We start from the raw sequence: 71,096 nt of genomic DNA, 5'->3' as shown, positions 1-71,096 counted from the left end.
ATCCTTTTTTTCTATCAGCAGTCCTTCCGATTTCACTTTGAGTGGAAAACGTCAACAGGTCAAAGTGACAAGTTTGCTATTCAATGTAAACAATGCACACGTTACGTTGAATACCGATCAACCGGATATTCTACTATATACAGTTCAGTTTATTTTTGGGTACGAGTGCGATAAATAGGCTATGAGGGCGCCCTTTCTTCCTCGTTGATGTGATAAATACAGCCTCTCTTCACTCAGGACATTTCAGACGACACTGCGACTGCATCTTGGCACGACGACAACCCTCTCTGGTCGAGTATCAAAATACTGCGCCTCCTGCTTCAGCCAAGCATTTCCTCATTGCTACTCGCCGTTCACCATCTCTGAAAACAGGAAACATATAAACCTAGAACGAAGATCGTATACAATGAAACGAAGTGCGGCGTTCATCTTACTCAGCACGTTCTTGGTGGTGATGTTGACGTCTTGCAAGGCCGAAGAGAAAAAACTCAAGGCGGCGCGTAAGTCCCTTTTTTGGTATTTCCTTTCGTCCTGTGTTCATGTGAATCACAAACAAGTAGGGGCATAGTCCATCTGAAATGTGTAAAGTGAAATAACCGTCCGTTTTTATCGGAAAATCTATGAAATCTTGAACGTAAAATTTTCGAATATTGTGACTTTCTTCTCCAGCACATCCCTGTGTAGAGTGCAGTGACCATGGACGGCTGAAGGACGATTTAGATAGTTTGTTGAAATCAGCAGAACAACTCAACGAAAGGGTAAGCTGAAGCAGTGAACACTTAAATATTCTTCATTTGATATAATATTATACATTAATATTAGCTATATCATACAACACTCATTGACCCCAAGGCTGCCGAAAATCCCAACATGACATCGACAGCGTCACAAAAATATAGGCTATACTGTTTACTAAAGTGATATTACCATCTTTCATTATGTTGGAATAGTTTTCAATTGCATATAGAGTAACATTTCTGTTACTTATATTCTCAGATCAGTTGGTATATCTGTATGTATAAATGCATTCATTTTCACATGGTAACATTTTTGTAAACTGCCAACTTCAGTTTTCTTTGAAAGGATGACATAAGTACTATGGCATCCAGTGTCAATGTCAAAATATCCTACCTTTAGTGGGGTAGCCTTAGAGCGGTACTATGGCTATAATAAGATATCAGTGACAAGTACAGGATGTGTCGCACTACACATGTTTGAAATATAATCGCTTCATGTGTCTTGTATCTCACACACCCACATTGTAAGCATTTCCAAGGAATGTCAAACACTTCCGACAGTGCTGAATTGATCTGACATATTTCTGTGAGCAAGGAGTGCACTTTTAATAGCCAGAAATAAAGACTAACCCTTCTAATTGTCTTTCCCTTTCAGACCAAAAACCTCAATGGCCCCCTTAGCCAGCTCGAAGAGTGTGACTGCGTGAAACCCTAGGAGAGCGAGCGTGAAACCCTAGGAGAACCCACATCCGATCATGCTTGTTCTGTAAAGTTATACGTCATCACTCCCTGTGACTCATCACACATCATAGTATCAGGTTTGCTGGACATCCATTGAAGAATTAACTTGGTTCTCTCTTGGTGCAAATTAGATAATGAGAGATTTAATTATCTGATAATTACCCAGTAACATTTTTCTGTACAAATTTCTGTTCTATTGATGTCCAAAATCTCTTGTTTATCATATACTGTACAGAGCAGTCTAATAGTAGAGATATGTCACATGACGCCCTTGCTTCAAAAGCTGTATTGAAATCCCTCTCACCAACATTTCACTAAATGGTGTTGTTCAGAGTACCAGTACAATAAGCTGTAACTTTTAGTAATATTTTCCTGTACATAATGTCAAATCATGTTTCCTGTACTCCTTGATGCTTGTTTATATGACTAATGTATAAGCTGTCAACACACTCTGTATATTTGTAATGTCAAATGATTATTGTTTTCAAGTGAATTTTAGTCTATACTGGAATCCATTTTTCAACAATAACATTGTCTATTTTACATGGTGCGTAGGCAAATACTCTGTGTTGCAATTTACTCCAGGCACTGAGGAGAAAAACGTTGTTTTGTAGAGCAAAAACAATGTAAATTATAATCAAAAGTTACAGATATTGATCTTTTAGCAGAGATTTTCAAATATATGCAGAAATTATTCAAATTGCAAAGGAAAAGTAAACTTCCCAAAATTAATTACAGTACTTGGCCTTTGGTGATGAAATTTACCGCTAAATAATTTATTGTGTGAACAATTCACAGTTTCCAATTTGTGTAAAGCATTTTATACTTCTGAAATGTTTTTGTAACTTAAAATGCTGGTACCACATTTAATTATAACTACAGTCAGTTTGTTGAATGTACCTATCTTGTCTATTGTAAACAAAAGAATCGTGGCAAGGCTACAGGGTAGTGGCCGGTAGATGTGGGCACAGCAAATTGCCTCAATGCCCACTGAGTATAGAGTTTTGTTTTGTAAAAAGACTCTCTGATTTGTAACTTTATACCCAGTTCAGCAACAGTCAAGATTAGTTTTCATTAACGTTGAATCTAGCTGGTCACGTGGTGGATTTTCATTGGATTTCCATCATAAAATAATCCCCCCCCCCCCCCCCCCCCCCCCCGGCCAGCTTGACTGTAAGTCTTCACACTGCCCTATGTCACCATATCCATAGCAGAACAGTGGACCCCATCCCCTTCATGTAAACAAGCAGGGTTTTCTTAGGAGGGCCCTCCCGCAGGTTTGTGAAGCAATGTATCCCCTAGGATATGTTGATTTATAAAATTGTTATCTCGTGGCCCACTGCCCTACAGTCTTGCCCCATGCCTGTGTGGCATCCATATTACAGAATTTCAACTCATGATGTACAGTATGCTTGTGTTAAAATGGTACAGCTCCAAATGTCATTAGTTAACCCTTAGAGCAAAATTTTACAGCCATTGTTAAGTTAAACGTTTACAGTGAAATAAATAATGGAATTAATTTTCTATGCAAATGCTGTAATTTTTTAAAGCATATTATATTGACAAGAAAGAAACGTTATACATGTATCATGTAAGTTATGAATTTCCTGACCAAAAAGAATATTACTTGTGATGAAAAATGGAATTGGTAAATGTATTTTGTGAGTCACACTCTGAAATTGATAAGATTGATCTGACAAGAAAATGCAAAGGTGTGATTCAGTATTGTTGCAAAATCAGTAGTTGTCAATTTGATTGATTCTAAAGTTGAATTTTGTATTAAAATAGGTTGCTAGGATATACAAACACCTGTGTTTGAATGGTATATGTACGTGTTTAATCACAAATATTTACCAAATACTGCTGTTGTGTAAGTAGTTCCTTTTTTCCGTGATTATAAAATTAATGTTGGTTCATAAGTACTCTCGTGTTAGGATCTATGAATGGTTGATTTCGTCAACGAATAATTATAAGTAAAACCAGAATTAGATGCCGCGGATAGAGGTGTGAGGTCAATGTTCAGAGTACATGTCAAATTATTTGAGAATTCAAAAAAGATTATATTTATCAGGTTTGGTTTTTTAGTCCCCACGGACACCGTCCGGGGGGACTTATAGGTTTGGTCATGTCCGTGCGTGCGTGCGTGCGTGCGTGCGTGCGTGTGTGCGTCCGTCCGTCCGTTCACACAGATATCTCAGAGATGCAAGAAGCGATTTCATTCAAACTTGGTACAAGGATTACTTCATATGTCATACAGATGCACGTCGATTTGTTTTGGGATACGATCCAATATGGCCGCCAGGTGGCCATTTTATCACGATTTTTTCATGTACAGAGCCATAACTCAGACATGTTTCAACCAATTTTATTCAAAGTTGGTACAAGGACATTGACCAATGTCATAGATATGCACGTCAATTTTCTTTGTGATACGATCCAATATGGCCGCCAGGCGGCCATTTTATTACGATTTTTTCATGTACAGAGCCATAACTCAGACATGTTTCAAGTGATTTTATTCAAAGTTGGTACAAAGACATTGACCAATGTCATAGATATGCACATCAATTTTTTTTGTGATACGATCCAATATGGCCGCCAGGCGGCCATTTTATTATGATTTTTTCATGTACAGAGCCACAACTCAGACATGTTTCAACCGATTTTATTCAACATTGCTACAAGGTCATCGACCAATTTCATAGATATGCACGTCGATTTGTTTTGTGATACAATCCAATATGGCCGCTAGGCGGCCATTTTATTACAATTTTTTCATATACAGAGGCATAACTCAGGCATATCTCAACCGATTTTATTCAAAGTTGGTACAAGGACATTGACCAATGTCATAGATATGTACATCGATTTTTTATGTGATACAATCCAATATGGTTGCTAGGCAGCCATTTTATTATGATGTTTTCATGTACAGAGCCATAACTCAGACATATTTCCACCAGTATCATTCAAAGTTGACATTGACCTATTTCATACATATGCTAACATATCAACATGTCAATTATTGAAGTTTCGTAAGTAGGCTGATATGTCAAGAAATATGTACTGCATCAAATTCATGAAACTTTATACAGATGTTAACCGATGTTAAGCTCACATTGCTTTAACATTGAAAAAGACATTTATCAGTGTCATTTTAATTAATTTGTAATTGCATAAGTAATGAACTTTCCTAATTAGGGTGATATAGCCACAAATTAATACAACGTCAAATGTGATGAAACTTGATACAGATGTTGATCTCATAGTGTTGTAAATACTGCATCAAACTTTATGAAATATGGTACCAGTGATAATCTGTTAAGTGTTAGAATTGTATGCAAAAATGTTTTGCAACATCCTGTTGATTAATTCCTAGTTGACTCATTTTATGAACTTTAGGATGGTGGCCTACATTGGTTTTATGTTTTCATCACCATGGAACTGATTCTTGGCCATTGAGCGCCATCTGTATCAAAGTATTTTTATCACAGACCTAATTAATGAAGAGGACTCTATCCTCTCTGAGGACATGTAATCAAAGTACCCATTATTAACAAGTGGGGACTGTGTCATCAACGATGACTTGTTTTGTATAGACCAGGTGAAGATGACAGTTCTGTAGAGGTTCTTGTATTGTACATCGGTAAGACAAATCACAGTCCCTCCACCGTTGATGAATGTACAGAAAAAATGCAGTTTCTTTTCTCGTTGCATGGTTTAATTGTTGAGTAGTACCATCCGTTTCCTGACTGTCTACATATTTTCTGTGAAGGATAACATTCAAATATTTACAGACACCTTTTATTTGGAGAAACTGTTCAGGAAATTTTTAATGGAACCACACGGCTATTTGATGGCCGGTAGTCAGTAGACCAGATCGTTGAAAGGAAGGAAATGGGGAAATTCCACAGTTATCATGTTGTAAAACTAACTTGACCAAAACCTTTCAAACTGCATACCTAGTTTATTTTAAGGTTGACTGCAAATATCTGCTTTCTACTGACAAGTCTTAAGTATTTTCAAATTTTTATGGTCCCTGCTTTGTATTTCTTCAGTTCGTAACCCTTACAGGTCAAATTAGGTTGTGCAGACTCAAGTGAGATTAAACTTGAGCTGCTTGAGCTGCAGATTTACATAATGTGTGAAAGGTTTTATTCTGACAGTTTATTGGCTCTTCCACAAAACGCAGGTGACTTTGCCCTTGAAATTCCTGTAATTTGGAAATCATTCTATAATCACAGATTTTAAGGTGCAAGGTGATATTTTGATGCCAGAATCAAAACTTCCATCGCGAGATCATAGGTTTTGCTCATATCTTATTAACCTGGTCAGAACTACAAAATTTCTAGATAGAATTTTTCATTTCAAACAAGGTGAAATTTTGCCTCAAAATCACCATGTTCAGCATAAACTGTTTGACTCATTATTATGATCAGTTGTAAGAATCTGAATTTTGGTAGATGGAGTTTAAATATCAAAGACGTGTTTATGTGTCAACTTCCAGGGAGGTGTTACAATACAAAGAACATGATTTATTGCCTAGAATGTCAGCTATTGCATTCAACCAACCTGACAGTTGTGGTATGACAATAGTCTAGGCAGCAATTTTCCGAGAGGTAATTGTTCTCACACGTGTTACTGATTGAAACTTTGGTCATAATTACACTGCGTGATTGTTTCCCTGTTTCATGTTAGCTGAAAATTCAGATGTGCTGTGAAAATATATAATATCAGGAAATGTTACTCCGATAATACTGAAAGCATATTGTGACACCTGTAGAAAACTTGAACACCTGTGGACAGGCAAATGTTTTTATGGTCATGAAATTATACATGTGAATTTTTCACCCGTTGTTTGTCTGTCAATTGGAACACGCCCTCTGGAGTTCAAAGAAATGACTGGTTTTCCTTCTTTGAATTTGTGAAATTCATAATTATTGATTATGATATAATGATGCTGAACTCATAAAAAAGCAGTACTTGCAAACCTACCACTTAACTGCACATCCATTTATTTGTGTTATTTATACAGGCATATGTGTCAAATATCATGCATTTTTTTAATAATTCAGAAATATTGAGCCAGGTTTTTTGTCCAGGTTACCAACATATGTCACTGTGATAATCCATTTTAGGTACCTCGATATTGGATTAGCTGGTAGTTTGATCTTTCAGTTATTCTCTGTATTGCTGGTATATCACTTCAATTCAGTTGTTTTTATGAATGTTAATTTAATTTGTACTGTGATGAATAAACGTTGTGTATGTTGATGTTTTTGCTATGTCTGGTATAATGTCATATTGTTATATTTAACTATTATGTGATATATATGTGTGTGTGTGTGTGTATATATAGATATATGTGTGTGTGTGTGTGTGTGTGTGTGTGTGCACAGGGTCCGGCGAGCAATATTCGTCTAGAAATTATGAATATGATCAATAAATGTCTTGTATTAAACTTTTTTTTTCATTATACAAGCCTTACCTGTGTCTAGTGTGTGCCTATTACTTTACCCTAGCTATCTGTGTATAGTATTTCAAAGAAAACAGTCTATATCTGTTAATTGCCTTCCCTAATTCCCTTCATTAATTTGTTCTGCCGATCGCGTTGCCGTCGCCAACGGGGGCTTATCGCCCTGACCAAATACCTCGTTAGCAGCTCATAAGCTACCTTATGAGCTGCTAACGAGGTATTTGGTCAGGGCGATAAGCCCCCGCGTTGGCGATCGGCAGAACAAATTAATGAAGGGGATTAGGGAGGGCAATTAACAGATATAGACTGTTTTCTTTGAAATACTATACACAGATAGCTAGGGTGAAGTAATAGGCACACACTAGACACAGGTAAGGCTTGTATAATGAAAAAAAAGTTTAATACAAGACATTTATTGATCATATTCATAATTTCTAGACGAATATTGCTCGCCGGACCCTGTGGTGTGTGTTTGTTACATTCATACGTGTGCACTAGTACTGTGTTGCCTTACGATCTTATATATATATATATATATATATATATATATATATATATATATATATATATATATATATTATATTGTATACATTTTGTGTATATATATATATATATATATATATATATATATATATATATATATATATATATATATTTATGATCACAAGGCAACACATAGCACACATATGTATTATTCACACATGTATAATACACACACAAGCAACAACTAATATAAATAAAATATTTATTATAAAATAATTCATTTGATATGAAAGTTTGTACATGCCATTGTAAATAAAAATAAAAACCTAAACACATTACAAAATGATCAAAAATGGGGTTTCATATGCTATAAAAGCATTTTGGCTCCTGAGAATAAAACGTGTATGTGTAGCAATAGGATAGGACACCTGTTTTCCATGAACTCTATGATGTTTGTAACAGTACAGGGTATCAAAGTGTATTGGTGGACGGAATGCAATCATGACTCTGATAACACATCAGACTTGACTGACACAAAAGCTGTAATTTCATGATACTTTTGTTATTTTTGTTGAGGTAAAGATGTGTGATTTCATATCTTTTCGTCAACAATTAGTTGAAAGACACAATATCAGCCTTGCAAACACAAAGCAGTATGTACAATGTGCTGTGTTACTGTTTAAAAACAAATTCTCTTGTCGACTGAAATTTGGGTTGTTGACAGTAACAACACATATAGGCTCAGTAACAAGTACAGGCTCAGCGTGCTAAGAAGACACACTCATTTAGCGTTCTTACATGGTCTTAGGAGAAGAACAAGAAACTGTTTCACAAACTGAACAAAAATGACAAAAAATATTTGAAAAGTTACAGCTATTGGAACTAATTACAGATAATTGGAACTAATCTGAATATTTCCCCACTAAGTATGTAATTTACATCTCAGTATGTGTAGCTATAATTTGTTATCCTTCCTCTGGCCAGCTTTGTCTCCATGTTCCAAAAATCTGCAAACTTAAGGTAAACCAGTTTTTTCCCTCACAGATGACCCTGTTTATTTTGTAAATGGAATACTGAATTAAAAAAACTGAATTAATCATATGGGCAGGTGTACATGATAAAAATAGATGCACTCTGTACAGGTGTTTAGAAATTGACATTGGCTTGACATACACATTTATATGTGGTTCTAACATTGTGTACAGTGATATTATTTTTAGATTTTCAAGCAGTTACATCACTGCTTGGCCATTGGAGCCAAGACCCATTTCTACTGACAAATGACTGTACTCTGTATCCACCAGAATGTTGTTCGTAAAATATGAAGTGATCATAAACAAAACGTTGGATACGGCAATGAAAAGTAGGATAATTATAAACAATGAGTATGATAAATCTTACTGCGCAAACTTCGTACCTATAGATGGAAAAAGTCAGGCCAGCCAATGCATCCTGAAAATAAGTTCAAAAAGCAAATCCAAACTTCATTGGAGCAGTACAGGTATCAGGAAGTACTTTGTTAAACTTGTTGATTGTCAACCGCTTTGGCATTTCATATCTTTTTGCAAAATTTTTATGTTTTTCAAAATTTCATCTCTTTTTTTCCATTTCTACTACCACAAAATATTCTTTGCTCTGACAGAATGTTAACGATATGGACTCAAACTTTGTAAGACTCATTCAAATTCAATGTTAGAATCAAAATGCAGCTTGATTATTCATTATACCATCACGTTGATGGCGCGAGTGCAGTTATATCTTCTTTGATTAAAATCACCGGTGTTAAAAGTCTGTCCCTATTTCCTCATTCAAATGTTTTGTAAAAAAAAGACAATTACTGATAAAAAAGCAGAAGTAATTACGCAGCATCTCTGCGACCACCTGCTTGGTTGAAAGTACAAATGACATTCTGTAAAGAATCACAATGCACTTACAAAATTTCAAGAAAATTCCCCCCGTGTTAATTTTAGGAAAATCACAAATGAAAATATATTTACCTTGGTGACTCTCGGGGTAGAGTAACTGTGTTATTTACAAATTATAAAATATGATTATCACACCAAAGAGATTATTTGTCATGGAAACACATATTGAAAATTATTGGTTTAAATTAACTTGATAAAAATATACACGTGTAAATTTACATCCAAGAAATATACAGCATTATCACGGCAAAACATTCAAGTAACAATTCATTTTCCAAAAAAGACAGGATTTACAAAATAATTTTGTGACTTAAAAATAAATGTTAAAACAAAATGGACATTTTTACAGTCTTGCAAGTGGCATTTCATAGCATAATCCACAAACCTTACTTGAATATGAAATAAACGTTTTTCTTTGATACAATATCATGAAATATACATCATCTGGCTGATCTCAAGTCAAAATGCACATGCTAGTAGTGTAAGCCTGCTGAAGTGGCAAGCGGCAATCCATGGAATATTCTCTGTTTTTTCACTTGAACATGAAATAAACACTTTTCTTTTGGCACTGCCATGAAATGTACAGCACTGACCTATCAAGTGAAAATTTGCATGCAATTAATTATATTCCCACAGGTGCTAGAAACTACCGACACCATTGAAATATCTTGGAAGCAGTACGGTTCTACACCTATCTTCATAATCTGGCACTAGCTATTGATCTCTTGAATATTCAAATGACTAACTTTCACTGACATGTAGAGATTGTCATAACTGCCTACAGTGTCTACACCGTAGTTGTTCAGTACTACTTATATTCTTTACAAATGCTTGATCATAATTTACATATTACAAGGTGGACGCTATCTAAGGTACGGAATTTCAACATATATCTCAAACATTGCATATTCCTTGTTCGATCCTAAAAAGTTAACATCATGGCTTTTAATACTGATCAGTCTTTGCTCTAAAACAGCAATGGATAAATGAATGCCTCTGGTTTCAACTTTAAAGCTAGAATTTTTCTTAAAGTTTCTCAGGATTTCTTGGACTCAAAATCACTCTTCAATTGTACATAATATATGGTTGACGACATTGTTTCTGACTATTTTCATGTATCTGTTATGGTGTGCATAGATGCATGTGCATTGCTCGACAAACTGACTACAGATGTCAAAGACAACTGGCATTTCTCGGCCTGCTTTACTTGCATTATGATTAAGATTTGATTTAATCTGTCTCATCGGATGCATGATACAAATCATACTCCCCCCTAAATCGAGATTTGGTCTTTTCAAATCCACTCGTGTCATCGTCGTCATCATCATCATTATCGATCGGAACGGCAATCTGTTCTTTCTGCTTCCAACCTCGGACATTCTCCAGCATGAAAGACTCCTTGTGTCTCTCATCTTTCTTTTTCTTTTTCTTCTTCTTTTTCTTTGCCTGTTCTCCGTTATCTTCACTGTTATCATCATCTTGAGGCAGTAGTCTCATCTCATCGTACTCGTCAAAACGAACTTTCCTCGTGTCCCTGATGCCATTAGACTCCCTATCATCACCGTTTGATTTTAACACACTTTTTGGACTGGGTGCTCGAAATTCTTCCCAGAGGGGAACCAAAGATCTGGTTTCAAGAAGAGGCAACTCTTGATCTTTACTGGGTTTGGATTTTGGCTTCTTTTTCTTTTTTCCTCGTTTCTTCCGAGGGGAATTGGCGCCATCATCTGTGTACTCCTCGGCTGTAATCTTGGTTGCCTCCTCGACGCTCTCAATAGCTCTGTCATCGCCGTCCACTTCATCAAAACTATTCCCCTCATCCTGTCTCGCATCTCTCTGACTTCTCACCGGTGGTAGATAATCATCGCGCCTCTGAAACAGTTTACTCCTTGTTCCTCTTTCTTCGTCCTTTCCACTTTCAGCTCCTCCTATACCTCCGTCTCCATGGTTACTAGGACCTGGGCGTTCGGCACTGCCCTGGGAACTGGGTCCTGGTTGGGCAGGATTGCCCTGGTCGGGATCATTCTCACTGTCTTTTCTCTTGTTGTCGTCTTTTTGTTTGTCTTTCTTGGCTTTGGCTTTCCCTTCCTGTCTCGCCTCCTCCTTCTGAAGAAGTGTTTCAGCACACTTGGCGATCACATCTAGTCTGTATTTAGAATTAAAAACAATGACACGTATTTAATCATAATGATGGATGTCGTATCTGCAAACCCACTTCCCTGTAAACAGGTCAACTCTCATCATTGATAACAATCAGTTAGACCATGGTGGTGAAAGGATCTGTCCTAAAACTTTGCTATAAGTCTATAAAAATCTCACAATTTTAAATGAGAACTTAAAAATGTGACAGAATGAGTTGAATTTTGAAACTGCACATTATTTAAAAGTTGGAAAAACAAAGAGACACAACTTATATATGTGGACTAGTACTTGCAATTGTGTATTATTGTGACCTGCAACTCCTTGAGTCGCCCAACTTGATGGGCTTATAAGTCATAGGTTTATGTTTTATATTTTCTGGTCACTCTGCCTGCTTCTCTCTCTAAATAATTCCAAGTTTAATCTTTGACAAATACAAACCTGCTTTCTATCTTGCTCAATCTTTCTTCCACACTGGCCTCTTCTTCTTGCAGTTTCTTTTTCCGATAACTTGCAGCGCAGTCCTTTTCCAGCAGCCACAGAATTTCCAGATGTTTTGCAGAGTATGAAGTGGCTGTATCTGTAAGAATATCAGAACAGAAAAGTTTACTTTGTACAGAGTACATGTATGAAGTGGCCATGTCGTTAAGAAATACTCAGTCTAGCATTTATCAGATGCTCTGCACTTGATAATCTTTACCTGTAATCCTGGTAATGCTTTGAAGTGTCCTTGTGTATTTTTGGGCACACCACAACTACATACCCTTTAAGCGCTGTAATTTTCTCCCGCCAAAATTTTAGTGCAAAAGTTTACCAATTTTTATGAATTTTTCTGAAATTTTTTGATAATTTTGGACCACTGGACATCATATTTTATTGGCTACAGTTTTTTATCAAAATTTTGGCAGAAATCTGAGAAATATTGACAAGAGCATATTTTATAAAGGCAACAAAAATTGACGTTGGCGCTCAAAGGGTCAAGGTCAGCATACAAGAAAAAGGTAACCAAACAACTTTGCCCTAGCTGTGCTTGGAGACATGCACCTGCATGTATAATTAATATTGTAGAATGTTCTAAATTTTTTTTTCAGTACCTTCCTGGTGCTGCTAGTATGGAGTCTTGCTTTTGTGCAATTTGAAACTGTACTCTCCCCTCTCCCAACCCATATAGTTCACAAGGGGTATCGTGGTGTTTTGACTTTCAACTGTCACTAAATTTTTGGTACATGTAGTTTATTTCTCTAATCTGAAACTTTGCATGGTGTCCCCTGATTTTTGTTCTTAACTATTAAAGAAAGACAATGGTTTAGATTTTCTTGAGGAAAGTTTAAGATGAAGTATATAATTTGCATTTTTTGAGGCACATTTTACCTTAAAAATACATTTGAATGACATTAATTCATGGACAAATCAGTATGACATGTCAAGTTTGTTGTCGATGCATGAAGTTAAACTGTGTTGATTCAATTAGACTTTTGAATCAAACAATAATGAAATTAAACCAAATTTTCTCCAGTAAAATACAACTGGTGGAAATTTGCATATTTGTATGTGTATGCTGATGTCAGTGGGTAAATGGAAAGTGGAAATCAATATGCTGAAGGGAGTCCATTCTTTGGTACACTGAGCATGCATTCTCTAACTTGAGGAATGTTTAACACTTCCTGTGAAGTTTCCTGTCTGGGACATATGTGTATTGCTGTACTACAGCAAATTCATTGCATGCATGTTACCACAGGTAAATATTCAGACTTCACAAAATGGAACTTATACCGTCAGGGAATGCTAACTTATACCAGCTCACCTTCAACAACAGACTTATTTTTCACTTTGTGATAAACCCATCTCAGAATAAGGAATATATGGCTGAGAATAATGAGAGGTGGCGCCAAGGGCGGCCTGTCTTCAAACTCCATTACCAAGTCATACACCTCATACTTCCACACTTGTAAAGAATTGGTCTGCACTTCTTCAAATACATAACTGTCAAATAAAAAAATTAAGATGGATTAAAATCAGCAGGTCTTCTCACACTGAAGATTTTCAAACTGTTTGTGTCGAAGTGATTTCTCATCGAAAAAGTGATTTCTTGAAATTTCCTTTTTGCATTAATATGTGAGTTTTCTGTGAGAACACTTGTGAATCAGTGATGTCAGTGTTCTCCACAGCTTGGAAAAACAAAGGGGTGACCTATTTACATAACAATGTATCATTTGCATATTCATTTGTTGTGAAAATTATGCATTCTGTTGTATTGTTATTAACATGTGAATAGCATGCTCAAAAAAACCCCAGAGGGGTGGCCCACTCTTCAAATCCCCTTGTGGAGTTCCAACCCTGGAGGTGCAACAGTTGTTTAAAGGGCACATAGATTGAAAGTGATGGTGATGAAGATATTGAACTCAGCAAAATTTTATGGTAGGCAGTGTATATCCAACATTGCAAGGTAGGCATTGCCATTGGGAAAACAGAAAAACATTACCTGAAGATGGCAATGAGCAAGTTTAGGAGCAAGACATTTCCCACGATGAGATATATGGCAAGCAGGAAAGGAACGACCGGATGGCCTCCGGAACAAGACTGGGTGGGATCAATGTTACTGGCATCGCATATCGGATCATCACCAGAACCTGTAATGAAGAAATTCACACCATTGTTATTTGCTTTCACCTTAATGGATGAGCTATACTGTACACGCATGTGCAGGCATTTCACAACATCAGAGCTGGCTCTCAAATTATTACTGTCTGAAATTTAGCTAAAATTAACAAGTCATCGTTGATGACACAGTCCCCACTTGTTAATGGGTACTTTGATTACATGTCCTCAGAGAGGATAGAGTCCTCTTCTTTAGGTCTGTGATAAAAATACTTTTGAATAAATTCGCTTGATACATGTCTGAGTTGTAGTTCACGACATGAAAAAATCGTAATAAAATGGCCACATGTCGGCCATATTGGATCGTATCACAAAACAAATCGATGTGCATATGTATGACATAGGTCAATGTCCTTGTACAAAGTTTGAATAAAATCGGTTGAGATATGCCTGAATTATGGCTCTGTACATGAAAAAATTGTAAAAAAATGGCCGCACGGCAGCCATATTGGATCGTATCACATGAAAAATTGACGTGCATATCTATGACATTGGTCAATGTCCTTGTACCAGCTTTGAATAAAATCAGTTGAAACATGTCTGAGTTATGGCTCTGTACATGAAAAAATCATAATAAAATAGCCGCCTGGCAGCCATATTGGATCGTATCAAAAAACAAATTGACGTGCATCTGTATGACATATGAAGTAATCCTTGTACCAAGTTTGAATGAAATCGCTCCAGGCATCTCTGAGATATCTGCGTGAACGGACGGACGGACGCACGCACGCACGCACGCACGCACGCACACACGCACGGACATGACCAAACCTATAAGTCCCCCCGGACAGTGTCCGTGGGGACTAACAAGGATATTAGCAACGCGAAATTAACAAGGACTAGTGTTTACATATTTGGTCATGCCTGAGAACCGATGAAGACCCATTTTGAGGCAATTTAGTCTGTAATCCCAAAAAAGACTGTCTTGCTGAGCTGGGAAAAAAGTCAGGATTCTGCATGGACATTTATTCTCACTTTCATGGTAAGCTGAATGAAAGTAATCATTAATATATAGCAATACAACATTCCAAGAAGTTTACTTCATGCAGACCAAATCTTACAAATGTGGTGTATTTATACAAAGTAACCAATTCATGCGGACCAAATCAACAAATGTGGCGTATTTAAAAACAGTAATCCATTCATACCATATATTGGATCAAGCTCCTCCAGGAAAAGTTCACCATAAATCTGGAAGTACGGCATGTAGACGATATCCCGGATTATTCCCCAGTACAGCCGTCTCCTTCCCGGATAAAGCAGTGCCTGGGCGGACACACCATAGGCTATCATGAACACCAGTAGAAGTACCAGGAATAGAGCCATCTCCTTCAACTGAAGCAAAATGGAGAGATTGTAATGATGATGTAGCGGTGTGAAAAAATGGAGACAATTTTTGTAATGCTAATACAGACTTTGAAAGAGCTTGCTCATTTTTCATGCGACAGAGAAAAGTCCAATACAAGGATCAACCCCCATACCTGCATATATATTAATCTGGTTGGCATTTAAAGAGGCACTCCCACTTTGTAACATTTTTAAAACACATTTTTTAATGCCAACGGTCAATATTTGACTTGGCGACTGCGCGCGGATCACGAGATATCGATAAAAACATGTCATTTCCCGAGCCTATTTTTCACATCCCGAAGTTTTACGATCATTCTAATTTTGACTCGAAATCCCCCGAAGGTTTGTTGTTGTGCTGATTGACGATATTCTAGGGAGTCTACAATAAGTTTGAACGACGCAATTAATTTACTTCCCACTGCAAAGACTTTATATACAGCATTATGCCTTTACCTCAGGTAAGTTTTTAAAAATTTCTCCTTAGTTTATGTCATTTTCATTATTCTAAATCGGTTGTATTATATTTTTAACAAATACCACATAAACATCAGTTTTTACATGTCAAATATTAGCCACCTCTGATGACTACATTTTGTCATCTGCCACACAGTACGCCGCGCGTGTGGTATGCGTGCGTGGCATGCGTCTATGCATATTACGCGGCAGCCGCTATGTATCAACCGCACGTAACTGTGCTAGTCACCTTTGCCAATTCTGGTGGAATCAAACTTTGTTTTCCGTTTTTTCTCAGAGTCAGTAAGACTCAGCTTTCTCCCACAGGCCATGACTGATCACCGACGCCAGTGGTACTGTGGCGTACAGCAGCGTCAGCGTAGACTCGTACTCCATAGCTTAGTTGACAATGGCCCCAGTGCCGAACGTTCGATATTCGGAAGCTGAATTTAGGTGGGCCACCGGAATTCAAACTTTTACTTTCTTGAAGACATGTTTTTATCGATATCTCACGATCCGCGCGCAGTCACCTCGTCAAATATCGACCGTTGGCATTAAAAAAATATGCTTTAAAAATGTTACCAAGTGTGAGTGCCACTTTAAGGTTCTATCCACCTGAAAGGCTTTAAGTTTTGCTCAAATTTTTCTCAAGTAATCTTTAGCCATACTTTTTCAAAATCAAGAATAAAAGCCGGGGTCACCATGCAAATTTTCATGCTAGAGAAACAAATTACCCAAGATTTTAATACCGATATTTGAAATTCAAATTGGCTGTCATTTCTGTGTTGACTCTATGGAGAAAAATAAATTTTTGATTTTCAAAAAACTAAGATGGTGAAAATGTCTCTTACAGCTTCTATTAAGGATGATGAATTCAATTACTAAGTTTTTCTTGAGATTAATAAAACTGACCTACCATTTTGCCAATCATGATAAGTTTTGGTCCCAGAGTACTGTTGAGAGAAAACATTCTCAGGATCCTAAGGATGAAGATGGCACAGTTGATGGCATAGAGGGATCTTGCCACTTCCAGCGTTGGTTCAAACCATCGCAGAATGAATCCTATGATGGCAATTAAGATACTGACAAGGTCCATGATATTCCACCAACTCTTGGCCCACTTCCAGATCTTCTGCAAAACTGTTTCATTTTCTTCCGGTATGATTGACTGTGAAACAAAGGAGGATATTTTGTAAGGGGTAGAGTAAATGAGCTCTGACTGGCTGGCTCTGTTGCATTCAAGGTTACCGGTACTGCAAATCCATCATATATTGCAATCACATCCTTTTCTCCAGTTCATAAGCATAAGGTAAGAATTTCAATTTATATCCATAATTTTTTGACATTAGTTTTCTTTGATGCTTCACATGCTTTCTTGTATATGAGCACAACTATCCCATTGAAATCAAAGGGGATGTACCAACATCTGCTGGTAAAAGGGTTGACCAGTTTGCCCCATTTCCACATGTATTGGTCCACATTCATCGTTGATAAATAATGGGATTGGACTAAACCATGGAGGTTGAAGGGTTAACAGCCCCTCTAGTATTAGCACAGGCAAACTCTTCAACAGAGAATAAACAATAAAATAGAGAATTTGACAACATTTACGTGTGCAGATATCAATATCCCAATTTTACCACATGCATATAGTACCACATCATAATACATGGTCATCTTCAACAAAAAACATATATTCAATGGCAATTAACTGCCAAAATTTCAGCATTTTGTCAAAAACTTACCTGTCTAAATTCTTCTACAATAAGTGTACATATCCAACCAAATAGAAGACAGTCTCCAAGGTTAGGCGTAGCATTGAAATTGAACAGAATGGCGTAGCTGTACCACAGAAGAAATATGATGTACAGAAACTGAAATACAAAGATTAACAATATAAGCAACGATAAAAATATGTTTACTGAAACTTCCTATCTTTATGTCTTGAAGAACTATTCAGGGTAAAAATGGACCTACAGAAGCAAATATGAACATTAAAATTGCTTCAGACTGATTTTCTAACATATGACAGAATGGTAAATATATATATAGGGACATGGGTTGGGTCAAAGTTCAAACACAAGTCACTTTTCTTTCCGTAGAAGTAATAAATATAACATACTTACTTTCATGCCTTTTAGAATTGTTATAAAATTCAATCAATACGTGTAAAAATTCAATTATTTTTGTTTCTTATTGACCACATCTTAAAAATCAAATCTTAAAAGTAAAGCAGAATTATATCTATCTTTATTTCTTCCAAACAGAATCTGTAGACAAATGATTACTAAATGATCACTTACCGATCCTCCCCAGAACTTGGACACCGGTGCGTTGATGTAGACTGAGATTTTCTCACACGGTGTCAATTCTTCATCCTTGTTCTTTTCTTTGTATTTTAATTTTAACATCAGACATGGAATCAACCCAGCAAGTACAACCTAAATGTAGAGTTGAGAAACATCCAATGTGAAATCAGTGTGGCTTTCTACATACTCAAGGAAAATGGCGAGCATCTTTATTACTTTTTATCAATTTCTTACAGTTTTTTTTATTTCAATACACCTCGAAGAAATCTTCTAACTGAACAATGCACAAAGATCAACTTTGTTATAGGTGTATATGCACTGAGTCTGACTGTAAAATTGTCTCCTCAAAAACATTACATCGGTAATTACCACTGGAGTAAGTAAGTAAGCTTTTTACTGCAGGAACAAAGTCTTTGTTTTGTATCATTCTCAAACATTCCAATGTTATGAAAAATTTCTGCTTGTCATCATCTGAACATTGTTGAAAAACTCATGATGTGCCATTTTCTTCCTTGGTACAAAAACAGTTTAACCCTTTCACAACAATGCTTTGGCCTGAACCCATTATTTACACTGGTGAGAGTGGAACTCTTCACAGGTAATAGGGGTGAACAGGTTAAAGGTATACAGTCACCTGTAATCTAAATATATATATATATATATATATATATATATATATATATATATATATATATATATATATATATATATATATATATATATATATATATATATATATATATATATATATATATATATATATATATATACGGTCAAAGGGACGTTACTTGGTATTCAAAATGCCCATGTGAGGGCGCTGTTTTTAAAAAGCGGTCACCCGCTTAAAATCTATGATTGGTTAGATTTTCTCTTTCCATGGTAACTGTGGCAAAATCGGAACAGGTGACAGTATACCTTTAACAGCTTTGTGTACCAGCAAATGTCAGGTAAGGTAGACAGCAGATGGAGGATGACATTCGAAACATCTATCCTTTTCACAATTTTTTTCTGAAGTGTACTTTTTAGAAAATCAGTCTTAAAATTCAGAATATTTTTATTTCTTTTCAACGACGGACCCTTGCTTTCACCCCTGACTAGAGTAAAACATTTTTATTTCTTTGAAACCTGCCAGTACTTGGCAGTTATGTTATAATATAGCACATAGGCATAAAGAGGAAAATTGGCTTTTAGCAGTGAAATCATAAAAGAGAGAGAAAAGACTGACAAGAGAATATTAGTACCTCAAAATGTAGAGTTCGAGAGAAGATCCTATACACTGGAGGAAGAAGAGAGATTAATGGCAGATGTGTGGTAGATTACAAATGTTTGACAGATGCAAAATATTGCCTTGTTTATCCAGATAATTGAAATATTACTGGAAAGAAGATAAAAATATTACAGTCACATTTGTAATGAAGTGCAAGTATTTGGCTCGCTAAAAGATAGCTAGCAATGACAGTGCCATGTAAAAACCTACATACTGGATGAACTCTGCGCAAGCCCCCCCCCCATGGTTGGGACTATGTAATTTTCTGAATACAAATTAGGGATGGCAGCTTACCCAGACCCACCAACCCCACCACAACATGTTCAAAAATGATTGATTTTATGTCAGCAAAACATACGTGGAAAAGGTGCGGCATATGCTATGATGTTCAAAATTATATTGTCAATTTTGTTTGATCCAAAGACATAACAAACAGCCTTTTTGAAGGGCCAGCAAATATGCAGGGGGAACTACCAACGCAACCAGTAAATGCAGAATGAATAAGATGCACACAAAATAATTTCATATTTTGTCTTTCCTCTTCAAAAAAAAAATCAGGATTGGCTTTTGTCGAAACGTAATCTCGATAAAATCTAGTGTTGGAGTGGTTTGCCTGAGGATGGGTGCTTACACAGATAGATATAGTAGCATCATTATTACAAAAGTTATACAACTTACTGTACATGTAGCCAATAAATTGGCAAAAACTTATAAAACTTATCAATTAAAGCTTACATGTATAACTACAAGCAGCCTGCAAAGACCAATAGTGCACCTCTGCTATGTTAACATCATACAGTAAACACAGCAATATGATAACTATCAGTAAAGTCTTAGTCCTCTAGTAAACGTGTCTTTCTGAAAACTTTGCGTCAATATTAGGAACTGTGGAAAATTCTTTGCATCAGCCCTACTGGTATATCTTTACATGTAAACCAAAAAAGGGCTTGCGTCAAAGGCAATCTGTTTGTGTTGTGGCGCGTCATTCTGGCATAGAGGGCGCACTGCTTGGCTTGTTTCTTTCAACAGACACATTCAGGTGATTACAAGATGCACTGCAATTTCAAAAGGAAATAGCTAAATGGAATTTGAAAAACTGACCTGAAGTGGCGATGATTTGATTCCTCCTTTCCAGATTTTATTCAGAAGACTTTGACAACATGCATGTGATATGAACTCCTGGAAATCAGATCATGAAATATGAATCAAGATCGTGAAAGATGAAATATAAATCCATACAAGAAAAACAAATCTGGAATAATGACAAATACATTAACCATCAAAACTTCTGTATGTCATTTCTCTTGTTTATGTGAATACACATTTTAATGGTTTCTTTCATGTCACAAAACAAACAGTACAAGGTCATTGCTACAAATGATAAACTTGTCTGACATACTATGTTTTGTCTTCTTAGAACATTAGCTTTTCACGTGTGAATGCATTCAACATGCAAAGTTGTCTATATTTCAAATATTTTTCCTCAGTGTTATTTTTTTAGTTTCATATGCAAAAGGTTTTCATTCTAAGAATTTCATAATCATTTCACAGTCACAGAGTAACCGGTAAACAGCATATCCATGTAGAATCTGCCTCACCTTGCAATTAGCTTCAGCCGCCACGTTGAGTATGTTTCTTCCTCCCCAGGTAGAGTGCCGCCTCTCAATCAGCATCTCGGCTAGAACCTCATCGGTGTCGTAACACTCCTCCAACACACTGACTGCCAAGTGCTCAAATTTCCTACGGCAGTAATCACAAACATAATGTGAGTAAAAACAAGCTGAAACCACATCATACTGTACTCTCCCACTCCATTTCTCTACAAAACAGCTGATGAATTCAACTTCACTATACACTGTCATTTTTTAAAGTTTCCTTGATTTTTAGCAAAGTTGAGTAAAAGGCTGACAATTAAAACTTCTATACATTGACACATGCAAAGATGAGAAAAAAAACATTATGTAAATGACACAGCAGAATTTAGGCAGAAGCTGACAGATGAAGGATTAAGATACCGATAGAAGTGGATATATATATTTGTAGATGACCCCGGCAACAGCATTTTTACCTAAACTGTTGTTCGTGTTCTACAAAAACCACTGCAAATATGAATCTAAGCAACACAGGGGTCAAAGGTCGACATACAATTTGTTTTATTACCTTGCATTTTCATCGTAAGTTTTCTTGTCTTCTTGATCGCTGATAGATTCTGACATTGATTTGAATATCTTGACGGCAACTACCGCTGAAGAGATTGCTTCGTCGCTTAGTTCCCACAGAAACTCGGCCATCTCAAGTCTGTTGGAATGTAACGAGATATCTAAAAATGTGTGGTAAATCTGAAAATGATGTGGTGATACTCCTAAAATCCTAAAGAGCATGAAAATAATTTTTTATGAGGTGTATAAATATTTCTATGTGCCCTAGGGAGACCTATGTGGATATCTGGATTAAAGGTATACAGTCACCTGTAATCTAAATATGCCCATATATGGTCAGAGGGGTGTTCCTTGGTATTCAAAGTGCCCATGTGGGGGCACTGTTTTTAAAAAGTAGCCACCCGCTTAAAATCTGTGATTGGTTAGATTTTCTCTTTCCATGGTAACTGTGGCAAAATTTGACCACGTGACAGTATCCCTTTAACACTCAACATGTTTTGGTAGGAAGAACACCGAACGTAATTTTTCAAATTGCAAAATGTAACCAAAACAGTGACAAGAGATTGAGCCATTGTTTCTGACAAAGCAAAGAGTTCCCAAGCCTTGACCAAGTACTTGGATTACACCATGGCAGTAAGTACTGAAGTGAAGATACTAGATAAAGGAGGCTGTTTGCAATCATCAGTAACCTAGGGAGTCTTAAGGGTCTGCCTGTTTGCAATCATCAGTAACCTTGGGAGTCTTAAGGGTCTATGTGCTACAGATAGAGTACACAATCTTGTGAGCAAGGGCTTTATTTGGGCTCCAAAACACTATGCAAATCTTGTGGTAATGTCTTCAGTTGTGCAAGTGGCCTGTGGTTAACGACTATGAGAGTACAGAGGCGCGCACAAAACTCTTATGGATTGTGTCATTGGTGAATGGTTCATGTCCACAAATCTTCTGACTCACACTCACTGAGGATTGAAATAACTGATACAATGCACTAACCTTCCCATGAGTATTGCCCAGAGGAAGAGTTCTCTGAATGGCTTGCTGAAATTCATGGCAGGGTTGGTGAGTTCAAAAGAACCCATGGGTTCTTCCACATCTTCATCATCCTTTCCCTCAGAATCCTGCGAAGCATCTTGGTAATTTTTCTGGTATTCCTGATACGCCATGTGAACAGCACTCATACCTGTCAGAGATAAGAAGTTTATGCTTGTGTGTAAACTTTGGTAGCTAAGCTTTTGCCGTAATCAGCAATGTTAAAAGCTTAATTTGTTTATAGATGCAGACAGGATAGATCTTTCCTGGTTGTCTAGATCTGAGAATTTTGAAGCAACTTTGGATTGTTATAATTATATTGTAACTTGTGTCTGATCATGAGCCTGTGAACTTGACTTTGATCTTGTCATGCTGCTTCCCATGGATACAGATGTCCGCCATATTTTGAAGTGTGCAGAGCAATAACTAATCGTGTAATAAAATTGTTTGTTGTCTAAATTTGTTGGGATATATTTCACAAACAAAAATGTTCTTTATTATTTTATTTGAAATTTGCTTCTAACAAAATTGGCTCTTTTTAAACTTCGTCATTGTTTTACCATTTCAAAATAAACCATGCAAGTTTTCCTCTGCCAACAAAGACACAAATGTGTTGGTTTGTAATCTCAGTACAGATTTACCTGTAAGGTTCATGGACAGTGCAGCAAGAGCTCTCAGGTCCCGAGCAGTGCCTTTGAACTTTTTATCTCTGAGATAGAGAGGTTCGTAGTGCCCTCCCATCATCTTGCCGATGAGACGACCAATGTCACGGAGAGAAAACGGGCCCTCTTGCTGTGAAAGAATGTAATGTACAAGAATAACATGTAATAAGATAAAAGTACTTGTATTTGTGAAGGCACAGATTTGCACTCAATTTTAAAGATGGCAATTGATTTATCAGTGTAGGAACAGATACACAAATAAAATTTGTGTATTTATTTGGACCTAGAGGTGATGCAGACAATACAGTGTTCATGGGGTTACTGCTCTGAACATACTAGCAGATAGACTTCTCTTTTACAGTGAACAGCCTGTTGGTCTTCATTAAAAGCTCTACTTAATACTGGCAAAATGAAAGATTTTGGCTAGAGGAAAGGGTTGTACATGGGGAATTGGCCATCTAGCAAATCCATTCATATGCTAATAACTATACAAAAATACACACTTTCACAACTGTAACAAATGAATATGAAAATCAAAGATTGGTAAGTAACTCGGTTGCCTTTTCTTTTTTTCAACCTTGACAACTCACCTTACAAGCAGGTAACATGCCCATCAAGGTTCGAAAGTTACTGTCTGGCGGGGCCTGCAAAGTACAAATACATCATGCGATAAGCATAATCACCTGTTTCCAAGCACAGACATCTTTAATCCTTCAAGTGCTGTAATTTTTTCCCACCAAATTTTTGTGCAACATTTGACCAATCCTAATAAATTTTTCTGTAATTTTTTTCAAAATATTGGACGAAATGGACATCACATTCCATTGGATACAGCTTTTTATTTGGCAAAAATATGAAAAAAATATGAAGGCGACAAAAATTGACTTTGGCACTCAGAGGGTTCAATAGATAGATACATTTTAGACTTTGGAATTCAGTTACTCGTAACTGAAAATGTACTTCAATTAGTTCTGTTCTGTTTGTAACATAAATTGTAAGTTCTACCCTGAAATCACTTTGAAATGTATTGTGTTCTGCTTGCCGATATGGCCTTCGTAGGTGTAACATCCGTTTTAATTGTTGACAACCGCATTTCTGCTCCAGACTAGAATTAACACAACCGTACAGACTACACACAATGTAGTAAGTTAATAAAACTGATACGTGCATTTCAGCATGCTTCGGGGTAAGGAAAAATCGTATTTTGTTTTCTAGAACAAGAATAATTACTGTAAAAGTTATACCTACTGTCCCTTCAAACATGTCAAATGCAACGATGCATAACATTTTTTCAGAGAGCATTTTTATTCTCCTCATCACCCAAAGCATCACTGAGCATTGTTTAACTCTGGATATTAGGTACAATACAAATTGATAGATAGGATAGATACAGATATGTGACTCACTGAATTGTAGAGTTTTCTGAGTCTAGCCACTGTCAGATATTCCTGCATGATGACGCGGTTTTCTAAAAACAATTTGACAAACTCTACTTTGTTGTCTATCAAAGCCACCGTCATGAAGTCATGGAGTTCTTCACCCTGAAAAATCAAAATATGTGAGATTGTGAGATTGTGAGATCGTGAGCGTTTTCTGTTTTACTTGCTTTTTACTTTGTTTCATGCAAATAATTACCACAGGAAATTTGTATGTTATGTCTCAGGAAAAAAATTATCCTTAAGTTTGAGCTAAAAGTATCTTACATATAGTTCTGAGGGTCACAGTGATGAAACAACAAAACTTATCTTGAATGGCACCACCTTATTATTTCGTCAATTCTAAAACATCCATACAACATTTGTGACAACTCTTGCTTTTAATGCTCCCCTTATACAGTGACTACAACTACTTTTAATTTGTACAACAAATCCATGGCCAACACACTTATTCAAGCTCATAACACCTTATAGATATTCATAATTATGAGTGAGTTACTGCCAAGAATCCACCGTGATTTTAAAGTTCAAGGATTAGCTTACCTTCCATGTGATATCTTCAGTGAATATCCGTTCCCTAGCAACACCTATACAGTTCCATGACAATGCAAGCTCAATCTGATGTTTCCAGTTGACACCAGAACCTGCATACATCGATGAGTTTGAAACAGTAATGAGGACCGTGACTTAAGTTCATGGAATGGTCGTAAAAAAGGTGAATCACTTTCAATAGCTTCTAAACATAAAAAACGAATGCCACTACAGGCCAAATCACACTACTTACACCTTAGTTAGGATGTTAAATGTACAAATAATTCAAGTTAATACAATCAAGATGAACCAGCTTTCTTAACACTGAATTTATAATCCTTTGTCTCCATGAAATATATGTCATGTGAGAGATAGTTTTGTGATCAAGGATTTTGTAATCCCCTTAAAATCCATCAAGTGGTATCATTAAAAATGTAACAACATTGGATGGTGATGAATGGACTTAAAAATTGCACCAGTGACAGCGGTTTGAAATGTGAATGATAAGACCTCAACTTTGGCCGATGAACAAAACAAAAAATCTGGGAAACTCAACACTGGTGGCGCTCAACATCACCTCTCCATATCGTCACAGTCCCCCTATCACTGTGGTACAGTGAAGATTTTGGCATAGGTTTGTGAAGTAGAAAAAAGCTCTGGCTTGAGAGAATATATTTGCAGAACAAATGAAAAATGTACGGTTCATGAATTGAGTCCTGTGATTAGAATCACTGACTCACCTTTGAGAAGGGCAGTGAGAATGGCCAAGTCCATCTCAGCTTTGTCTCCTTTGTCCATATCAAACACTGTTAGCTGAAGGACAAAAAATACAGCAATTCAGCTGAACAGTTTCCTTCAACTAAATTGTTGATTTCTATGTCATATACCCACTGTACTTGGGGAAAAAAAATTTAAGTACTGCAATTTAACTTTGAATTTTAAATTTCATTTGTTAATTCTAACTACTTACAGTATTTAAAACAATTCACATGAATGTAAGAATTCATTTCTGGGCAAGCAGCTGTGAAAATTTGCCCATACAGCATTCAGCCATTTTAACCTTCCTTACAAATCACTACCATACTACAGAAGTCAAAACCAATAGCTGGCAGGCTTCTCCTGTGAAAAATAGAAGACCAATAGAGTGACAAAAATTGCATGCTTTACCAAATTTGTGTACCCAACAATCTCTTGGATGTCCTTGCATACGGCGTTCAGTTTTTCATGGCTCTGTTCATTGCCGTAGGCAAGAAGCAATTTCTCTTTCAAAATTTTCATCTTATCCCTCTTCAGATGAACACCATTGCTGCACAGTAAAAGATGTAAAGAAGTCAGTAAGATACAGTAAGTACACAGAGCATAAAATAATTCATCAAATCACTGGTTTCATAAATAATTGTGAAGGAAAACAATGTCATATTTTACACATCAAATTTGGCCTTCAATACACTGAAAAGTAACTACATAAAAAGTGAAACTAAGAACCTATTCCATTTATTGAAAAATTTTTAAGTTTTTTTTTTCAAAGTTTGCACAAAGGTTTTAGGACAGATGCACAGAAGAATATTGAACCAAAGTTTCTCAATCTCCTTCAATTTCAATGAATTTTGATTAATTTATTCAAACTTTTGAAATTGAGGAGGTCGATTTTATTCTGCATCATCAAATATACTTTTTTTAATTTACATGAACTTGTGCTCTTAAAAGAAGCAAATTATTTGAAAACTTTGATAGGTCCATCAAAAGCAACATATATTAATAATTTGAGAGATAAACCACAGCAATATAATTTTTCACCAACTTTGACTTACTCCTTTTTGACAGCATTGTTGTAAGCAAATGCCAGTATATCTGCAGCCCTGCCAGTGCCTTCACAGATCACGGCTGGTATCCCACGTGACACCGCTCCTTTCACCGTATTGATGGAATCAACACCGCCCTCTATCAGCAACATGGCCACAGGTACACCGAGGCCATCGTCTGCAATCGACAGAATTGAATTAAAATTCAGTGAAGCAAATGGACTAGTCTCCAAAGGCAGATATATTTTGAAGATATGCATACAGGAGGAGTCACATGACATATCCAAGGACATTTATCATTTTCATGAGACGGTTTCGTGGAATTTGACGTTCGTAAGGGACTACATACTGTACAGTAGGTGTGCAGTTCAAAACAGTTTTTAAAAACTGTAATGTTGATGATGATTAATTTGATAGTTGCAGAAATGTACATGAAATGAAATCCCTTTTTTTATCAGTGAACAGTGGTTAAATAGTGTATTATTCATTGTGTACTATTTATCATGTTTGATATCGTAGCCCTGCTGTAGAAGTATCAGCACTAACAGTGTAGCTATGTACCTTCCTCCAAAATCTCAGACAGAACAATTCTTGATTATTTTTGGCCACCATTTTGATTATGATAATCGTGATTTTGTTTTGACCAGATCTTTGCAACAATTCTTAACTTTGAAGATCAGCTGATACATGTACCTTAAACCTGAAATATGTTCATTACCAAATTCACAGTCATGAAGGGAGATAAACATGACTTTGACAGACTTACTTTCAGGATCTTCTGGGTCGATGGGAGCAGCAATTTTTTTCTCCAGCTCTGACCTGAGCTTCAACTCTACGCCGAACTTGAGGTCAGTGCCATTGTCAACCAATATGAAGTGAGTGTGTTCTGGATTGAGTGATACCGGATGACCCCTTTTGATGACTGGGTTCACTTTGTAAGTTGCTGGGTACAAACCCTGATGTATATATGGAAATACAGAAAATATCATGCTGGTCAAAATCTCATGGTATACCGTCACTAGGTGTGCTTTATTGCTTAAATCTTTCAGCGCCAACGTCTATTTTTGTCCCCTTTATAAAATAAAACTAAGTCAATTTTTCCTCTGAGTTTTGCCAAAATTTTAAGAAAAAACTGTAGCCAATGAAATGTGATGTCCATTTGGTCCAAAATTATCAAAACGTTACAGAAAAATTCATGAAAATTGGTAAAGTTTTGCACTAAAATTTTGACGGGCGAAAATTGCAGCGCTCAAAGGGTTAAATATGAGCTTCATAGCATTCAGATATACACGGTATCATGCCAGGTTCAGTAAAAAAATCACAGATAACATCAGGAAAATTTTCCTCACCATTCCGTCCTCACTGACTAGGGAATCATGGTCCTCTATGTATCCCCACGGAGCAATGCCAATACACCGCACCGTTCGCTTGGCGCGACCTCCGACCCACTGCATGCGTTGGCCCTCATGCACGGCATCACCAACAGCTTTCACAATACCAGTATTGGTACCACCTGTTATCAGCCAGGTAGGCGTTGTCTGTGCTGCCTGTGTGCATCCAGAATTCAAAAAATAAACAGCGATCTGGTCACACTAGGCTTTCTATTGGGGAGTGTGGCACACTGAAGCAAAATGCAATCCATGTTTTCTCTTGACAAATAATACTTGCAGTCAAAATCATGCATTTTATTTATTTTCTCCGGTACTTCAAAGACATCTTTCATGGATATTATACTACAGTTGGAATGTGAATCAAATTACAGTGCAGAGAAATTCTATGGGGAAGTGCCACTACATGATAGGCTGGCTTAAAAGTATGTGAACTAAATCAACTCATATTGAGGACAACTGTTAAGAGCTGTGGTTCCACTCTGATTCATACTTGAAAATGATGGTGTATTGAGAGACAGAAGGAATTGAAATATTGTAAAAACATGTATACAGTGATGTAATATTGCTCATAATTTACATGCATTCTCTGAAAATTAAAACTCAAATGGGATTTCAACATCTCCTTCATTATTAAAATGCATTACAAATTTTAAGTCTGTGACTTCTGCAAGATGTATTATAGAACTAAATGAAGCAAACACTTTTCCTTCTTTAACATGGCACACATGCAAACATAAAATGTAAATGTTGGGCTTTCTAGTTGAAAAAAGAAAACTCACCAGCTGCTCAGAGGAATATTAAATGATCAAAGAGAAACCAAAGTCGATACTTACATTGACCAACCCTCTACTAAAGACCTCAGCATGTTGTTCACCAAGTTTGTAATTTTTGGCTCCACCAGTGATTGAAATGACAAGATTGGGTCTTGGCAGTTTCCACAGATGAAACAATTCCAAAATGTCATTGAGAGGGGTATCGTCTGAGATTCTAACATACTGAAGTAGAAATAACAAATAAACAAACAACATGTTTAATCCAATCAGATGTCTCCATGTGAGTCATATATAGTCTGCCGGGAGTATATTTGCAGAACAATAAGCTGAAAATGATAGCTGTATCCTTGAAAGATAAGCCTTGATCAGCCAGCTTCCTCTCCTGCTGATAACGTGTAGACTATTATCCAACTGCTTTGATTTCTGGGAGATTGTACAAAAGAGGCATTTTACCAGCACAATGATGCATGGCATGGGCAGACAGTTGAAAACAATTACAATTTCATCACCAGGTTTTTGTAAGGTACAACACAAGAAAGTCCTGAGTACTCTGCCAAATAAATCCAATATGCTTAAAAGTGTAGAACAAAGTTATGCTATCAACGTTTGCAGTAGTTGTGTGACGTATAACAATGTTTATGTGCTGCAGAATAATGGGATCTTCTTAAGGCAGAATGTGCCTTGGGGCAGATATTTGGACTCTAAAATTTTTACAATGCGTTTCTGGCCTACCACTTGTGGGGCTCATTTTGAAGCTCGTGGAGAAGATAAAGTTTTCAATGGCTTATTTTTGTAAAAAATTGTAAACACCAAAAATTTTTTAATTTTTCCCCATTAAGTTAACATTTTGAATTTTAAATATTGGGTAATTTCTTACTCTATTACCAAATTTTTGCACAGTGACCCCTGATTTTTAGTTTTGATTTCCATTTTCCATTTTCACAAACATAAGTTGAAGAAAACTTTAATGAGGTTCAAAATGAACCCCCACATGTGGTAGACCAAAAAAGTATATATAATTGTAAAAGTTTCAGAGTCCAGATGGGCCGAGGCACATTCTAACTTTATGTGTGTCTGAATATATTTTTTTTCATTTCAGTGTTACTCCATGGACTATATCCTGAACACTAGCTGATAAAGACTTTTAGAAATATCTGTGTTACCTTCGCTGGCTTTTTTGTTCCCTCAGCTTCACTGACAAAAGTGATTTTGCCAAATGCGTCAGTGGGGTACTTTCTCACATCACTGGTATTCTTTGGGTTCCAAGGTCTGTCTGGCTGCTGCGTGGCTTCGTAAGGCGGTGGTGCCCCGTTGTCTTCATCATACAGTTGTATATGATTCTCTGCTAAACGCCCACAACAACAACTGTAAGAAAATAAGTGACAGACAATCATGTAAAGGAACTTCAGGGATATTAAAATAGGTCTTCATCATAAAACAAAATTACTTGTAATGCCATTTCGTTTTTTGTGATACTATTTTAAGCCAGTCCTCCCCTGATTGGTTGAAGAGTTGTGCTCAGTAATTAAATGTTAGCCCAGAAAGAAAAAATAAATTGTTCATCGGAATCGCCGCTTCTACTTTGCCTAATTTGGAATTTTTTATTTCACCAAATTCATACTTCTGCATTGCAAATACTTTAGTACCGCTGCTGGCAGGTCCCTACACTTCATCGGGTTTTCGCCGACATGTGTGATTCTGAATGAGACTTCCGACGTGTCTGCACTGAGCTCTGTCAACACGTTGTTGCATTGTCTGAATTTTGCAAATCACCACACATACTGGGTCAATTTTTGGCTGAAATTTCTCCAAAAAAATGTCCAAGAGACCACGGTTACCTTTCGCCTAATAAAAAACTAATAAAATTTTCGCTCATCACTAATAAACCTTGGTCCAAAAAGTTGATGAACAAGATTTTTTTTTCTCTGGCCTTATTGAAATTTTCACAAGAATAAACTTGTAGACGTGGTAAAACATGCAGTGGTAAAATATTTTTGATATGGTTTTACTCACAAGTTTCCAGGTTTTGATGGCTTTGGTGGAGCCGGAACAAAACGTATGCACTCTTTCTTCTTGAAAGTTTTGGCAATCCATACTGCTTTGGCGGTTTCCTGTATTTAGGAATGAAATGGTACAAGACATAGAATTTGTATACTAACAAACCAAATAACTGTTTAATCACCATGTTTATTTTCAGGACAAACATAATTTCTTCATTTTTAATTATTCATGGTTCAACACTGGATTTTATGCTACGTACCAGTTACAACTAACACTACTGTAATCAGTTTGACTATCTCAAAAGTTAATAAGTTTATTTATCAACCAAACTGCATCAATTTGTGTGCAAACAACAAGTATCACAGGTAGGAAGGCAAGCGTCAGACAGTGTCTGTTCTTGGATATTTATACTGTGTACTTGTTGGTTAATATATCTGAGATACCAACCATTGGCAGTTGGCAGATGAAACTACAGGTAATGCAATCCAACACAGATTTAGCTTTCAGAAATTTAAACTGTACTTCATGTGTTTCATAGAAAAATCAAATATGAAGATATAAAATGCAATTCAACCATCCCGTAAGAGGGGTGAGCAAATACAGGGTGCAGGACCACTGTGCTATATATTCTCCTGAGAACCAGCACATTATGCTACCTAGCTGTAGATCCACTTGGTATTACACTGAACTTGACCTATTGTCAAATCAGGAAGGAACCATGGACCTTCAGAATACCTATAGGTACAGCATCGCTGGATCTACCTGGATCATGATGCTTTTCCCAGGACTTTCCCTCAAATGCCAAATGGATCAACTCAATGTGGGACAAACAACATCTCAATTAATTTATCACCATGCACTCTGAAATGTTGACATTTTAAAACTTGGTAGAACAATAATGCTTTTCCTTTTGATATTAAATCCATGCAGGCATACAAAGTAAAAGAATTATTTTGGCACAGCACACGCCAAAATTACAAGGTGAAATAAGAGTGATGTGAGGAAGGAAATCCTTGCTCACTCTTACTTTGGCTGTAAAATGTATAGTGATAATACAAATTGATATTGAGAAAAGGTAAAACTCACATTTGATATAGTAGCTTCTCCATTCCTGGACAAATTGGTTTCTCTTCTTGGTAGATATCTGACAGTAGATATACGGCCACTTCTTTCTTGAATGCTCTCATTCTCTTGGAGAGTGCTGCTGTGGGTCAGCAGTCTGCTGGTGTTGCCCTGACCTTCTGGGCTCTTCCTCTTGAACTCTGACCTCGGGGTCGAGACTAGCTCTGGATAAACTTGTTTGGAGTATCTGTAGCACAGTGCAGGAATTTCATATAATTTCTAGACAATAAAGATCTCTGTAATATGTATGTTGATCACAACATATACTTTGTAGCAAATTGTCTTTGTTTACCAAAGTGACCCTAAAGATGATTGGTTGAATTGCAACACAGTCACTACATGCTGTTGAATATTCATAAATGCATGATCTCAGTGATAGGAACGTCCATCATGAATATTATCACTAATATTTTCATATTAAATGAATACTCGTTAAAACTTTGCATTATTTCATGTAAGATATCAAACTCATAAAGCAATGTAAGATACTGTGTCATTAGGACTCAGTGACTGTTGCAAAAATTATGCAACCAGATGACCTTTGACCCGTTCCTCCCTTCTGGCATGATTGCAATTGTACTGGGCTCAATTGAAAACAATGTTATTATGCCACAAATCAGGATAATGCCATATTGCTGTAGTGTCACTTGAAGTTTACTGATTAACACAAATATTTTTGAACTTTGTTAATCCAAACTTCCCCCCCACTTAACTTCATTTTTAATGATCTTGAGCTTTATTTACCAAATCTTATCTTTCCAAGTCCATTAATTTAATTATCAATTTTAAATTAAATTTATTTTTTTTTAATTGCTAGTGATTTTAAATTTAAATTTAATTAAATTTTCCGTTTAATTTAATTAGTCAAATTTTACAACAAGTTGAACAGTACAACATAGGTTTAAACAAATTATTCTTTGACCTTTTCACGGCAAAGTGTCACCCACACATGAAAACCGACCAAATAGCTGTAACCAGGGAACCGTAGTACAATTCTGAGTATCCTTGCACTGGCAGACTGCCTCACAATGGTACTTTCTGGGTCAATGCATCAAGTATTCTATTATTCATTGTACTCACTTTTTATTGAGAGACCTCTGCATGTCTTCTCCACTCCGCTAGACTTTTACCTGGGGTGAAATAGACTACACAACATGTAATAGAATTCAATTGTTTAATAAACTAGAAGGGCTAGCAATTTTAAATTGCTTTACCGAGCCTTTAAAAGTTATGATTTAAAATCAGGGATATGAGTACACTAACTTTCTCAGAAGCGTTCAGAGTTTTTTTAAATTTGCAGAAATTTAATTATGCTGTTTTCAATATGCTTCAAGCCATTTTGCTATGATAAAGACTGATAGGTTGTATTGGTTGACATCAAATTACAAGGGATAACTTCAAGAAGAATGCGTATGCAAGTTTTGATTTTGGTGGGAAGACTGCATTAATACCATGATAGCTTGTCAAATACTCAGTATCAAAGTAGGAATGTCTTAGATCTTGTTTTGTGCATCTGAAAAATGTGCTTATTTCTGTGAAATCATATTTTTTGATAGAAAAATGTCTTTTTAGTAACTTTATGTGTAGGTATTCAAAATCGCTGTCATTCATCAGAGCCACTCAAGTCATGAGTAATACTAAAATAAATCTATACTGGATTTCACATTACATAAATCCATATAAAACAGGAAAAATGCCTTTAATTCAAGGTAGAAAGCACCTTTGGGCCAGATATTCTGACTTGAAAATTTTATCAATACCTCTCTTGTCATCTGCTTTTGCATCGACTCATCTGGAAGCATGTTGAAAAATTGAGTTTTCAGGGTCTTCTTTTTATGAAAATCAAAAAAATCTAATTTTCCAACAAACATAGTGAATGTAGCCATTTTGAATTTTAAATATAAGTAAATTTCAGACAATTTGTCTAAATCCCCAAATCTGCGTGACGACCCCTGATTTTCATCGTCTTTTTGATAGAGAACGAGCAAAGTTTAAGCAAAACTTAAAAACTTTTGGTTCTGAGGCATTTATCACTTACACTTTCACTACCAATTACAGTTTGACTACAACCTACAATGTCTTCAACGGTGATTGTGGAACTGTTTACAGTTTCTAAGCGGTGAACATGTTAACCTAATACACGTGAGAATTAACTGCCTGAAGAGTTTGACCATCCATTGTCTGGTGGGCTCACCTACAATATGTCACTTATGGCCTAGATTCACTAGTCAACAAAAACATAAAGCAAACAATACACGCATATGTTTCTGACAAGAGTGACTTGGCATTCCAACTTTACTTGGGAATTACAAAGAAAATGCATTTGATATTTCATATTAAAATAAGTGTCCGAAATGTTTCAATGGACTTTCATTTCCTAGGTTATGTATTAAGAGAAATATTTGATCTAATTTCTGTGCGTTTGGTAGAATTTGTGGACAGGTTTCTGTAATTATAATGGTACAAATGTAGAAACATCGCCTGCTTCGAAGATCAAAACAAGCGATCAATATTAGAACAATACTGACAACAATCTATGCTTTACACATACATGGTTGACTTAACCAACTTATACCAGGGAGTGATACGGCACACCGGCCGACATGCGACATTTTATAGGGAAATTATTCTAACAGCTTTTGCCCAGCTTCGAAAGTACAGTAACACAGCCCTTCATATTTAATGTAGGACTGTTCCAACAATATGATATACTAGGGAAACGTATACTCTCGTGTAAAGTACACATTGCCACCACAGGTAACAACGTGACAGGTAAAAGGAATGTTTCTGCCCCTGTAGGTTTATTAACTATTAAAGTGTAAGTTCAATAGAATCTTGCAACAATGTTACTTTGATGAAAGAGAAATGCCCGCTTACCTTTCGAAAATTATTGAAATCAGAAGATCAAAATCAGTCTCGAATCCATACAGCACGTTGGTGTGTAGGTGACAGTTCCAGTATATTACGGTTACCTAGCGCGGTACTAGCATCCGATTTCACGGGAGACTGATTGGCGACTTGTCACAAGCTCCTGTCTATTGTGACCATGTCAACTGCGTACACCCATAGCACCTTTACGCGTTTTCATAGTGCCAAGCCGTTATTTCAAAACTATTTCATTTGTTAAAGGGTCTGGTGTCCGGTGTAAGTCGACAGGCTAAGTTCTACGAACGAACACACGCTGCTTTGACTATTCACAAAACTTGACTTTCGATTTCAAAATGGCGTGGCTGTTCCCATCGAGACCAACATCAATAGTTTGGACAAATCCTGTGCCTGGGTCATAGGTCATGGGACAAATTTAATGGTGCCCTCTAGAGGTGAAAGTATAATTGATGGTCCTCTCTCGCGCTTTTGTGTTTTCAGTAGAGAATTGAAATTACAAACCTTACTTTATCAAAGGGGTTTCCCGGATCCCCATTTTGTAATAAAACATTTCTGCATGCATACATATTTAAATAAATACATAGATACATAGATACGTACATAACTACATACATACATACATACATACATACACAAACATATATGTACATATTATAGTTAGTTAGTTAGTTAGTTTATTATAGTGACATGAGGTCAAAATTACATATTCTTCACAAATAAAGTAGAAATGTGAAAGGAAACCTCCCAGCCCAATGGACTTATATGTCACTTTGAAAACAAAAACAGGAAAAAAACGTGTACAATACACAATAGCAAAGGTATAAATTACACTAAGTGAGCCTATACAAACTTTCTTTTCTTCGAAGAAATGCTTTTTCAATATATTTTGCTGTGTTTCTAACATTATATTGTTGAAATATTAGCTTTAACTTTTCTGTGTCCGAAATATAACGAACTTGAACTTCTGTCAGACATTTCATATAAGTTAACCTTAAATCATCATAAAATGCACAATACAATAGAAAGTGAGTCTCGTTTTCGATAGAATTACTCTGACAAAATTCACAATGCCTTCTATCTGCACTCTCGTGATGAAATCTTCCACTTTCGATTCTAAGAGGCAATACCCCGGCACGAATTTGTGCCGTCAACGACCGCTGTCGACGTGACAGATTCAATGTAACAAAGCTTTCTGCTCCATAATGAGATTTAAATAAAATATAGGTACGTAACTTTGCCTTTTGTCTAGCATTTTCTAGCCAATCAGATTCAAAAATTGTCACCAACTTTCTCGTAACCATGGAAATGTCAATGTACAATAGGTTTTCCACATCTAAAATTTAAATTTAAAATATCAAAAATCTTACATATCTCATTTGACCAATTATTGTAATCATTTAGGGTAAAGTCCCACAAGAAGACCCTTTTTGTAAGTCTTTGTTCATCCATGGCAAGAAGTCTATTCAAATAACGAACCATATTAACAAGTCTGCGATTTCTACACGAGTTCCAACCAGTATCACCTGTAATTGCATGAGTTGGTGTAAATCTATGAACTCCCAAATAAAATCTCAAGGCACGGTTTTGGACTACATCACATTTATCATGCTTTCCAAAGCCCCAGACTGATGAACAGTAGTCAAGAACAGGGGTAACGCATGTATGATATAATTTTGTGTAAGATTCAAACCCAAAGTTTTATATGTATATGTATATTTTTATTATATGTACGTGTATATATATATATATATATATATATATATATATATATATATATATATATATATATATATATGTGAAAGAAGGCTTGCTTTAAGAGAGATGACAGTCTGTCTTTAAGTTTGTCACGTGGAATTGTTGTCTACAATGTTGAAAAATCAATTGTGTTGCTTGAATTGTAAACGCCTTTGATCGTTTGCAAAGATACAATAATTCTTTAAATTTCTTTAAATATCCATATTGGATCGATCCTACTAGTTTCATAAACTTTTTCACAATAGCGCACTAGACTATACTCATAAGCGACATCAGGCCCTCCGAGCTCCTTACCAACTGTTACAAAAATACTATCGTCGTTACTCTCCAACTGAGGAAAAAATGCTCTGACGTCACTAAGGTCTATATCATTAATAAAGAGCCATCATGAAGTCAATCATAAAGAACCATCATGATTGGGCAATTCAAACAGGTTCAGCATTGTGCCCATGGTGAACAGATGGTATAAGACGTAATTTCAATGCGTAGTGTGTACTGTGCACATGGGTATATTAAAATGTTATTATCATTCTGAACATTAAACGTATGGACATTATAACTTTGTCACAGTACCTCGCCCGTTTGATCGCTTTAAAGGAGGTGGTCGTTGGAACTGCACGTGTGCGACTTTCTTGTTTATAAACAATGTATTTCATGCATGATATCTATATGCATCACTTCAACATAACTGCAACTTATAAAGTTTACGATATTAATTGTTAACAAGTATGTTTCAACTTTCATCAATCGCCAACGTACCCGAGACACAGTGTTTACATGGGTCGTAGGGGTCCCTGGCAACCTTTGAGCAGAGTTCCGACCCCGGTTCCGACGACCACCCCTATTTAATCATAGGTAACCCAGTACGAAAGCAGCATTATGGTTTACATCGTATACAAAACAGTTTCACATTTGTTTGACTGTCTTTGAATGTTGGCCATGTCATATCGGAGAAGACAAAAGGCCCTAGGATTTTGTTCGGGTGACGCCGTGAAACGACTTTGGAGACACAATTAATTACAGCATGTGACGTCATCGTCGTAATCTTGACCAATCACATCCCTCTAATCATGAGACTCGTCTTTTCGACAGACAATTACCCCCCTCAACGTACAATTATTCGTTTCTCCTTGTCCTATACGCTGTAAACATATTTCAATTTTAAAACTTTGAAGTATGACCAGTAGACTGTACGGTATACCAATGAATCCGAATATTTTCCATTAACAGTGATTACTTCCCTCGATTCGCACACTCAAAGAAATTTCTAAAATAAGTGAATAAGTTTGCCTTAGAAATCGAGCACTAGATAACCTCAGGTGAATCATAGACTTTTTAAAGTCTATGGGTGAATCTTTGACATACGAACATCTCACCCAAAACTTCCCAGCGGTGCAATGTTTTTTAAAGGGTACTGAACGAATTCGGCGTTCGAAGCAAATGAAATCTGTGTGATCAGATCAGTTATAAGTGTTCACATCACTTCCTCAGCCTATGCATTACATCAATGAATAGAACTTAAAAGACTATTTTACTGTTTAAAAAGAATATGAAAACCCACAATTTTGGTGTACATTAACTTTACCGCTCGTCTCATCTGCACTGAAATGGTCAACTTTTCGATCTGTTAAGGGGCTTCGCCGCGTTGTTCTGAGGGCGGAACAGCACGTTTGGTTCCCGAAGTCAAGTACCTGAAATGTGTCGTCGTAAAAGGTCATTCGATCCGCTCCACATAACGCCTAGCGCCTACAACACAAAATACGGTAGTTGCATTGTTTCCGACATGTGCCTACTCATATATCACTAGAACTCGTCCTAAAATGTGTATACTCTGCCTTTCATGTTTGTTCGTAGCTTTCGGAGAATCATTTTTTCCCATTGCTAAATTTGAATGTAATATTTAAATAAGTTTCTATAGCTGCAAGAAATCATGATGAAGAAAATGTGGAATTTTATTACTTTAAAGCACAGTGATTTAGGTGTAGTTTTTTTCCCGGTGATGACCAATTACCCAGAGTTCCTTTCGGGTGGCATGACTTTTTGGATTCACGCGTGCAGCTGGGCCAGGGTTCTTTATCTTGAAAACCCACACAGAGTAACCGACAGGAGATCGATTCCAATGCAGATCTAATGGCAGGTATTAATTGTCCTGAGAAATTTGATTCGTTAGTACTAGTGCGGCCGAGAAAAATATTGTCGTGGTATTCAAATTGGTTGTAGCTGCGAACCAGTGTGAACGTTGTACGGTAGTTAAGGTTGACTTCAAGTGCTGCCATTTTTCTCACAATTAAGTACATCAGCAGGTCAATTTACGTGTTTCAATATGTAGTGTCGCTATTGGTCATGTGAACGCTGTTGCGGGATTTTTTGCTCGAAAATTGACAATGAAACGCAAAACGAACAAACTAAGGGAGTCGAGGGTACGGACGATGCAAGACAGGTCATTAGGTCACTATTTATGCGTGTGACCTAAAGCCATTGTAGGAACTAACTGGCTAAAGCTTAGGCTCAACTGTTTTTGCAAGTACAATTCAACGACACTTTTTGATTTTTAAACAGACAACTAAATATATTCCCTTTATTTTGATAATGTCTTTTCGGTGAGCGTCGCAGTTTTCTTTGAAATCTAGAGCTCGAAGAATAACGCCGCACTAGTGCAATTTTATATTCCATATTCTCTGTGACCTTAAAAAGTACTTGTACATTCTATGAATCCAAACGTTAATTAATTTTGGAAGTCTTTTTCCAAATGACGTTAAAAATTAACACTATACCACAATACTACAGACAGAGTCATCAATTGGTCAAGTACCTTTTGTATACATGTTGTTTTCGGCATTCTTTACTAATTTGCCGAATTTTTCAATCTTATGACACGCTCGGGGGTATATGTAATTTTTCAAAACTGACCACTTGACCCTTTCTGCAAAGGCGGGCTGTAGTAGTAGGCGACCATTCAGCGTGTTTTTTTTTTCATAAATTTCTTCGTCTGTAAAAACTCAGTATAGATATCTATGTTTCGCATGCAACAAAGTAGCTGGTACGCAAGGGATATCGACCAAAGTGAGTTTAATTCGATAAATTATATAAGAATCTTAAAATTTCCACCAGTGATATAGATGCCAACGATGGATTTATGTACTTGGAGTTCATCGGGTGAATGTGGAGATGAGTGACTGGCTTTGAAAAATCATGGATAAGGATCTCATGAAGCATGAGGGCGCTATTCACAGGTTAGTACGAGTTCTTGCAATAACACTAATATGTTATATATATCCCTTTATCTACTCATGAAAAATGTAACCTCTTTTTAAAAAACACCGATAAAAATAAAAATACAAATGCTGTCAAGAGTGTTTCCTTTTGTGTTCAGTGATAGATTTTGTTTCATAGTTTTTTCCTTTCATATGTTGATATGTAACTTTCATACCGATAGCGGACCTTTATGTAAAGGTCAGCTATTTTGAATTTGAAATTTCGGTAAATTTGATAAACTTTATGTCCCCGATACTAAAATTTGCATGGCCTCTCACTTTCTCCTTGATCATGAAAGAAAATAGTTTAAAGTAGCTTAGAATAAAAATTGTTAGCGAAAATCTAGAATGTTTAGTCGTTGTTAGTATCGCCTTTAAACTCAAAGACCTAGAGACATTCAAAAGTATTGATTAGGTAACACTAGTGCTTTAAGGTTCACGGTCGTTATTGAAATAGATGCGGGGTTATAGTCGAAGAATTGGCCATAGAACACTGAATAAATTTATATTAAAACATAAATAACAGCATTTTATTCTGATGCAATCGTAAACAATTTCTAAATGACGCTCGTAGAAATGTATTTATATCAAGTAAGCGATCGAATATCATACTTGTAATTTTGCTAGTCGTCAGTTTGTGATTGTGACTCAACTCAAAATCCTGTATGTCTGCATAAAACTAAAAGATTCCACCAGTCTTAAAGATACTGTCTTTACTTCCAGACGTCTTCTCTGTGATAAACATCGCCAATGTCGCCTATCAATTTCATTTTTATTGTGATCTTGTATGGAGTTTATCACACTAATAAGCATTCCATATTCTATAACATTATGAGTCTTTTGTTTGCTATCTTAGCAGGTTAAACGGAAATAAAACCCTTACAACACCCAGTTTCCATGGTGCATGTATCAGCACGGATAATTCTGGTGCAAAACAGCAATGTACAGCCGGCAAGAGTCTTGAGGTGATGTCATTTGATGGTGATTTGGTAGGTTATCACGTGATAAGTTAAGACGGACCTGAAACACACCTTCTATTCGAAAAACTGATATAATTTGTACATTTCAAACGACAAGGCGTTCAGTAACCAAGTTTAAAAGCTCATTTATATTCTACTTATTACATCACTCTTGAAAAACTGCGATCGAACGAGACAACACGTATACTAAACCATCGAGTAACTTAAGTTACAGACGCAGGAATAGAAAGATCTCTATAAAGATAAAATATGTGAAGGAATCTTGGAAGGTTAGAGATTAAATTACATGCATTTGAGATCTCTATTTACATCTCTATCGACATTTTATTTTAGCACAACTTTACTACATTACAAAAACTGCAGCTGGCGTGTCAGTTATGTAATGTTGTGTCTGATTTACATAAACGTGACGTCATTCATCAAAATATTGATCCAGGTCACATCATGGTAAGTATCTTGATTTTTTACTGCATAGCAGTCCACAAGGTGTACATGAATATACACTTTGTTGGTAAATTTGTGATGGTATCCGTTTGCCTTTTTTTTACCGTGAATCCATTACATTAATCGACATTTTACTTCAGAGTGTCCAATGTGACTGATATCTTGGATACATGCGAGGACATTTTTTCATTTTATCCTTTTCGTGCCTATTTAACTCGAGTCGCCTTTCTACACGCAGAATGGCAAGGACCGGTGTTTGAAGTTGATGTGCACGAACCAATTAGTACATTCTGAATTTAGTGAGTTTGTCCGAAAATATCATCATTATTTTGAGCACGCACACATTATGTATAGTTTAACTGATAAAAAACCGGTGGAAGATCAAATAGTAGTTTCTAACACTCGACAAAACTGGGAAATAATAATTTTTATCCATTTTTGCTTTTCAGGTTAGTCCAGAAACGTTGAATGTGACGCTTGTTTCTAGCAGTACTGCTGCCCTCATCGGCGACGCTGGTCGTTTCCGTGGTCTTGGTGAAAACAGATACTTGTCACCCGAGTCAGTGCTCGATAACGGAGCTATCACCTGCCTAGTAGATGTCTGGAGTCTTGGTATGGTACTGGCAGAGATCTTCACGGGATTTCGACCCTACTTTAATCACCCCGATTTGTTCTCAACGAGTGACTACAAGTCATTCCACGAGAAAAACCAAGAATTGCCGAGATTTCGCCAGAACAGAACGGCTAACGTTGAATGGCGGGTATTCAGAGGAAAGGGGACAATATTGGAACAAGTTGGCGTCTTGATCAACCTTGCAACATGCCCTACACCTGAACTGCGACCAAGAGCTCAAGAGTTATCGAGAAATTTTAAAATGTTACATGCCATGAGTATAGAGGAAGAATCTGCATGGACTTGAATGTTATTTTTACTTCTTTGTGACGTTTTTCGTTTTAGTTTTTCTTCCACTTGTTCATCACTGGACACTATCCCATTGTAAAGTTACGGATACACGTACAGCAAAGCATGTGACTTCTTCTGTCAATAAAGATAACGTGATGCGCAAGAACAATTTTTGTAAGGAACATAATTCTTTAGAGAAATATGTGCAGAATTCTACCAAGTACAAGAATTTGCATATTTTACATGTAAAAGTTGAATTCGAGAATGTATGACAGACAATGGAAGCTAAGACACATTGAATGCTGGCATGGTTAAGCATCCAATGGAGTTCATTTGGAAAAGTTTGATCCCCGGCTAGGCCTTCCTTTGTTTTCCATTCGTGTTAGCGGTATCTCAAAATGTGGCTCGGCTGATAGATTTTGCCAATCTTGAAATTATATTGACGGTGTTATTCAGCTAGGAATATAGGTCCAATAACAAAATTCAAAAGTCACAGTGTCAATGCTGCGAACAAAATACATTGTGCAAAGTTTGTCCTCGTTGCTGTGTATTGACGTGTTGTATCAGCGGAAGCTATGCGTCGTACAGTCATACACTCATCGTCAAAAGAAGCTTTTTTATTCTAGTTTATGCTCTTGCTTTCGGCGAGAACAAAGCGGCTAAACGTATACAAATATACCGTGATTTCACGGAACATTAAAATTCCAATGTAACAATGGCTCACTTTTGCATCTGAAACGATATTCTTAATCAAAGAAAGCATTTCTCGGCAGAACAATGTGCCACGAGAACAGATGTTCGGTCTACAGAACAACCACAGCAATAGTTTTACGCAATGACTCTGACATGGTATATTTTCAAAGTCATGAATCTGAAGTCCTTTAGAAAGCACTGCCCAGATCTTTGCTAAGTGAAATCGATTTGAAATGAAACCTATCGATTAATTTTTTCACTTCAAGAGATACACAATTTATGTCATCGGTTGAAATGGGAACGCAACGTCAATAGTGTCTGAATGCTACTTTCATTAGTTTCTAAAATTCATGTGTTGATATTTTTTACAGAGGTAACATACATAGATACATATATAGACACATAGATACATACGTAGACACATACATACATACATACATACATACATACATACATACATACATACATACATACATACATACATACATACATACGTACGTACGTACGTACGTACGTACGTACGTACATACATACATACATACATACATACATACATACATACATACATACATACATACATACATATATACATACATACATACATACATACATACATACATAGATACATAGATACATACATACATACATACATACATACATACATACATACATACATACATACATACATACATACATACATACATACATATTTTATTTAGACTTTATTTAATCTCGATAAACTGTTGAGCCAATGGCTCTTCTCACACAGTGTCGAGAAATCATTAAAATTACAATATATACATTAAAATTGCACAAATCCATGAAGACATGAAAGGCAAAACATACAATAGGTACAAAAAACAAATGGACAAATGGACAATAAACAATATTACACTACTGAACATCTGTGTCACATAAAAAATGAAATTTACATTTGTCTTTAAAAGCCTGCAATGAGGAGCATGACTTTAAGTCAACCGGTAAACTGTTCCATATTTTTACACCACTGTATGTAAAACTTTTCTTAAAGAACTGTGTTCTATGTTTTGGAATGTATAAATCTTCTCCGGCAGCAGATCTAGTATTCTGACTGTGAATATTGTGTACCCAGTGAAAGTTTTAAAAACATTCAAATAATCTGGAGCTAAATTGTTTTGTACTTTATACATTAAAATTGATTCATGATATAAAATCCGTTTTCTGAATGGCATCCAATTCAGTGTACGGAATAAAACTTCACTAGAAGTATTAAAATCACAATCTAAAAGAACTCTCGCAACAGCTTTCTGGAGTCGCTCAATGCGTCCTAAAAGTTTTTTTGATAGAACAGTGACCCCATATGTTGGAACAGTAATCAAAATGGGGTAAAATAAAACAATTATAAAAACTCATCATGGCCCTTTTAGTTAGAAAGGGGCGAATACGCTTGAGTTGAAGTAACTTAAATGCGATACTTTTACAAACAGAGTTAACTTGTTTTTCCCAGCTTAAAGTATCATCAATAATTATACCCAATAATTATCATGTGTAACACACTCCAGTTGATCTCCATTACATAACACATGAATTGATTCATCTATTCTAGCTTTTCTTTGAGAAGTTCCAAGGACCATAATTTTTTTTTCTGTGAGTTAATACACATGTTATTATGATCATACCAGTGTGTGATGTGATACATGTCTTGATTAAGCTTATTTTCAATTTCTTTTAACTTAGTACTGGTGACCTGTGCAGCAGTGTCATCTGCATACATGTAAAGATCAGATGTATTTGTAAATAAAGGAAGATCATTGATGAAAAGTAGAAAGAATAAGGGGCCTAAGATAGATCCCTGTGGTACACCCACAGAGACTTGACAAGAATCACTAAGTGCCCCATTAAATGAAACTATCTGGGTTCTTTTCTCCAAATATGATGTGAAAAACAGCAAACTATTACATACATACATTCATACATACATACATACATACATACATACATACATACATACATACATACATACATACATACATACATACATACATACATACATACATACATACATACATACATACATACATACATACATACATACATACATACATACATACATACATACATACATTATGAGAGCATGTACAGAAAATTCCATGTTTATTTCTCACTGTATCGGGTGTACGTGTGGACGTAAGTGATTTCATAAAATTCGAAATCCTCGCAAATAACAATTTGGCATGAGAATACCCTAAGACTGATATTTTAATCCGGTAGTGAAAGGAATTGACTGAAATTAAATACTACTGATTTGATCCCATTCGCTTTTCAAGAGAGACTTGCCCAGAGAGATTGAGTACAAAGATGAAAGTCTTGTATTACGGCAGGCGAAACGCGCACTGAAAAATAAAATCAATTTCGTTGCTCGGAAATATGATCAAGGAAGTTATTTCCGTTCACTTTTCATCTATCTTCTAATGCACTTCTCGTAAATTTGTCCTTTTATGTGAAATATTGTTTTTCACACTCGTCTCGCTACACATACGTGAGATAGTATTTCATTCATAAGTGTGTTGAACACGACTTTGAAATGCCCTCCATTCTAGACTGTATCAACGTCCTTTTAGATTCGTTATAATATCAAAATCTGTTCTATCGAAGAAATGATTGAAAGGCCTTCATTAAGAAACTCCACAACGAACAAAACCCTCGAGGGGAGCTGGGGACGTGTGCAATATCGACATGTTGTTGATTTATTGAATTAATTCCGTCTTTCAGGTGTAATACAAGGAAAAGAAAGAGAGTGCCCTTATAGGGTACAACTGTACCAGAATCGTTCAACACTGTCGAGTTCGTGTTCTCACGTAGGGACCTAGTCAGCGACGTGATAATCAGCGTTATCAATGGATAAGGCGGCCACACACGTACAAGGACGGATAATCATACTTAAGACGTCGACGTCAAAATGAATAGAGGAACCACGGAAAATTGACTCCATTCGCCACCTCTCATTTCTCGCGGTTGAAATCCCGCATAATGCGACGATGCAGACGTGTCTGACACTGCGGATAGTGTGAAATAGCCTTTGGTGCAGAATCCTTCATGTTTGGGCGTGCATATTTTTTCGTTGACATACACTGTGTAATTCCATTGAAAATGATGTTAGGTAGGAATTTGTCATTAATGGCCAATCTGACGAACTGTTCACCGACTCTTTCCCAATAAACCGCAAAGACAGCAACAGAACACTATTTGGAAAAAACGCCATAATATTCTGCAGTATTTGTTGCGCTCACAGTCAGTACATAAGTGAGCACATAGCATTTCTGCCAGTGTTTAACTTTGTGCCATTTTATGCCAGACGCGAGCCACGTTTTAATATATATATATACAGCTGCAAGAATCAATTTGATGAGATTAGTCTCGATGGAGCAGCTCCAGGAAGCGAAGTGTCACAGCTCCTGGCGGGATTCAAATAAAAACTAAAGAGACTGTCTACTTTCTTCGCGAACCCAACGTGTGGCAAATTTATTTCACTTACGACACAGCTGGCTTCAGTACTCCCACACTATCATTCTCGTGTGATTTTTTTAATGTCTTTGGTCAGATGTGCCGGAGACATGGTCGATATAAAATTTTCCTGTCCAAAATAGAATCAGAGGCAGAATCGGAGACGGGGAGTGGGTGTCACTTTTTCTGAGATTTGTGTCTGACCGACATGTTGATGTGCTGAAGAGATCTAAGAAGTAAGTGACCTAACGGGTCGAGATTCTGACCTCAAATCGACCTTACTCAGTGTCTCGGTAAAACGGTGAAGCAGACATCCTGAAAAGATGGCAACCTAAATTTATGGGCGAATGGGGATTTAAGTATTTTGAGGAAAGCATAGCCGTGAATCCGAACCTGAAAATACCACCCTTAATTCTTTCATGGACGTTTTCTATGAAACTTTAGGCATATCATCAGCTACCCCTTTTGGCAAAAAAATTTCCGTACAAGGTAAAACGTGCTCTTAATCAACATAGGGGACAAGCAGCATAAGAAAATGCATAATTTGAGAGTCACACTCAACGATAATTCTTATTTTTCCGAAAAGAAGTACAAACTAAGTGGTATTCTTGTGGTTTTCTTTTTGCCCTCGAGATAAATTTACACACCAAATATTCCGTGCAACCTCTGCGATAACCTCGACGTATCAATGATACCAAGGTATAGAACGCTTGCCAGCTGAGTCCGCTTTCTTCGTTGTTTACCCGATTATCATCTGAAAGCGTTTCTCAATTTTTTGTAAGCTGCGCTATTTGTTCAGTGAAATTTATTCCAAGGAATAAACCCTGTCGACATTGGAGATTTTTATTTGCATTCATCGCATGACCCTCCGTCTTTTTGAAATCATTATACAGAAACTTCGACTCTGTGAGAGTATTTGATGGATGTATAAAATGGTTTTCTCTTCTTAATCACATCAAAGCTGTCTCGCTTCAAGCTTTTGTCAGACTCTTCGGTCGGCTCGATTTGTGTCTTCTTGTTTAAACCCTTTGAATTCCAAGAAATTGATGATCAGCAGCGTAGTCGGTTTATTCATGGAATACTACCCCGTTATCAGATTACGTGAAGTACCATGTGTAGCCTTAATTACCTTCTTTTTACATCACTTTGCCCCGTTCTCGACTGTGAGTGCATTATATAATAGTGTCATCAAAGTAATCTTACATATCATCAGCAACAACGTATGCGTGCGCTTTCATGCAACCCAGATGTACGTATATGATAGTACGTAGGTACGTATGTATGTATGTATGTATGTATGTATGTATGTATGTATGTATGTATGTATGTATGTATGTATGTATGTATGTATGTATGTATGTATGTATGTATGTATGTATGTATGTATGTATGTATGTATGTATGTATGTATGTATGTATGTATGTATGTATGTATGTATGTATGTATGTATGTATGTATGTATGTATGTCTTGTACTTCGAACGTGCGTATCTGTTCACAAACTTTTTCATATATCTATTCAGGCACAGATCTACTGTATATTCATGTGTATTGTGGGTCTGTCGATGTATCAATAGATGTACAGGCATATCAATATTCTATGTATCGATGTACTGAGTTATTTCTGGTCGTTCATTGGCTGTCGCTATTTGTTATCAGACAAGTCAATATCGTGTACAAGTTGACGAACCTATCAATGAAGGTATAGGATTGTATATATTGCACAAATATCGTTGATAATAGGTTATTGTAAGAGTGAAAGGGAGAAATATAGCAAGAGAAAATATGTCTTAGCCACAATATTTACCGCGTGACGTTACCACGAGATTACCTCATCGCCTGGGGTATATTAAATTATGACACATGTTGTTTCGTAAGAGCTGCATTCACGTTGATTTTCTCGACACATGTTTGATTGCCACGAGGGACATCCAAAACACTTTCTCATGACAGACAGGAATAAATCAAGATGCTATATTCGATTAAACTGAAAACATATGACTCTCACCTGAGATGGTCGACTGCGATTTTATCTGGACGAATTATGTACAGTGGGAAAACGCACGGGGCAACTGCCATGCGACAGACAACGGGCTTGAACAGTTAACGTAGTATGCGGCGACTGCATCATGTTATGTGATATGTATAGGAAAGTTGACTTTAGCAGTGAACTTGATTTCTGATTTTAACTTCTTCCAGTCCCCTAAAGGGACCGTGATTTAGCTCTGTGAAAATTTGATCGACTGATGTACTTAAACCCAAAGAATGGAACATCTGTATGAGAGTTAACGACAAGATAATGGTGTTATATCTAGCCTATGAATATTCGACATTTGAAGTCGAAGTCAGTTTTTCAATTGCACAAATTGTATTTTACATGTTCTTTGAAATTAAAGGGAGGGGTCATCGTAACTGCACTCAAAGGTCGTATGGAACCCACAAGACCACTGATTGTAAACACTGTGTCCAGGGTATGTTGGCGATTGATGATAGTTGAAATATGTTTGTCATACATTGTAAAATTTAAATTGTTGCTGTTAAGTTGTTAATGAATCTAGATATCGTGCATGAAATACATTGTTTGTAAACAAGAAAGTTGCACAGCCACGTTTCGGACGACCCCTCCCTTCAAAGATTGGACAGCAAAAGTTCATATTTTCATTTTTGCTCCAGTATTTACAAGCGCCTCGCAGTTTTTTTGTACTTTTCCTGATAGTTGTACCCTTCTGTGACTTGCTGCTAGCGTATTTGTCTATTTGAAATTTTCACCGCCTAAAAAGTGAGCACAACGAACAGTGTTCAAACGAATTATGATGATATGTTGGTGAAACGAATTGTCTGTGATGTATTCAGTGATCCGAGCGTGAGCATGCGCACTACGATAAACTACGCATGAGATGACGGGAAGTACATAAATTGAAAGAAATTATTTACAGCAACAATCTCCCGGCAGTGTATTTTTATATTAATATCAAGACTAAATGCGGAAGGTTAGTTTCTTTAAAATTGACACATAGTGGCATTTCGGAATTAAAAATACCTTTCAACCTAAAGCGAAGGATACGCGGCTGTAAAACGTGTGGATGTTAATCAGTAGCTTTGATAATATAAAGGGACCGGGCAAGGCTAGTGTTCTTTGATATGTCATCAATAACTGTGTTTAAAAACTATCTGACGTCACTCGCGGGTTTTTTGCAAACACAAGACGACACCAATAACCTTAAAGTAGAACGCGCCTCGGGGACAGTATTTTGGATACTCAAACAATTACAATACGTGTTTTAGCCTGCTGCATATTCTCAGTTATTATGATGTTTCCGTCGTCTTAAATTTGTGAAAATCGAAAATTAAATTTTCCCTTCAAAGCAAGACTTGGCCAAGCGGCCATTTTGAATTCTAAATGTCGGTTCAGGCAATTTGACGGCTTAATCTAAAACTATGCATATGGTGACCCCTGATTTATTATTATTCTTCAACATCAAAGAGAATGGTCAAGAGTACCTCAGGCAAATTTTTAACAAAAGTTTTAACTTCAGTTTTTTGTCGCGCGTAATGCTTTAATACCCTACGATAAAATCCGTATGACGTCACGGAAATAAGCAAGCCCTCAAAGTCAAATTCAGTAACAACTGGGTATTGTCGTAACCAAAACGCCTTATGGACTGTGACCACTATGTGGAGTTGGTCTTTCTGCACAGAGTGGCATAGAACGTCAAAAAATGATTTATGCTCAAGCTGAGAGCTCGCGCGTATGCCAGCCGTGGTATATCGCCAATATACCACGGTTCTTTTCGCGTCTCGACCGATCAGATCGCTGTATTTAGGACATCAATATACAGGTATGATGTAATATATCATACAACTATATTGATGACGCAAATACACCCATCTGATTTGTCGAGACGTGAAAAGAACCGTGGTATATTCGCGATATACCATGATTGGCACACGCGTGAGGTCTCGGCAAGAGCAAAAATCATTTTTGACGTTCCATGCCAGAATTTCAATATACTGTTATGATATAATAGCAATAAATCACCATCGACGGTATACCACTTGGTTTTGACCAGTTCACTTCATATATGCACTCGCTATCGCTCGTGCATATATGTCGTGAACTTGTCAAAATCTCGCGGTATATCGTCGCTGGGTGTGCTTTATTGCTTAAATATACATAGTATGAATCTTCATGTAATATAATATAAAGCATACCTGATTCATACTTTATGTATAGTATGTCTTCTTTTAGTATATTGTGCACAAAACATTAGCGGTGACCACTACACTGAAGGACAAGTTTACCTGAATTATAATATTATAAAGTAGCCCCATGATGCGTTTGTGTATTTGAAACTTTTTATATCGCATTAGTTCGTAATAACTTGCCATTTTTTTTCTAAAGTACTGAGTAAAAGGTTAGACGAACCATTAAGGGGGTCGTGTCTACAACTGAGTATGATGACAATCTCCGCGTAATTTCCCAACCAGAAGGAATGCTCCTCGTGGACAAATTTCAAAGTCTTACAAGTCTCTTCCTGTCAACTTTTTACATATGGACTCATTTTAAAACTTGGAGAAAAGTTTTCTCACCATCTTGTGTTCATGAGAATATATCATAATGTCCGTAAATAAGAGGAACTCAACAATCTAATTCAAAAGTTGCTTGGTGAACCCTATTTTTGTTTTAAAAGATTCGATGAGAAAGGTAAGTAAACGTTCAAGATTTTAGTTTTGACATGCATATTATCTTCAACCCTTTAGATACCTTTTTGTAACGTCTATAGGATGTTACTGCTGTATTTTGTGTGCTTGTTTTGCCAGACTCTCAAAGCGGTTTGACCTAAATTTCAATTATTGCAAATATACATAGGCATCGCTCTAGGGTTGCCAAAGAATCTTATGAAGCATGTAAGTAGCCGTCGATCAAGTTTTTCTCCTCTGCGATGTCGCATATGGGAAGACCGAAAACAACCTATGAACGATACCACAGCACGGTATCCATCTGTCTCAGAAAACGGTCGCGTGAATTTAATTATTTACATTGAATTTTAGTTTGCAACCTGCTGTTGGATTAGGTAATGAGGAATTCGCGTTGTCAGCAATGAAAAGCGCACATCGGAGGTTTCCAGGTCTCACAAATATACTAGCAAACGCGGACTCGCGATATGAGACGTACCCGGATGTAGCCTTCGAAAACTGCCAGGCGGTCAATTAATTTTGATTAAAATATAACGATACAATATGAAGTGGCATGCCATCTCGAATTATTTGATGTCGATAATTTCAATCATTAGTATTAGATTAAAAAATTGGCCTGTCCATCAGAAACGTGTCTAAGGTCTCAAACAATATTGGTCAGCCTTGAAAATTTACAAATGGGATTTTCATAACAGTGCCTTCTCTATTGTTATACTACTTTAAAAGGTCATTTGGTGGATTTTCTCATTAGCTCTGTAGGCGGAGTGGAGGCTTGGGTTCTTTGTACCCAAGATGTAGGATTGTGAAATTAATGCCGTCGCAAACAACCAATAAATAAGCAAATGGCTCGTTAATAAAATGCAATTACAATGTGTAAATTGTTTTGCGTGGACGGTTATGGCGTCGCTACCAAGCATGCGTTTACGCAACAGAAATGCAATTAACAAAGTGTGTGTTTAGTGAAGAGGTTCTAAAATATTCATACGACGTTGATCGCAACGACGTAATTTCGTTAAGAGTAAATATCATCTGTATGGTAATTATATCAGCGATGTTTAGTTTTAATTGTTGTTGATCGAGTACCCGAAGGGCAAGGAACACACAGATAGTTTTGGAACGGTCTGGCCTTTGCCAGAATGCAAATCTAATAAAATCAACAATACCGTTTGTGTCAAATCACAAATGATGTACCCTTTTCAATATGTTGAACCAAAACCCACCATTAACTATACTAAACTTTCAAAGGTGGCATTAGCCGACTGGTCTCGCTCCCTCCGACATTCTAGTTTTTCAAACAACGGTCGATGTACCCTCTTTACTTTGACATGAAGCCCTCGAAATATATGCACAGCGTCGGCGTATTTGAATATATCATCAAACGTTTAAGAGGCACATACCTGGTGAGATTAGACAGAAAGCAAATAAGTGTCAACAGGTTTATAACTCAATGCTTAAAAAGGGTGCAAGGTTTGAATTTGATATGTACGCACGTAGAGCAATACGTGCACCACGACAGGGATTATGTCCCATTAAATAACCGAGCTGATATGCACATAATTTCTGAGTTATATGCATGGTCGATACTCGAGTCGAGCCAAGATATTTCTTCAGCGCATCCTCTGTGATCAGCACCGCCAATGTCCAAATCATTCGGACTATCGGCGTCTTCATAATATGCAAATTGACGCTCAATGTGCAGTAATAATATATAACCGTGCACATCATTATAGGGAGACGCATGCGCGTGCTAAAGAGTAACTGCAAAGTTTTTTTGACTACGGCATGATCTGACAGATACGTTATTAAAAATGTCTAATGCCATTTTCTTGAGATTTCAGCCATTGTTTATGAGTTAATGTTTAATAGTAAGAGTAAACAACTGCGTTATTGGTAGACAATGTCATAATTTCGAGTTGCCTTTTTGTTATCTGCACAAATTTAGTCACTGACGGATTTACTCTCATAACCGACATGGCAAATCTTTTTTTGTGTGAATATATCACTTCTTTATCGTTTAATCGGTAGGACGTCCAGGCCATACATCAAATATTCACAATTCCCACATTTATTGTGACCCTGTCGCTCAATAATTCATCGCTTCGCGTAAATCAGAGACGCGAGTCGCTTCATTTGTTTCGCGTTGGGATTGAGCGTCGGCTTGCGGACAAAGAGCAGTTTTTTCCAGTTGTCTAGCCTACACCGAGCATTGCCATTTGTCACGCTCCTTCGCACACCCTACAATTCCCCCGTCGTACGACACAGTTCCGGTCACGTCCCACTTCTTCAAATATTTATTGTTTGTCACATAATTGTGATGACCGATCTGAATCGAAGTCAGTAAATAACATGAGGATGTTAAATTATGAAAGGAAACGGCAATAGAACGGTGTGCAATGAGTACAAATTTAAATCGAAGTTTGAAGGCTTATTCTATCTACCGATCTCTCTCTCTCTCTCTCTCTCTCTCTCTCTCTCTCTCTCTCTCTATCTATCTATCTATCTATCTATCTATCTATCTATCTATCTATCTGTCTATCTATCCATCCATCCATCCATCTGTCTATCTATCTGTCTGTCTGTCTGTCTGTCTGTCTGTCTATACGTAGATATAATTGACAGAATTTGTTAACCCAAGATTCAAATATTGGTTGGGTTCACCTTTCAGCTTGTCAAGCAGTCGTAAGTTGGGTGAAAAAGACGTGTTAATTTACGCAAATGCTTGCAAATCACCCGATTTCCTGGCTTCTCTTTTCTCCGACTTTCAGGATTTCCAAATAATTCACCTCCATCCTGGCTGGGTTAAATTTTCTGAAATTTTCACGTTATGTTTTTAAATGTTATACAACAAAACAACTATATTGTTTGGCAATAAAGTTCTTACATTTTGAATAAGAGCTATTTAATTTTGCTAATCATGTTTTAATCACTTTTTTGAGTGTCTTTCAACCCTTGCCATTTTAGAATGAAGATAGATATTGCAAAATAAACATATACTCTCGTTTCAAGTGAAATATTACATTTCAGAAAATAGTGTTGAGTTTTTGACTTAAATTAATCTTTATCATTAATAACAAAATTGGGATTTTTTAACCCAAATATACACATCCATCCTTCGAGTAAACCATTGCTACCATAGTAAACTTCAGATCCTCTGCTTTTTGGAAATATATAGTATGAGGGGGTTGCCTTGTCATCTTAGATGAGAAATATTCCTTTGAAAACATCCGTGTTGACAACGTGCAGCTTCACCTGAAGCAAGTTAAACCATCGTATTATTTGACCCATCCACCAGAAAGAAATTTGACCACTTGACGTCATCAAATGACCTCGATCTACTAGAGACTAGCAGCTCTTACTTTCCGCACCATGGCGATCAGAACATGTATCGAAATTTGAAATGTTTTGGGCAAAATATTTTTTCCTGTTCTTAAGATTTTTACACGAGAATTGTTATTATATTGGGCCGATGAACATGAAATACTGAATGAAGGCCATTGACATGATGATCCGTTCCTTGTAAGAGAGCCATTTGGTTAATAAACGGCAGTATTATATAAAAATTTGAAGTGAATTGAAGAGTTCAATTGATAGTCAGAACTCTCGGATTATTTCAATTGTGTGGTTACAATGCTGAGTTTTGAGGCATTGCTTGACGCATATGCACCGAGTACTGTTTTCAAGATACAATCTTAAGCTTTGCAGATTCTTCTGGAGTGTTTTCACTGTCGGCAGCAAAACTGATAAATTTGCATAATTGGGGGCTAAAGGTCAATTGGTTTGTGTGTAGGGTCAATTGCTTCGTGTAAAGGGTCAGCTGCTCTTGGATGAGGGTCATATCGCAGTGGTTGTTGAAATTCAGTGTTCGTATGATTTGGCTGAGTCGCTTCCGAATTCACCAAATGGCGATCTCAACCGTCTGCTTAAAGTGTATTCCTTGTCTTAATTGCAAGTAATGTGCAAGGTGCCATCTCTGTAATATAGGCTTTCGATGAAACTTTAATGCATTCCAACTTCAACGCTTTCTGTGTTTAATCTGCACTTAGGAATTCCTATGAAGGTAGAGGATTATGCTATTTTTGTTCCAGAAATTCTTGCAGTTGCAACATTGCTATTCACGACTTTGAATGATGGTACAGTTGTTGAAATTTTTCAGTGTGTACCCATTCCTCGAATGATTACATCCTACGTATTAAGTATATAGCATGCGCCTCGGGGGACAGATATTCGAACTGTCATTTTTTCAATACTTATCTGGTCTGCTTCTTTTGGGAAGTCATTTTAAAACTCCTGGAATTAGAAAAAAAATCACCGTCTTAGCTTTGGAAAAGCAAAAATTTTCTTATTCCCCATATAGTTCATAATGGGATCGGTAAATATTACAGATAATGCGTTCCTCTAGCACCAAAAGTATGATCCTTGATTGTTATTCTTGATTTTGAAAGAAAATGGTTGAAACTTGAGTTTCCTTGAAAAAAAGTTTTAGCAAAAGTTTAAGTCTTTCACTTTCGAGGCGCATACTACCTCAAGTATCACTTATATTTTTAATTTTCAAAAATAGAATTTTTTGCTTAAATATTAAAGTCCCCTTTATGTAAAAATCCGACGATAAAATATCGAGTAATGTTCGAATATGTGCTGATGGTGTGTTGGAATTAGCAGATTAAACCATTCCATGTTGTGGGCTCGAAATTAACGGTAGTCCCGCGTCCACAGACTACCAACTTTACCCTGGGGCTACCAAAGTGCATGAAATGGTAGCCCACACGGACTACCAAAGCCTGGGACAAATGCTTGACGTGCGATGCCCGTCACTTTGGGACGAGCTAAATGCAGTCAACATGCAGTTTCATTTGTTGGAAGCAATTATCCTTGCATCTGTGAAGAGTTTTTTCCTGGCGACTATTACAATTTTCACTGCTATGTTATTGTTTTCACAAGATGCAGAGCGTTTGATACCAGAATGTTGAATTGCTTTTCCGTGTGCAGTCTTTGCATGCCAGTTCCCACTATGCTGTTGATCGGCAGCATACAAGACGTACTTGTGTCAAGTTTTGGGGTTTTGATGCTGAAATTTCACAAAACTGCCACTTCTGTATTCAGAGACTGTGTTATCAGTTTGATTTGAAATAGTAATATAAAACACTGTGTCAGATAAGCTTGAAAATCGTGGCTGGGTTGCGCTGTCTTTTATCTATGGTTGTCGATCAGTATCAATGTATTACAGTCTGTATGGAGAGACTCGGTTGTAACAAGGCATGCCAGTTCATAAAGATCATAAAAATATATTTTTCTTTGTTTTTCTTTACTCAAGTTATAAGCCGATTTTGAAAGTGATTGAAAGAGTTAAAATGTACATAAATTAGCATAAATTAAGCGTTCGTGACACATAACATAGGGTTTCTCGAGTGGAAGCCCCTATACTTTTACTGCTTTTTTGTGGTTGCTGAACCGGGGCTTATACTTGGACAAGCACAATATCCCTAAACTAAAATATGCATGGACTACCAGACATTGTCGCTGGACTACCGACTTCAGAAAATGGTAGCCCAAGTGGACAACCAGGGTAAAAAGTTAATTTCGAGCCCTCCATGTTGTTGATGGACACATCCTTCAGATTATCAAAGAAAGAAATGCATCGTCTGCTTAAAGCGGATTGGAAGAAGAGGATCAAACATTTAGAAAGGTACATTACACGACACGCAAAAATATAGAAGCGCGGATTGTAAATTTGGTAAACACAGTAACTGTATTGTGTTGTACTCGGTGTTCCAACAACATTCGGCTCAGTCTTCTTGTTATTGCTGCTTACAGGGCAAGGCATAATGCAACTAGGTCGTTGTTGAAAGTGATATTTACAAAATTAAAAATAGCAAACACATACATCTAAATTCCTGTTGTCTAATGCACATGTGATGTAAAAATTTGCAAAAAGCTTTCTATGTCGCAGAGAATGGATGATAAAGTACTGCTGCTTTACTAATATTGGAAAATACGGTCACACTAAAACGTCAGACACAGCTTTTACGACAGGTTATCAGATGTCGCAGGGCACAAACTAAACATCTTCATGCCCAAGTCGTAAGACTTTATCGTTTCTGAACTCTCCGGAGTATTATAACGATGTGATAAGTGACATTCTTTCGATACAACTACAGCACAGATAAGTATTGGGTGCACTAAGAAGATATGCACCTGGTCAACATTGATACTTGCAGGAAATGTAAAAAAACCTCGTAAATATTAACGCAGAAGCATGGAAAAAATGGAAACTACTTCACCGGGTTAAAGGTTAAAGGTTAGAGGTTATCTTGCGCGGTAATCTCTTCAGCAGATACTTTTCACGATAACATTTATATCGTTCGATGGCATCCTTGGACTCCGTAAAGCATGCCTTGAGAATGCTATGCAAATGCTGAAATATGCGTATGCATAGTGACGTGGCAATCCTTGTAGTTTACTTGATTCACAAACTTTCGCATTATGGATAGAGGTGAGTTATGAGAGCCCCTGAAAGGTTGTGCTTCAGGACGATTCATGAAAGCTGTTGCAGAGTGACAGATTATTTCAGTAGCGATGTGCAAATCAAAAGTATCATTGTCACATTATCTGACCTAAATCAAATAATACTTTGAAGTGAATAAATTAGAGCTCTACATATCTATGAGCGGTAATTTTTTCTAAGTATACTCTATTCTTTTTGTTCTTAAAAACATTTTCTGGTTCTGCCCCTGAAATCACGTTTAAAAGCTCTGCCCTTATATGTATGTGTGGCATATCCAACGTTATTATTGGCTACCGATTATTAGCCTGGACTTTGAATTAAAATCGCAAACAATAAGTCTGCATATTATACACAACATGTTTGTTTTTGCCTTTTGGGCTAATATTTGATACTTCAAAATACACTTTGGGAAGAAGGAGACCAAAATTTATCTTGCTTTCTGGGTCAAAAATAATGAACATATTATCAAAAGTAACTTTGCAGTTACTGTAGTTTAAAGGTATCGTGTATTTTATCGTTTAAAATAAGCACAAGTTTTTACAGCGAGGGAATTTCAATGGTCTGTAAATATTGCACAATTTGTACTCTTGTTCGAAACTTTGTGTGGTGACCCCTGCTCTTATTTTTTTTATTTCGACAGGGAGTCTTTTAGAGTTTCCTTACGGAAAGTTTTAGCGAAAGTGTAAGTATTCCAATTTCGATGTGCGTACTAAAATATCCAGAGAATAGCTATTCTCATTTTCGAACTGAAATGAACTGCACTGTTGTGGGCAAACAGAATATGTAATCTATGTGTGCAGAAAACTATTGACAAAACACGTTCCTTCAGAATTAGACATGGGACTACTTTATGTGAACACATTAAACAATGATGATGTAACCCGATTCCTGTGACATTTGTGATTCTCGTCAGGGAAGTAATTTGTACGTCACACTGGACGTCAGGAAAGTGTCCGCATATGGGAAAGGTGCACGCCGCAAATTATCCTTGCTCTTGTCAACACGGTCAATGCTGGGAGAGGGTCGGTGCGATGCATGAGCCAAAGGCATGCGTGTTGATATGACCATCCATGACATGCGAAAGGCTTGTTGAACCTTTTGTAGAATTGTAAAACAGTTCAAACGCATTAAAGGCTTTCAATGACTTGCTTGTGACAATTTGAACTTGTCACCCCATTGTGTAAAGTAGACGTTAGGTTGTAATTAGCATTAGGTACAGTGAATGCCTTGATGAAAAAACGCTGTTTAAAATGGTGACACATTAAAGCATTTGTTCCTGTAAATACACAGCACGATGAACCCACGTCACTCGGAATCGAGTGAGTACTGTCCTAAATCTGTGCTGTTTGCTCGACAAATAAAGCTGATTAATGGCCCATAAAAGTGTCGGGTTAAATTTAGATATTTTATTGGGACATTCGTTCCATGCCGTTGATAAATCAAACGAGTGCATAGCGAATGCTCAGAGTGACTTGATTCGCACAGACGTGAGCGTTGTCGCTGGCTATCAGATTAAATTAGTTACAGAAAAAGTAAAAGATTACGTGACCCGTTACTGAACCCTCTGGAGTTTGTCTCTGTCAGTGTTGATTATTGAAAACCGTACCTAAATTTTTCAATCTCTAAAATGTAACCTGTTGACATTCTTTTTCGATAGTTGCGGCTACTGGTGAGTAACCGTCTGTCAGAAATCTGTCGCTCTAACTGTTCTCTCGGAACTTCTCAAATCAAAGTAATTGCGTGTTTACTAAGGAGTGAAACAAGGTCGCTAGTATTGCTTTTCCTCGTTTCTCTTGTCCACTTCCATTATCCTTAATTGGAGACTTTCCCCTGTTCCTTTGAAACCATACTTTAGACATATTCGTAACAAACCAAAATGCAATCCTTTCGTGTGCACAACGGTGTGTTCAAGAACTACCCGGAAAATCCAATGTCACATTTAGTATTCGCGCTCCCTTTTATATTCCCGCTTTTGACCTTGACGTGCAAGTCAAGTGCATCCTCACCGAAGCAGGGTATGTTACAAGTAGTATAGAGAACGCTTTTCCCCCCTTTTTAATGAAAACATGTAAAATCGTCCTCATTGCGTTTAAAAGGAAGTACTTCGGTTAATGAGATAGGACGGCCTTGCAACTTGCTGAAAAACATTCCTGCCAATTTAAAAATTTAACAAAAAACAGTACAAATAATGTTGACTCAAAATATGTGTATTTCCACCGATCGCATTTATTATGCAATCCCACCATCTGCAACTCTAATTCGGATGACTCTCCTTATTTTCAATCGAGCAAGAATTTCTACGAGCATTCCTTCAAATACAATCTAATTAGTACAAAACATAGAATTAGGGTTCATTTAGAAGCGAACATCGATGACCTTTGTCATTAACGAGAAGGTCAGAGTTCGTGAGCAACAGATTTACAACCGCAAAATATATACATGCAGGTTTCGTATGACAGAAGATACTCCTCACGCGACGTAAATATAAATACCGAATATGCAAATACGAGGATATTTCAATCCGCTGTCTACCTCATATTTCACCGTCTTTAACCCCCTTCTGTTTGTGCGTAAAACAGACAACGTGTGATTGATAAGCACTGATGGCGATGTCGTATTTCATCGCATGAGCGAATGTGTACCGAGACGGTGACCAAAGTTTAGCGTTTATGTCAACTAAGAAAAAACCTGTACATCTGGAATGTGTTTTATTTAAATTGAATCTTATTTCTCTGAGTCAATGCATACTAATTCCATGCATTGGTTAATCATACAAATCATACAATAAAATACAAACACTCATAATTAAAATATGATAAAAGTAATAAAAATTGACAAAACAGTTGTAAAAATGATATAATTATCACCGAGACACAAGAAGAAAATAAAAATAAAAATAAACATGCAGAGATTAAAATTAATACAAGAATGCATAATTTTAATGTATTTGCAGAAATGGATGCGGTAATTGAATGATCGAGCAACTGTCTGCGTTTGGAATATGATATTTGCTTCTATAGTGTTATACTGATACTTATGAAAACATTAGTCATAAAGTGGCATTGCTCTCATCCACCAGAACACGTGACAGGAGAGTGTCCACGATAACAACACACGCACAAAAAATGATATAAATCAGTGCATGCCAGATATATACAGATACAAATCTGGTCGTTATTTGTTCAAAGTGAGATCGATGTTGTTGTTCTCGATGCAAGATAGAACGAACCAGGTATGTTGGTTCCCCGGAAATATGACTATCGCTGTATACCATTCATCACACGAAGCGCCGTCTTGTCTGAGCTGCGTGCGTAAGAGATAAACAGTCTTACGTCTACCTTCAAAATTACTCCTTAAAGTCTTCCTTTTGAAAATTAAAAGTAAATACTACTCATGTCTGCTTGTAGCGACAATCAGCTTGACACCCTCGGAATGGCAGCCAGAACACGCACAAAACACAAATATTGAATGACGTTCAGTCAGACACTGGCGCCTCTTCTTGGAACGCAACGTATGCCAAGTTTATTGTCCTGTACAATGGCAAACCACACATGACCTGTCCCTTTAACCTTTTACTGGCTAATAAGTTCCCCGACAGCTCCGTATTAATTTTACGAATCACCATGGACCTTGAACGACTCGAATAACACTTAACTTTGGAATGTTTGAATTATACGACTTTGACTAAAAGTCGTTAACTCTTGGTTATATATCATTGCCTGCAGTATAAAAGTATAATGATCAGGAAACGTAAGCCTGTCAAGGACAGAAGAGAAATTTAATGTTCATTTTATTGAGTCGGTTCAAGTATAGCCGTGGAATTCGTCAGCGGTAGTGCTTGTTTGAATGCCTTCTTTGGCATCATAGTTCAGCAAAGATGATTGACGGCGCGAATGCCATTCATAAGCCAAACAAATCGGCATGTTCTGGATGAGCTGATTCTAAAGCGCATGGGATTGACATAGAACGTCGCACAACTACACCCTCCCTATCAATATGCAATAGCTTACCCTTATTGTTACCTTTTCGCTATTCATACGTTCTTATAATCTGTTGGCACCTTTCCGTATTGATGTAACAATGATGAATTTGTTGAACCCTTTCTTATTCGCCACCCTCTTTCATCGATACTCCGATGTTACCCCGTTGATACCCGGTCATTGGTATCTCCCTGTTCCGACCATTTCCCTGATCCTATTGACGTATTACTTGGAACTTTTTAGTACCCTGACCTCAGTATGACCAAGTCACAATCGCAACCCCTGCTACCACTGATATTCCAGTATTGACTTTGTAGTCCCTTGCGTTACCCTTCATTATCAATCCCTACCCACACTGTCGTCCTGGTGCCCAAGTACTCTATTGCTACCCTGTTCATATGCTGTTGTCACGTTCATACCCTGACTTAATGAAGGACAAGTTCCCATTTCTACCCCTATCGATACCCTGTTCTCAGTGATACCCCGTCCTAATTGGTACTCCTTTTCCATTGATATCCTAGTGTCACCCTTTGGTGCCAAAGTACCCTATTGCTACCCTGTTGGTACCCTGTCAATATCGTAACCCTGTAACAGTTATTACCAGCTTTTACCTTTGTGGCCTTTATGTTAACCCCGTCAAAAAAGGTTACCCTGACCAAATAGTAACCCTATTGGTTTTGATACTTCCTGCTTGCCTGTGTTATTCTTTTGCTATTTGTACTCTGTTCTGATGGATACTCCTATCGCTTCCCAATAACATCACTACCTTGGATAAACACGGTAGGTATTGTATGTCTACCATCATGTATATATTATGGGAAGAGACAAAGTAAACTCATTTATATATGAATGAACGATGCGTGGGTATACTGTAATGAAATAATTCATCTATTTACAGGAATGCTCTGTTCAGGACAGACACCGTTTCGAATCAAATAAGGGAACTTTGTAAAGGAAATATGTGAAAAATAGATTTTTCTGTATCTGCCCTAATTAAGGTAGGTATAACCTTGCCATATTCAAGGAAGCTGCATACATTGTTTCGTGTACAAACAGATCAGAATTATTTTAATGTTCAGTTGATTCTCGGGCCAACCTGCTTTGTTCCTACAACTTATGCCTTTCGTTTTTAATAGCAAACATACTCCCAATAAGGTATTCTACTTTTATAGGACAGGTTCTTACTTAAATAACTCGCCTATAACGTACGTGTAGTCCCTTTCACAAAGCGTGTTACCCAAATGCCATGGCGCCTACAACAAAGTAAGCCGTGAAAAGTGTTGAATTCAGGATGCTGAAGAAAGTGCGGTAAAGCAACTGACTTGCTCAGACCATACAGCTGAACCAGATAATCTACTTCCACAAAAGTATGATTGTGATAATGGAAGATCCTGGAATGCAAACAGGAAGAGGCCGGTATGTAAATTCTTACAAAAAGATTCTCACAATGGCACTCTACGTCAATGCAGTACGCATGCCAATAGGAATTATCTTAATTTACGTGATTCGACGGCGCGTCAGGGAGAAAAAATTACACACTTGGGGTAACTAGCGACAAATCTTTGAGATGAGTGACTGGTTCTTTCAATTCCAAAAGCAAATGCTAATTTGATGGCATTAATTCACGGCAGCACTCGCTATTTAACATCATATCCGTCTCCGTCCCTCTGTTTTGCGTGAAAAATACTTCCTCGTTTCCCTTCTTTCGGGCGTGGTTTGCTGACTATAGTTAGAGACCACTTACGAATGTCCGTTGATGCAAATATCATTCTAGTTTGTTCCTCACATTAAGGAACGTTTCGGCATCTCCTGCATTGTAAAAAAACGCATCCCTAGTTTTTAAAGACCACGATTCGAGTTTGTTCAGCCCAGATAATTACTTGTATATGAATAGATGGCGGATTAACGCACTTGAAAGTAACAACCATAACTATCGGAAATTATCAAAACGTATCCTTCCTACTTGGATACAAGTTAGGATACACGCTCATTGTATTTTGCTTGGCAACCAACGTCAATGTTTTGCCAAACTTTCCTCCATAAGAATAAAGAAAAACACGCCTGGTTAAATCAATAATGAACCCATCACACATTTATATTAATTTTCATGCATATCAGTGTATGGCTGAAATGCGTGACAAGATAAACTCGCCATTGAAGGGCTTAAAGAAAGCTGGTTATTCAAAGGGACTATGAAGACCACGGCTAAAACATCATCGAGGGAGATATTGAAAAAACACGCACGGTGGACTTTCTTATAGCACAAATCACGTTTCCCAAAGCTCTTTGTAAACTCTCTTCTTCAATATCATCGATTTGCTGAATCAGATTGTATACATGTTTGCTCTTTTAATGCTACCGCTCAATTTATTTTCCTGATTCACACGCCATCGTTTTTTTTCTGATGGCAAACAGAGGCACATTTGAATGAGACGAGCGACTTCTGCAGGTAGTAAGGGAAATCATGTTCCGGAATACAACAGTATTCAATCCTGTTCAGTCCTTGCGATGCGTTCTATCTATCTATCCATCTATCTATCTATCTATCTATCTATCTATCTATCTATCTATCTATCTATCTATCTATCTATCTATCTATCTATCTATCTATCTATCTATCTATCGATCGATCGATCGATCGATCGATCGATGGATGGATGGATGGATGGATGGATGGATGGATGGATGGATGGATGATGGATGGATGGATGGATGGATGGATGGATATATATATATATATATATATATATATATAATATATATATATATATATATATATATATATATATATATATATATATATATATATATATATATATATATATATATACATACATATGGACATGAGTGTATGTAACACAAACATAATGGTATTTAAAAAAGCCATAACAATTCGTCGAGTTATCAGCGTGTCCGTGACACAAGTCTAAACTCTCACATATCATTGCGATCATCAGCTTATAGTGGCACTGGGTCGTGCTGGATCGACCTATACAGAGTATTATATATTTATATCGACAGTACATTATTACTGTCGTTCTCCATGCTTGACACAATCCCTAGATTAGTGGAAAAGAAAATGACGAGAAAGGCATAATTCGCCTCTATTTGTACATTTTACGCACCAGCACCAACCATAACAATCCACCTTGAAGCCCTTTCAAATTTCAAGGTGCGAACAATCAACAGAAACATCATTAAAATCATTAATTGTACATCGTGTTATGTACCATTAGACACCCAGCAAGTCTAGCAAGGCATGGCGTAATTGTTGATGACATAGAGTTTGTTAATTGCTAGGTAGCATTTCAATCAGCAAATTGACGTCGAAATTAATCTCTGTGGAACAATTAACCGTTATAGGCGATTAGCAATGCTGTGTACAGCGTAGTTGGGCACGAAAATTTCAACTTGAGGAAAGAATTGCCCGTAAAAACGAGCTATTTTCTCGGTGGGTGATATTGATCCATCTTAAAGAGTTATTGCAAACCCTGAGCGACCGACTCTTCAGCGTTCACTCCAAATGAAATTTCCGTGTAGACAGCGAGAGGAACAATTATTTTAACATGACGTCCCCTCGGCAAGACAGTCTGAAGATAATTGACTGGAAAACCTGACCACTTTACGGTTTGCCGTAAAGAGGTGCATGACACAGCCCGGTGATAGCAATCATGGTGAAAAACCTTTTCCGCTAATGAAAGGATATGACCTTCGTAGTAACACAAGTCACAATGGTTTTAGTACTTGATAAGTACGGGGCAACGAGAGATGCCGACTTGGTAGAACGAAGTGGATATGTCAAATCCACGCGTTCGCATTTTCCCGCAATGATTGCGGTTCAGGAAACACAACCATCCCCTTTGATTACATCTGAGTAAAACTTGTACTGAAGGGCTATCGTCTGTTAATCTCAGAGGAAATCACAAAAAAAAAATCGACAAGGTAAGGTTCAAAACAGCAATATCAGCCTCTCTCCATGAAAAGGGAGAGTACGAAAACATGAGATTGCACAATCTAAAATGATAGCCAGGCGGGATGTCGAAAGTCGTTTGGATGTTTGGAGCTCTATACGCAGCGTAACATTGATTATTCATGTGGAGCTGGAAAGTGGAGCGCTTTTAACGAGTTTTGGAGAGAGGTTACCTGGTGTGCAGGCAGAAGTTTTGGCGGTTAGATGCTGACTACAATTTTTGTAATCACTAGAACGGCTGTAAAGGTGTTAAACGACATTTTGCGTAATAGCGCAAATTGGTACTTCCAGCCTCGTCTTTACTTAAAATGTTGCGCACTGCTCTAGATTATTTTTGCCTACCGGTTGTTTCATACAAACGCGCCTCAACATACGGGTTTTACGTGACATTTTGTTCTCGCACCAGTTGTGACGTTTGGTAACAATTTTGTTTTTACTCAGGGGTGACGAGGACATTCTCTGGTATCACAGCCTGTGAAGCGCAACGACAGTTGGCGGTCGTTAAACTGAAAAACCGTCAGCTGTGTATCACCTCGTCCAACACAATCATGAAGCCAACGGCAATAAAATCAGTGCATGTACAGCAACAAAGCATGGCTGTAAATATCACATCGTTCCACGGGCCTACTTCTTCATTGAAGTGTGATATATGGGTCGCTCAATTCAGGCTGTTAATCTAACATGCTTAAAACCGTTGTAGTTAAAATGGATTGGCACTGAAAATAACACTCAATTTACTTTGGGGGCTAAGAACCATAAAACCTAATGAAATACTTCTCCTTTATTGAAATAATCAAGAGTTCCTCGTGTCCCTGCGTTTCATCTGTTTGAAAGCACTCCAAAACATTTCAATGATACTCAGGACTTCACAACAATGACGCTATTTAATTCACCTTTTTATAACTTCCACATTTTTTCGACAGTAGGCTCGTCAATGCTTTGTTTACTGTTCACGATGAAGACACTGTTTAATTGATAATTATGACTTCCACATTGTATTGTGAAAAATATCAAATAAAGCAGATATAAAATCCCTTTAAATTGTTCAAAGTTCGAACGGTGGCAGCTTTGATGTACATGTGTTTTCAAGTATTTTTAGTGTTTTTGTAAAACCAGTAAAACACAGTTCCTTGTATCAGACTTCCACATTATATTAAAATGCCCGGAGTTTAACTCGTCAGCACAACTTATATGTATACAGAGTCCGGTGTAACTACTGCATTCAAGCCCGGGCTAGAATTCATTTGATGATTACAATATTGCACATACTACATAATGAACAGGATTGGAACCAATGTGCGATAATTGGATCTTCATATTTTTCAAATTTCCCAGAAGTGCTAGGCGCCATATAGCTGAATATTGCAATATTACAAATAACTCATAAAAACAAGTGTGTAACTTAAAAAGAAGCAAATGAGCTTACATTTGCAGATTAAAACGACCTTACTTCACCATCGAATTATCCCAAATTAGTTCCAATCATGTTAATGTATTATGTTGGAAATTCCATAACTTTGTATAACAACTCTCTTTTAGGAGAATAATATTACCGAAGTACACAAATAATGAAAATATTATCAAAACTTGTGGGTATTCCTTTTAATTATCATTAAAAAAACATTCTTGAAAAGGTCTAAAGCAATGATGGAAGTGCTATCGATAGTTTAAGTCTTCGTATAGTATTTGGATCCAGGTCAAATTAAATACAGTTTGTCTAGTGTACTTCTCGGCCACGTTTGTAAAATCCCCGTGTCAACCGTCAATGTTGATGTCCATACAGGTCTCTGTGTTAAGGATAGGATGGCTGCCCTAGAGGTTGGTACGGTATGCCTCCGGTGACATTGGTCTAAGCGTGTAATCTTGTTTTCACGCATTTCGTTTTTCGGTCTCAATGTACTTGAACATGATGTTTCCGCGCGGACGGCAGATTTCACGATACATGTAACATGTCCGAATATTGATTCCAGAGTCAATGTCTAGTCTTTTGGTTGACTGTCTGTTTCTGAGCCTAGAAAATTTAATTTGTTGCGTTTCTAGGCCATCGGTCCGTATACAAAAGACAACGCTTACAATACCCCTGTATAAGTATACAGCTGTTACACGGGTTCTGTAATATATTACAAAACATATCACTTAAAACATATTAATTAAGAGAGGAGCCTATATGCGTTGCTTTGTCTATGTCATTGCAAAGATTAATCAAACATGAGTATCTATAACACAAACAGTTATTGGTAAAATTTCTTACAATGTGGTTCAAAGTATCAACGGTAGCTAAATACTTAGATCTCAAAGAGTTATTAATCTGGTAGGTTGATGTAGCCTATATGTCTCTCTACCTGGTTGATCCAAGCCAAATAATGTACGCTAGACCGTTTATCGGAGTTAATGGGAGTTTAAGCGTCCATCGTGAGTTTTACATTATACAGATGGTAGGTTTTGGTGTCTGTATTTTGTCTATGTGTTACCGTGATAGTAATAATGTATTGATCTAATGCGAATGATTGATGTCTTTACCATCAGCGCAGTGACCATAGCAGTTGGTAGAGAGGTTGATTACCAAATTGTACGCAGGGTTTCAGCTCCTAGTTTCATAGCACATTCGTTTGCGCTGCCCATGTTCATGGTTGGTCTCAGCGTCAACAGTATTCAGCTCAATGGTCTATCATGGTACTTTTAAAGTCATTAAAATTAATAAATGATCAGCAATTGTAATCGTCATGTACTTAATGTCGTTAAACCACCACTCTACAAGCGTTGGTTTTTAATCTAAAATTATACTCAACGCCAATAAATCAACAACGTTTTGAAATATTGAACTGAGACATAAGTCGACACTATGATAGAACATGTCCATAAACGAACTATGATGAATTGATTTAACTCCCATGTAATATGCTACACGAGTCACAAGCCACTTGTATTGACCTTCTCTTACGATAAAGGATTTTTTCTGAAATATCTGTCACATAAATCGCCCAAGGAAAGAAAAATTGTTTTCATCATCACATTCTTGTGAAAGTGCTATATTAGAACTGTAAGAAGGTTAGGGTTATGCATATCTTGGAAACACTTAAGGACGGCCAAAGGAGACCATATTTGGTTGTTTGACAAACGTGACGCAAGAGACGATAGTAGGAGTTGTCACAGGCCTACGCGTTGATCTCGCGACATGTACGCATCTCACTATCTACGTGTACATTAACAAAGATAGATGGACGAGATGAATTTTACATCGCGAGTACTTCGTCAAACGCTTCTGCAGCTGATGAGGTCTGGCATACGTTCATGCTGAACCAAGCATAAACTATTAGTATTTGTATTTATGCGAGTGGCTCTTCAAAGGTACATTAGATCATTGTCATTCTGTAAGCGTGCCGCGACGGCACAGTCCCGATCAGTGAAACAACTCGTCGTCTGCTGAACTATGAATTATGAATGGACCGGTGCAAGCATCAAACACGCTTGACCGCCAAACGTGTTGTTACAGTGCTACTAGTGCACATTCACAAGTCAAACTCTCCCGGGCGCCCACTCCCGCCAAAACAAATGCCGGGCGGAAGAATAGTAATGGGACTCTTTTGTCGAGCAATTATTCTAATAAATGGATGATTTCTCAGGATGCTCAGTTAACTATGACAATGCAATACTTCAGAAGATCAGCTATGTGAAAGCTATGAAATTTTAACATGATTTGCGTTTACTCAGTTCGCACGAAGTCATGCCAGAACAGATAAATAATATACAGCCTTTATTTTGTGAAACTAACATCTTAATTTCCCCACTGGAGAGATCTTGCCGGCAAATTGTGCTATGTTTTGCGTATATTTTTCGTTTCTCACATCTCTTTAACTCTGCTATTCTCTCGCCTATCTGTCGCTTTGAAATAAACCTGAATGCTATACGCTGTATAGTCAGCGTGGAGGAAGCAAGTGTCCATAAATTATAAACAACGCTGACATATTGAGGCTGCCAGTTGTAATCCGTATACCTGCTGTGCTCTTCCAAATCAAAGGCGTATCGATTTACACTATACAAAACGGTAAACCTCGGGTAACTTTTCCATCTCCCTAGCATTCTCATTTTATATTAAAGCATTTAACAGCGCCTCACACGTGGCCGCTGTTTCTTTCGGTACTAAATACACAACGTTTGGTGCCAGAACAAGCATTGAAATATGTATGACTCGGCCAGTCTTAGAATTATTTTATAAAGTTCACCTTTTCAGAACCAGACGTTCACGCTGCCGCAAAGGGTTCACGGATCAATATGGTAAAATCTCCCTTCAATAAGTCGTGTTGGCACAGCCTCGCTTGTCACGTACAGCCGAAAAATTCATTACTAATCCTGGTCGGAAACTACTGTGTTACTTAAGGGAAAGTTGTAGCGAAACACTGTGTGTGAGATGTGATTACGCCAGACTTGAAAGTGTTCGCCACGATCGAACGTGTGATTTCAGCGAGATACTAAAAACTTGGTGGTGAAAGTCTCAGCTGAAACGACAGAGGTAATCCAATTGTGTGACAGAAGAGTTTATGGCGATTGAAATGAATACGCCGAAAATGAAGTGCATAGAACTTCCTTGTGGCACGCGGGAATTAAATCTGCTCTTCTTCTACTGGTTGGCAGACCTATGCACGGTCGAACAGAGAGCTGCAGCGTGCAATGTAAACAAGAAAAAGGCTTCAAGACGGACACAGAAGTCGCCGCCTTTGCGCGACTTGGAGTTCTTCGATCGTTATTAGATTTGCTCTCGTCAAATATGGAGAGTCCAATTGCTACCCCAAAAGACACATCTGCCGTCTGCTTTTTGTGTTATCTTCACAGATTTTAATATTTCAAGAATGAGCATGATTCTGCACCAGATGCAGTTTACAACCCATCGCAGTCTTTGATATGCAGGAGGTATCTCTTCTAAGCAAATACTTCTGAGCAAGAGGAAAGCACTGAGATTTAATCTTGGAAGTTGTTTCTAATCGCGTCATTTGCCCGTTTTCTTCCTGGCTTTCGGCCTATATTTAGTCTATGCCATATCAATATGACGCATTTGGAATCTAAACTTCTGCTTGTTTAGAAGTTAATGGCCCAGGCCTTTGTAGTTGT

The 71,096-nt window shown here is 37.0% G+C and overlaps 2 protein-coding genes across 4 annotated transcripts; one reads left to right on the top strand and one right to left on the bottom strand.

Annotated features, from left to right (window-relative positions):
- Positions 1-10,430: 10,430 nt before the first annotated feature.
- LOC139120087 (transient receptor potential cation channel subfamily M member-like 2) lies at positions 10,431-35,679 on the bottom strand. 3 transcript variants are annotated; one of them, XM_070684166.1, is made up of 27 exons: positions 35,319-35,679; positions 33,522-33,571; positions 32,406-32,628; positions 31,332-31,429; positions 30,482-30,683; positions 29,379-29,540; positions 28,504-28,701; positions 27,921-28,110; positions 27,164-27,332; positions 26,520-26,658; positions 26,093-26,165; positions 25,365-25,465; positions 24,792-24,926; positions 23,976-24,029; positions 23,365-23,515; positions 22,688-22,874; positions 21,699-21,836; positions 21,137-21,278; positions 20,640-20,717; positions 18,266-18,403; positions 17,708-17,836; positions 16,879-17,130; positions 15,308-15,494; positions 13,984-14,131; positions 13,306-13,484; positions 11,943-12,081; positions 10,431-11,508 (listed from the first exon to the last, which is right to left on the bottom strand). In XM_070684166.1, exons 2-27 carry the CDS (start codon positions 33,542-33,544, stop codon positions 10,593-10,595), a joined length of 4,551 nt encoding a protein of 1,516 aa, XP_070540267.1. In that variant the 5' UTR covers positions 33,545-33,571; positions 35,319-35,679; the 3' UTR covers positions 10,431-10,592. The 3 variants fall into 3 exon arrangements, with proteins under 3 accessions (XP_070540267.1, XP_070540269.1, XP_070540268.1); XM_070684168.1 differs by having other exon boundaries at positions 33,522-33,586; positions 35,319-35,459; XM_070684167.1 differs by having other exon boundaries at positions 33,522-33,568; positions 35,317-35,441.
- Positions 35,680-40,206: 4,527 nt separating this feature from the next.
- Positions 40,207-42,762, top strand: LOC139119624 (glycogen synthase kinase-3-like). Its single transcript, XM_070683466.1, has 4 exons — positions 40,207-40,315; positions 41,193-41,325; positions 41,650-41,763; positions 42,210-42,762. Exons 1-4 carry the CDS (start codon positions 40,275-40,277, stop codon positions 42,678-42,680), a joined length of 759 nt encoding a protein of 252 aa, XP_070539567.1. The 5' UTR covers positions 40,207-40,274; the 3' UTR covers positions 42,681-42,762.
- The last annotated feature ends 28,334 nt before the right edge of the window (positions 42,763-71,096 follow it).

This window comes from Ptychodera flava, chromosome 20 (assembly GCF_041260155.1).
Source record: "Ptychodera flava strain L36383 chromosome 20, AS_Pfla_20210202, whole genome shotgun sequence".
NCBI lineage: Eukaryota > Metazoa > Hemichordata > Enteropneusta > Ptychoderidae > Ptychodera > Ptychodera flava.
Note: the sequence above shows the minus strand (reverse complement) of the source record. Positions and strands in the feature narration are given on the sequence as shown.

Bases quoted from the DNA above. Each gene is read 5' to 3' on its own strand.
- LOC139120087 (XM_070684166.1), bottom strand. From the start codon at position 33,544: ATGCAGAGGTCTCTCAATAAAAA. The intron at 21,837-22,687 runs GTTAGTGCATTG...ACATTCCAACAG, and splicing joins TGGGCAATACTCATGGGAAG to ACTTGAGATGGCCGAGTTTC. The intron at 18,404-20,639 runs GTCAGTTTTTCA...CTCTACATTTAG, and splicing joins TCAAATCATCGCCACTTCAG to GTTGTACTTGCTGGGTTGAT.
- LOC139119624 (XM_070683466.1), top strand. From the start codon at position 40,275: ATGGATAAGGATCTCATGAAGCATGAGGGCGCTATTCACAG. The intron at 41,326-41,649 runs GTAGGTTATCAC...ATTTTATTTTAG, and splicing joins TGTCATTTGATGGTGATTTG to CACAACTTTACTACATTACA. The intron at 41,764-42,209 runs GTAAGTATCTTG...TTTGCTTTTCAG, and splicing joins TTGATCCAGGTCACATCATG to GTTAGTCCAGAAACGTTGAA.